General features: G+C 38.4%; 2 protein-coding genes and 1 long non-coding RNA gene across 7 annotated transcripts in view; 2 read left to right on the top strand and 1 right to left on the bottom strand.

Annotated features, from left to right (window-relative positions):
• The window catches only part of LOC311430285, a 6,637-nt gene extending 4,841 nt beyond the window's left edge, over positions 1-1,796 (top strand). For both annotated transcript variants that reach the window (XR_014688663.1, XR_014688664.1), the window contains exon 3: positions 810-1,796. This is a non-coding gene — a long non-coding RNA (uncharacterized lncRNA). The remainder of the gene's footprint in view (positions 1-809) is intronic.
• Positions 1,797-14,909: 13,113 nt separating this feature from the next.
• RPAP3 (RNA polymerase II associated protein 3) lies at positions 14,910-33,725 on the bottom strand. 3 transcript variants are annotated; one of them, XM_084514822.1, is made up of 17 exons: positions 33,638-33,725; positions 31,524-31,682; positions 30,373-30,513; positions 29,813-29,935; positions 27,449-27,576; positions 26,740-26,861; positions 26,308-26,378; positions 25,512-25,643; positions 24,126-24,253; positions 22,628-22,749; positions 22,105-22,175; positions 21,839-21,961; positions 19,694-19,905; positions 18,677-18,899; positions 17,916-18,013; positions 16,600-16,700; positions 14,910-15,448 (listed from the first exon to the last, which is right to left on the bottom strand). In XM_084514822.1, the coding sequence occupies exons 2-17, from the start codon at positions 31,674-31,676 to the stop codon at positions 15,357-15,359; spliced, it is 2,040 nt and encodes a 679-aa protein (XP_084370948.1). In that variant the 5' UTR covers positions 31,677-31,682; positions 33,638-33,725; the 3' UTR covers positions 14,910-15,356. The 3 variants fall into 3 exon arrangements, with proteins under 3 accessions (XP_084370948.1, XP_084370949.1, XP_084370950.1); XM_084514823.1 differs by lacking the exon at positions 33,638-33,725 and adding an exon at positions 33,129-33,151; XM_084514824.1 differs by having other exon boundaries at positions 14,913-15,448; positions 18,677-18,872.
• Positions 33,726-33,812: 87 nt separating this feature from the next.
• Positions 33,813-39,853, top strand: ATP23 (ATP23 metallopeptidase and ATP synthase assembly factor homolog). 2 transcript variants are annotated; one of them, XM_084529329.1, is made up of 6 exons: positions 33,813-34,003; positions 34,383-34,428; positions 34,534-34,615; positions 34,910-35,047; positions 36,450-36,533; positions 39,089-39,853. In XM_084529329.1, the coding sequence occupies exons 1-6, from the start codon at positions 33,832-33,834 to the stop codon at positions 39,290-39,292; spliced, it is 726 nt and encodes a 241-aa protein (XP_084385455.1). In that variant the 5' UTR covers positions 33,813-33,831; the 3' UTR covers positions 39,293-39,853. The 2 variants fall into 2 exon arrangements, with proteins under 2 accessions (XP_084385455.1, XP_084385454.1); XM_084529328.1 differs by lacking the exon at positions 34,383-34,428 and having other exon boundaries at positions 34,461-34,615.
• The last annotated feature ends 32,236 nt before the right edge of the window (positions 39,854-72,089 follow it).

The raw sequence follows: 72,089 nt of genomic DNA, 5'->3' as shown, positions 1-72,089 counted from the left end.
ATGTCTTATGACTGTTTATGCTTCCTCTACCACTGAGAATACACATACCACAACCTTCACATCACCTACACACTGCTGAATGTACTGAATGTATAAAAAAAAAAATGTCAATAATTAAACTGCAAAATTATTAAATTATTTGAGACTCCAGCAGGAATATTAGAATTTTTATACCTTAGAATATCAAGTCCTCTTAAATAAGAACATACAACAGCAATAGCTGTTGAGTACATCATGTCTCACGAGTGCAAGTTGTTCAAGTCAAGAAAGCCAAGGGTAGAACAGTTTGAAAAGTAAAGATACAGGTTTTGTTTTTAACTAAGTTTACTTTCAAAGCCTGGGCTTTTGTGCACAGTTCACTGTGCTGAGCCTAATTTACTTATATTATTTTTGTTGCTATTTTTGTGGTGCTAGTTTTTTATTCCTGTGGTCATTTTTTCCCCTATTTGTTATAAAAGTGTTTGTATATTTCTTATTCTTAAAGATAAGTTAGAAAGAAAACAAAACAAACAAACAAAACCCTACAGGCTACAAATGTAATCATGAGGCTGGCAGTCAGGTTCTCCTGACTAGAAATTCCTCAGTGCGTGTTTTCTTTTCTATACCAGTTTTAATGCTGGCTTTTGCAGCTCAGCCTAGAAATCAAGCAGAAAGTCACCATGTACTTTTTGGTGTGAACACACATTCTATTAACCTCATCTTTTAACTATCAACCTTTTTTCTTTGGCATGAAGACCCCTTTGGTGGAAGCTATTCTAAAAAACAATTTATTGCTTTTCTTTTTGTCCATTTATATTCACAAATAAAAGAACATTTTGAGGAATAGCAGTACTGCTTTTGCTTCATGTCCTGAACAAGAAGACTGTTGCGTGAAGTCCAAAGAAGCATGGAAGAATCATGAAAGATTCATACTTGTCATGTTTTCACAAGGTGGATTTAACTGAGGAAAAGCCATTCTGAAACCACAGAAGGGAAACGTGTGTTGCATATGCTATTGGATACACTCAGATGGTGAGAGGAATGTGTGACATGCTGCTCTGTGCTTCAAAGCAGTGTTTTTCATTCATTCTTTGTGTTTAGCAAACTTGCCTTTCCACAGGAAGAATTACTGTGATTTCAACAAGTGTGGAGGTGGACCGAGTCAGACACCAGTCTGGCAGCCAGAGAGGATGGTGGGCTCCTGGTGCTCCCTTGTACCCCACCAGTATCCCCTTCCCTCTTTGCTGCAGCTTGCCACAGCTGCTGCTCGCCAGGCACAAGGCTCTACCTGAGAAGTAACGCTGCTGGGTTTCCTCCAGGCCCTCTTCTTTGGCCAAGGTGGAATAGGGAAATTTATGAAAGGCATTTTTCAGCCCCCGTGCAGCTTCCTTCTTGCAGCTTTCTCTCAACCTGTGCCTATTTGACATAACATTCATTCTTGCGGCATGTCTGATTTAGCCTCTGGGCTAAGTGGAGTGCGTAATAGTTCAAGCCAGTTGAAGATTGTTCCTTCATGCAATAAAACTGTGTTTGCTTCATTTGCCATTAATGATAAGCAAGAAGTTCTGTAAATCAAACAGCCTTTCTTTTACTCCCAGTTACAGAATTATTCATAACAACGATTTCATCTGGCGTTCTATTAAAAGATTTTAATTTCTCCAGATGGAAGTCGATTTCTATTCTCTCTTTCCCATTACTTATATTTATGTTAATATTGTAAGGGCAGTTTGACATGGGGTCTTTCATTTAAAATGTGTAAAAAATAAGGAAACTGTGAACGAAATGATTTCTTACCAGTGCCATTTTCTAGCTATTATGTTGCAGAATGTGAAAACTCTGAAGAGCATGATGTAATTTTGTTTTTGACTCTGCTTATAAAAGAAGGGATGGAAATACAGAGCCATCTTATTTGCTGTCATTGTGGAGGCGGTGAGCCAACCCATTTCTCCTGTTGTGCCTTTTCCTAGAAAAGGACTAATCTTTCCTCTCCATTTAAATGCTCCTTCATCTGAAGGCACTCACACACACCTCCAATTACACTAACTCCACATGTTCCTGCTGTGCTGGCTGTTCCTTGCAACGTTTTCATTTCGCTCTGCCCTCAGACATTACTCTCTTTTCTTGGAAGTGGTGTATTTTCAGGCAAGACCCAAAGTCTGCAGAGCCTCAGTGGTTTCACCTATGCAGCTCACAGCAAGAGACTCACCCCACGCTGCTGCTGCAGCCAAGCACTGATGCTCTCACTGCTTGCAGGCTTTCTTTTAACCCCCAGCACTGGCGATTCTTAAAAAAGGCTATTAAACAGAGCTCCTCTTCTCCCCATCTGACTGACACCAGATGTGCTGGGTTTGGCTCAGCTGGCAGCAGTTCTTCTCATGTCTTTTGAGGTGCTTTCACAAAGCCCATGGCTTGTTCATTAGGAAAGCATTACAGCTCATAGGCACACTTAATTAGTACTTATGAATAAAAGAAAAGTAAGAAGGAAAATTAGGGGAGTATCACAGAATCATAGAATCACAGAATTTTCTAGGTTGGAAGAGACCTCAAGGTCATCGAGTCCAACCTCCAACCTAACGCTAACAGCCCTCCACTAAACCATATCCCTAAGCTCTACATCTAAGCGTCTTTTGAAGACTTCCAGGGATGGTGACTCCACCACTTCCCTGGGCAGCCTGTTCCAATGCCTCACAACCCTTTCTGTAAAGAAGTTCTTCCTAACATCTAACCTAAAACTCCCCTGGCTCAACTTAAGCCCATTCCCCCTCGTCCTGTCACCAGGCACGTGGGAGAACAGGCCAACCCCCACCTCTCTACAGCCTCCTTTAAGGTACCTGTAGAGAGCAATAAGGTCACCCCTGAGCCTCCTCTTCTCCAGGCTGAACAAGCCCAGCTCCCTCAGCCGCTCCTCGTAGGACTTGTTCTCCAGGCCCCTCACCAGCTTCGTCGCCCTTCTCTGCACCCGCTCAAGCACCTCGATGTCCTTCTTATAGCGAGGGGCCCAAAACTGAACACAGTACTCGAGGTGCGGCCTCACCAGAGCTGAGTACAGGGGGACGATCACCTCCCTAGCCCTGCTGGTCACGCTGTTCCTAATACAAGCCAGGATGCCGTTGGCCTTCTTGGCCACCTGAGCACACTGCTGGCTCATATTCAGCCGACTGTCTACCATCACTCCCAGGTCCTTCTCTGCCTGGCAGCTTTCCAACCATTCCTCTCCCAGCCTGTAGCTCTGCTTGGGGTTATTGCGCCCCAGGTGCAGGACCCGGCACTTGGCCTTGTTAAACTTCATGCAGTTGACCTCAGCCCATCGGTGCAGCCTATCCAGATCCTCCTGCAGAGCTTTCCTACCCTCAAGCAGATCGACACACGCACCTAACTTGGTGTCATCTGCGAACTTACTGAGGGTGCACTCGATGCCCTCGTCCAGATCATCGATGAAGATATTAAAGAGGACCGGCCCCAGCACCGAGCCCTGGGGGACGCCACTAGTGACTGGCCTCCAACTGGACTTGGCTCCATTCACCACGACTCTTTGGGCCCGGCTATCCAGCCAGTTTCTAACCCAACGAAGCGTGCGCCAGTCCAAGCCAAGAGCAGCCAGTTTCTTGAGGAGAATGCTGTGGGAGACGGTGTCAAAAGCCTTGCTGAAGTCAAGGTAGACCACATCCACAGCCTTTCCCTCATCCACCCAGCGCGTCACTCTGTCATAGAACAACAAAAATGAACCGGAAGAAAAGTAATGTAAATCCATAAGAGCAACTCACCCCAAATATTAATAAACTGTATATTGATGCTGTAGGTTTTATAATGATTTTTCATTTCCACTTTCTCCAACATAAATCAAATGTTGCGTGGCATGTAGTCCAGCCAAACCAGCACACACACACATGCATTTCAGTCATACAGGCACCTCTGTGGTGCCAAACAGCCAGGAAACAGAAGACTACTTCAACAAGGAGAACAGAGTAACCATGAGCATGGTTGTCATCAATGCCATCATGAATTTTTTAACAACCAGCTGAACCAGAGCTACCAGGCTTACTTTACTTGCCTTGCTATGGCTGCAACTCATTGTTAAGATTTTTTATTTATTTATTTTTTCACAAGTGCATTATAAAAAGCTTAAAAGCATGAACTGTGCTTCTGTGCAGAAGTGGCATTTTACTCTCTCAACAGCTAACTACAGGCACCAAAATTCTTCCTGGAAAGAAAAGCTATAGTCTCAAAAAATCCATGGACTGAGGGAGAATAAATATATTGAGAGCCTTGCTGTTAGAAGTAATTTGGTGTAGCATGTAACTAAAGATTATACCCTGTTTAGAAAAGATTATACCTGGTATAGAAAATACACATATAGACTGAACAAAGGTTAAGTATCACTTTGGGCATAATTAATGTTCCAAGGCTTTTGGTTGCTTGACTGTGTGATTCTACTCTAACTCTTTTAAGATGGACAGCTGTTTCTGTGATTGTATTCAAACGTGGTCCAGTAGGCTTAGCACAGCTGGTGAATCCTATTTATCCACTAGGCAATACACACATTTTACATTTTCTAAGAGAATGAATCAGTGAGCAGAAGAAATATTTACATCAGCTATCATGGCGTCTCAACTCTTCCAGGATAAATAAGCCCAGAAAAAGTAAGGAGTTGCAGCAAACTTTGTTATTTCTGTTGGAGCAGAAGGTCGTGACTCAAACTTTTTTATTTCCTTTGACTCCAAATAGTGCCAGCGAGTCATTTCAGGGGAGAGAGGCTGCCCGTGAGCCAAGGGCTGGCCACCACTGTCTCTTTCTGTCTGTCTGTTTATGCTGGGTTTTCACACCCTCTCTGTGTGCTGTGGTCTTATGCTACTCTTATTTTTAATAGCAACAGCAATGTCCCAAAACACATTAGCCTGGAAGACCTATTTCCAGTTCGTGCCCTAGCTGTCAGCAGTGATCATTTTCCCCCGGAAATTGGATTTTATGGCAATTCTGTGTAGCTCCAAAACTTCCTGTCAAAACATGGCTCATCAGCAGGCTGTCGGGTAAGGAGGGGAACTGAGCTTCTCATTTTTAGCATTAGGCTGAAGAGAGAAAAACAACCATGACAGGTCAGATGATCCAGGTCTGGGTAATAGGAAACAAACATTGGGTTGGGACTGAAATAATTGAAGAGCGAAAGGATTTCTTTGCCAGCAGAAATAATTCAGTGAAGATAAAGGCCTTGTGCTCTCTTTTCCTTCCAGCATATCTTTGCCTCCAAGCTGGGTCAGACTCAAAGCTTGTCAAATAAATTAAACAAATCAAATACAGTTCATAGCTTTCCCTTCACAAAATTCACTTTATGAATAGTCTGTGGATATTCTTGAATTATTATGCCAGCTCTGTAATTATAAAGGGAAAAAGGATATTTCATGCAAATTTCATCAAACACAATCTTCAATGAGTAGCACTCAGCACATGAGCCCTAGAGTTGCTGTAAGCTCTTTTTCCCTCCTAATTTGCAGTTTTCACTTAGGTTTTTCAAGTACCTCCTGCCATCTCAAAAGGTGCAGTGCACTTCTGTATCATGGAGCTTGCCCTGACTCCCCTGCAAACCTAGAGTTGCCTTCCCCCCAAAAACAGTTTTACTTTCTCTTGCAAATGCAAATCTCTTTGCATAGGACAATTCTCAACATGGGTTGATTCATTATAATCATCGAAAATAACGATGGAGAAGCTTGGCCACATCCCCCACTTTGTTGTCTTGTTTCCTTTTCCCTTCTTTTCCTGAGCACTCATTAGTCCAAGCATCCCTGTGGTCAGCAGTAAAGTTGGACCTAGCACTACTCCAGTAGACTGCATCATGCTGATGTTTTCTTTTTTCATGAGATTCAGAGGCATTTGGGCATCTAGTTGCCACTTGTGTCTTTGGCAAACTCCCAGAAGATGCTCATCAGTTTGGAATAGCCATCTTGTTAACTTTTGAAATTTGTCAGTGTGCAGTACTATACCTGAGGGCATTCTGTACACAGGGAGGTGGAAGACATTGAGGCACCTGAAAACACTGCTTTAGTCTATTGTTCAGATTTAATTTGCTCCATTCAAAATGTCCTTCAGGTCTTGTTCTGACAGACACATGGGCTATACCTAGGCAAGAATTGGTAATGAGAGCAAGCACAGGCAGGCTGAAGGATGGCAAGTGTCAGCTGAGAAGGAATCAGCAGGGGAAAAAGAAATGAGGATTAAAACAAGTTCTATTTCATGCATTAGGCAACTGGAAATGATAAACATTTTTTCTCAAGTTCTAGGATTTGACTGTCTTGGGATGAAGAGCCCTACATTGCTATCCTCAGTAGCTGACTAGAAACAAACACAACCCCTAGTCTGAACACAACAGACTTTAACTATGATCCCTACAACACCATTTTGCATCAGCATTATGAGAATGAAACCTTATTAAATGCCTTGAGACTGGATCTCCAGCTGTATGGTACTGTGGTTTCCTGTTTCTAATAGCGCAAACCCTATAGGAAGGTTTTGTTCAGCCTGGAGAAGAGGAGGCTCAGGGGCGACCTTATCGCTCTTTTTAGGTACCTCAAGGGAGGCTGTAGCGAGGTGGGGGTTGGCCTGTTCTCCCACGTGCCTGGTGACAGGACGAGGGGGAATGGGTTTAAGTTGAGCCAGGGGAGTTTTAGGCTAGATGTTAGGAAGAACTTCTTCACTGAAAGGGTTGTGAGGCACTGGAACAGGCTGCCCAGGGAAGTGGTGGAGTCACCATCCTTGGAAGTCTTCAAAAGACGTTTAGATGTAGAGCTTAGGGATATGGTTTAGTGGAGGGCTGTTAGCGTTAGGTTGGAGGTTGGACTCGATGACCTTGAGGTCTCTTCCAACCTAGAAAAATTCTGTGATTCTGTGATACTCTGGGTGTTTTACATGCAGCATGTGGGTATCCTGATAAAGCCAAATTTCTTCTTCACTTCTGCACCAGCAAACTTGTTCTGACTAAAGCTGATAATGGGAACACAGACTGCAGGAATCTGTCTTTAGTACAGCTTGCTTCATAAAAACCTCGTATGTAACAGACAAAAGCGCAAAAGGACAAAGACAAGGACAAAATGTAATTCTTAGAGAGGAAAGCAAGCTGAAGTTAGTAAGGCAGACTGAGGGCTCAAAGTGTGCTAGTGGGGTTCTTTTGGTTTCTACCTTCTCCAGATTTCATGTTAAAAATGCTCATGAAAGTTTAGATTTTATTGAAATAGATGTGTTGAATACTGAAATTGAGACTGAAATATCAAAAGCGTTTAAAAAATGCTGATTTTGAGTCTTGTGAAATGGAAATTCATGTCTCCTATTCCTGCATTACACGGGAAGGAGCTGACACTCAGCAAGATGTGTACAACACATCTCTCCTGCACCCCACGTGACATGCTGTGCCAGCTGGCAGCCCTGCCTCCATGGCAGCTCAGAGATGTACCACCTCTCCTCCCTCCTAGCTGAGCTGCTGAGTCCTTCCCAGACCACTTCAGGGAAGAGGCATCAGCTTCACCTGGCTGTAAATGCCAGAAAAACAACATGAAAGCAGGTTCTGTATTTCAAAGCATGCGATACAGTTTGTTTGAGCACAGCACGCAAACAGTTGATCAGGCTGCAAAGCATTTGTTTAATCCAGAAATTGGATTTGAAGACAGAAATAAAACAGTTTTGCCTCTCAGCTCCTCAAAAAGGCTCCAGCCAAGGAAGTCCCCTCTTGCTGTCATTTGTACCCATTTTCAGGCAGTATCCAGTCACTTGCAGCAGTATATCAAATGCAGCTGAGGTGGGACATGGGATGCCTCAGAGGACGGAGCCAATTTAACAGCTTCAAAACAGCATAAGGGGTCAATCTACTTTGAGCTGCTGCTTTTAACTTCAGAATTCAAACAAATTCATTGTGGCCTACCATCATCACTGCTGAAAAAAATAATTCAGGTTTCAAAAGCTACCTGAATCCCAGTGCTGCAGATACATAAGATCATTTGATACAGCCTGGATCCAAGTCAGGAGGAAATGAGAGCACATGAGGCCAGCAACGAATGTGCTTCTGAGGGCACAGCGCTGCTGCCACACTGCGTGCCATTTACCTTCTTTCAGAGGAGCTTTACCAACTCTGCTGCTCAGGTGTCCTGTGCTCCAGCCTCAGGTGTGCCACTGAGCTGAATGAGGCACACAGAGTCTGGGACCCAGAGAAAGAGAGCATTGTGTAATGCTCCCGGTGCAGAAAATACAGGCAGCATAAAAGAGGAGTGTGAAGTGACCAACAAAAGAGTATTTCAGTTAGCAAAGCAAGGCTTGACGGGCCTGTTTTTCACTTGTGATATTGCACACCCAGATAACATTCTCCTTGAGCTTTATTAATGCTTGCAGAATCCAATCACAAAATGCAAAGAAAATCTAACTGCAGGGACAGAATTGGAGTCCTCAAGGCTCATGTGCTACATGGTATAACACACAAGCTTTCGTGTACAGCAGTATCTCCTTACTTTTCATTTCAACAATGTGAATTTCAGACTCTTTTAGAAAAAACTCACAGCATTTCCACCTCCCAACCGAGACTCTGCAGCATGCTTTTCTAAAGAGAAAGTGTCTGTGATTTTTGTAATAGCAATTCATTACAAATCAAGTTGAAGCATCACTTATCAAACTGAGTCCTAAACCCTGTGCAGTCACAAAGACATTGGATTTTGACTTAAGAAATACAAATTCTCCCATCAGAATCACAGTTGGGCAAGCCAGCCATTGCCAGTTGTTCCTTTCCTGCTCTTTAGTAATATTGATTCTTCAGGGAGGAAGCTGTTTCTGTGCAAGCTGGAGTACAAAGAGTCATTCTTGCAATATATATTATATATACATTTTGGCTATTTTCCGTACAGAGATTGATTTACTGCTCAGATCCTTGAGGCAGACCTGTCCAAGAATGTAGCTACAAAGCAGGAATTTAATTTGACAATATATATACAGAATATTAATTTGTCCTATTCTCATCAGGTATGCAGGACAAAGACTATTCTATACTCTGTTGTTTGTTATCATAATTAGTATTTGTACCTAATGGTTCACTTCTTCTTTTGAAGCCCTGATAGAGGTGTTTGGTTTTTTTTTGGTACACATAGACAAGAAATCAAATTTATTAATTCCCCTGTCACCTTAAACTTTATAAATTTAACAGCTGCTGGAAGAGAACAATAGGTTGAAGATAAAAAGAAGTCTGAAAAGCAAACGTTGCTTTCTAAATAGCAGCAGAAAGTAAACTATTCCCTTGTAGGTAACCATAACTGAATTCAGCAACCACTTGAATAGGAAAAATAAAATAAAAAAACAAAAAACAAAACAAAACAAAACAAACAAACAAAAAAAATAAGGAATTTCCTTAGTTTCCGTGCTGTACCTCCTTTGCTTTATAAAGCCAGACACTAGAGAGATATTCCTACAAAATGGAGTCTGTAAGCAGAGGTATTGAAAGCTTTCAGAAACAAGCCTTGAGCCAAAAGTTTTAGAAAACTAAAAGGAGACTCCAAATGATACTTGTAGAGGCTAGGCTCTTTGCAACTAATTGCAGGAGAGAGAAGGCAGTGGAGAAGAATGTTTGAACCTGATTGAAAACAAGAAGGACACAGTGAAAACAGACTGAAATTTGTAGAGAGGGATTCGGCACAAGGTGGCATGTAACTAAAATGATCTCACATACAAAGGGTTAATGTGAAATAGGACGAAAAGGGAATAGACGTATAAAAACACATGCATCTTCAGTGCTGCAATCAGGCTGAACAGTATATTCAAAAGATGCTACAACAACGAAAAACAATTTCACCTTTTATTCCAGAATTCCTATTTCCCCTTTTCCTAATCAGAAAAGCTGTTAAGGCCAGACTAAGCACTAGTGCAAGTCCATGGTCTTTAGCTGTGGTTGTTTTACTCAGGTGGACAGCTAAGCTCCACAACTGCTCTCTCACCCCCCCCTCCTCAAAGTGAAAGGTCTCAGGGGTTGAGAAGGACAAGGAGATTGCTCAACAACTATTTTCATGGGCAAAATAGACCCATCTCAGGGAGATTACAGAAATTTACTGTCTATTACTATCAAGATAGAGAAGCGAAAAACAAAGAAACTAAAAACACCTTCACCCCATCCACCCTCTTCCACCTCCTCCCCCCTAGCAGCACAAGGGAACAGGGAAGGGGGCTGCGGTCAGTCCCTAAAGCTTCATCTCTGCTGCTCCCTCACAGTCCCTCTCTGCCCCTGCTCCCCGTGGGATCCCTCCCACAGGATGCCGTCCTTCCCGAACTGAGCCTGCAGGGGCTGCCCACAGGCAGCAGCTCTTCAGGAACTGCTCCCACATGGCTCAGTACCACGGGGTCCATCCCCCAGGAGCAAACTGCTCCAGCACGGGTCCCCCACAGGTGGGGGGCAGCTCCAGCCCAGGGCCTGCTCCTGCGTGGGCTCCTCTCCACGGGCTGCAGCTCCAGCCCAGGCCCTGCTCCTGTGGGGGCTCTCCATGGGCCGCAGCCTCCTCCAGGCCACATCCACCTGCTCCACCGGGGGCTCCTCCACCCATGGGGGGGCTGCAGCGTGGAGATCTGCTCCGTGTGGGACCCATGGGCTGCAGGGGGACAGCCTGCTCCACCAGGGGCCTCTCCACAGGCCGCAGGGGAACTGCTGCTGCCTGCCTGGAGCACCTCCTGCCCTCCTGCTGCACTGACCCTGTGATCTGCAGGGCTGCTTCTCTCACATTTTCTTACTCCTCTCTCCCAGCTGCTGTTGTGCATCATTTTTTATTTATTTATTTATTTTTCCTCCTTTTCTCCAACCTGCTCTCCCAGAGGGACAAACAACATTGCTTATTGGTTTGGCTCTGGCCAGCGGTAGGTCCCTCTGGAGCCAGCTGAAACTGGCTCTTATCTTACATGGGGCAGCTTCTGGATTCTTCTCACAGAGGCCATCCCTGCAGCCCTCCACTACCAAAGCCTTGCCACGTAAACCTACTACATTAGCAGACTTGCATCTGCTAATGTTAAATTAAGACTAGGTTCAAACACAGAATGTGTTCCTGAGGGGTCGGGCTAGTTTTCTGCTCTCAAGAATAATCATCAAGAGTAATCAATCACTTTTGCAAGGTAACTCTGTACTCTGAATAACATAACCCTAAGAACTACATGTTAAGGAAGTTCCCAGAAGATCATGCAAAGGCAGCAGTTATTCAAGTGCAGCTCAGAACACCATTTCAGAGCAGGAAAAATAGCGTGATTGATAGCTGCTATGAAAGAAAAGCTGCAGGGTGAGTTTTACCTGAGGAGAAGTGAGAATCAACAAATATGCAGTGCTCTAGTAAGGCCCTTGTTGCTATTCTTAGAAAAGCACTCATTTACCAAAAGAAATATAGTGGCAGAAGACTCACATAGTCCCCCTCTTTGCTAACATTTGTTATAGCTGTCATCATATAGGACAGCAGGAGAGCAAGAGGGGAATGTATATTTAATACTCTGAATTCTAATATTGATGCTAAAGTGATCTCAAGCTGCCTAGACATCACAGCACCCGAGAACAACTTTGAAAACTTTATTCACTTAGTCTGTCTCTTCTTCTAGCTCAGTAAGTTTTCACAGGAGGAAAAATCTCTCACAGGAGACCCAGCAGTTCCCAACTAAATATCAAGATAACTAGCTTAGATTATGTCAATGGAAAGAAATGATAGCAAGACCAGCCTAACCAACAAAGAGCTCTTCACCAGGCTCGGAAGAAAAAAGCGTTCAAGAAATGGAAATGAGGACAAATTATTTAAGAATTAAGAGCAAACAAACAAACACAGACACAGTATCAGAACAAAAAAAAAAAAAAAAAAAAAAGAAATGAAAAAGCAGCAGACGAGATTGCTCTGTAAGTGCATTTGCATCAAAATAAAAACAAAACCACCACCAAGGGAAGTGTTAGTTATGCAAGATGAATGAAAATGAATGAACTGTTTGATGGCTGGGAAGACATTCCAGTCTTCCCTAGTGATAGCAACTACAAGACACTGTATTTGTATCATTGACAAAAAATAAAAAGAAAAAAGAAAAAAATCTGTCTAGTGAAAGAGAAGAACAAATGTAAGTTTCCTGAAGTTAGACTTTTGCAGATTGTCTAGGCCCCAAAAGATTTCACTATAAGATATGTTAAAAATTAGCTGAGGCAGAATGAAAAGCAATAGCAATAGCTATATTTGAGAACTGTCACACAGACATCATCTGTTTTTAAACAGAAAGGCAAGGGAGAAGAGAAGCAGTGAGGACTTTTTTTTTTTTTTAAACCAGAGTCAAGACCGTTAATTCTTATCTCTAAAAAAAAAAAAAATTGGAACAAATATCCAGACTATATTAATTAATGCTTTCCACAGAAACTGATATAAGATGACCAAGAAAGTTGGACAAGAATAAGTTATGTTAAAACCCTCTTTTTCACAACATTGGTCTAATGACAAAAAGTAGATGAAGTATCTTGATGTCTGATTATCACAGGACATCCTCATAAACAAGACAGAGAAACATGGCTGAGATGAAAATACTACCATATGAATGCAGGTAGCTAGAGTTTTCAGAAAGAATAAAAAAAAGTCTACTGTGAAAACAGAGTTGTAAGAATGTTTTGCAGAAGTGTCCTAGGATCAGTTCCACTGACATTCTTGCTCGTCACCTAAGTGATAAATAGAAAATAATGAATTTGGATATCTTTCAGGTTTACTGGATGACAATATTCAAAGAAAAAATGGTAATAGCAAGTAGTCTAGAAAATTGTAACATTTAATACTGAGTAAAAAAAAAAAGGAATAATCATCTGTATAGACCCGCCTCACGAGATTCAGAAGGTAAGTCTGAATAAGCCATGGCAATAAATATGACCTGAAATTTTTGACACCTTAAATGCCACAGCATTCAAGCATAGCACTGGGACATTTCTATATTTTCCATAAAAATATAATAACAATTATGGAAATTAATAATTTCTAAGTAATTAATTTTCTTTAAAATGTTGACCTTAGACATTTTCCCCCCACTATGACAGAAATGCAGCCACTAAGAGGGTGTAGAATTAATAAATTAATAAATAAAATCTTTCTCCCTCCGAAAACAATTATTTACTTGATTTACTTCAGATTTTTGAATTTCCTCCATTTTTGAATTAAACTCTTCAATTCAGAGACTTAGTAGTACCTATAGCAACTTAGAAGGGAAAAATATTGCCATCTCCTGGATGAAGTGAAGCTTGCAGTTCTCTTAACGCGTTCATCTTGCATGCTTTCATCAGATCTTGTACATGTATTTAGAGATATAAGCTGAAAGCTAGGATAGAGTGCAACATGCAAGGTAAATCTTGGTGGCCTAAATTCAGCAGCAACATGAACCAGGTACACCCACAAAAATTCTACATGTGAACACCTTCCTTTCAACCAGCCCTCCTCTTCCTCACGTACAAATCAAATGCAGTTTGTTTTCATTAAAAACACAGCAGACTGGATGAAGTAGAGTTACGCGACTCCTGACCTACAGTTTTCATATCTTTCAGTTATCATCTTGCTTTTACTGTCAAAGATCTGCAATTGAATCACCTGTTTTTCTCCAACAGCCTTCAAGCAGCAGCTGCTGAGAACATACCAAATGCTCTGAGTATAACCTAGTCAGGTATACATCTGTGTTCTTGGGTCATTGATTACACAACAGATTACACAACAAAAATAACAGTCCATTAGTGCCTATTTTGTATCTACAAAGGTGTTTAAAATTACTTTGGTAACTACTTGTGTTCCTTCTTTTTTTTTTTTTAAACACATCAACTACAGAAGGATCTCTGATACATTATCAGAAGTGATTTACGACAGGGAGTGTGTGTGTGTGTGTGGGGGGAAAGCCAGTTATCTAGTAACTTGGGACACACCTAGTAATAACAGTTCACATTGTAGGTAAGCTGCAAACAGCATTATATAAAGGCTCATTCATTTCCCTAACAACACTGGCTGTTGTCCTAGTGCTAATTTTGTTCCAGGGCTAATTCAGAGCTACATTAGGAATCTAATGCTCTATTCATGTCAGCTACTCAGAGACAGCCTGAGAATGTAGTTCAGTTATATTTCTTCCCTGGATCATATCTGAAACATTACACAGCTGTGAATGTTTTATAAGTAGTTTTCTAACACCAACTACACAGCATGTAATATTAATAACTTCTCCCATTGATCCCTCTCTGAAGTTTGAACTTTCTTTTTCATGCTATGTTTAATTATTCCTCTGGAAAAGACCACAACTATACCAAACAAAAGCAGTAATGTCAGAAGGCTTCCACAGGCAGAGACGTATTAGGAATGCACAAGGTTTGAATGAAAACAAACTGACAGAATGTATCAACAAAATGAAAAACACTGGTCAAGTCTACAATACAGACAAATTTTTGGCAGCCATTACTTGAATACTACAATTATGTCTTAAATTGTATTTGTAAGTGCTGTTACTTCCTTTTTCTGGCCATGTGAACAGTCTATTATGCATTTGCCTGATGCTATTTCTTATCTAAGAAAATGATGTGATTTCATGCCTTTGTCTTCTTTATACTGGAAAGATATTCTGCTCAGCTTTCTGACGCTTCTTAAGAACTGTATGTGGATAGGAAAAAAAAAGACCTGGAAGATAAATGTGATAAGATTATTGTAAAAGTACTCTCTAAAGACAAAAGTGGTTTTCTCCATACTTTTTAATTTCATAGTATTTGACTTTCTTCTATTCTGCAATTATAGTTGAGGTTTACAGCTGTTAATGCTTTTGGATAAGCTGAAGTAAAGGAATTCTGCAATTTTTTGCTTATTGTAACTTAGGTTCTCTTTGCAGATTATATGTTATGGATGTTATGGCATGGTCTGTCCTTAGAGGAGTGATTTAGGCACCGGAGTAAGAAAAAAAAAAAAAGACATATTTGGTATTTTCAACTCAACATTTAATTTCTAAAAAAAAAAACAAAACAAAACAAAAAAAAACACACAAACAAAACAACAGGCAAGTTTGTAATATACACCATTTGATTCTTACCAAAAAAGATGCGTATAAATACATGTTTTCTTTCTAATAGAGATCTCCATTTGTAGTCATAATCCTGAATGCCAATTGATCCAATTGTTTTTTAGGCAAATTGATTCCACTGAAGAATGTAGATCTGTATTATTTCAGGTGCTGGACAGCAAACGTGACGGCAGAACTTTCTCCAGCTACTTGCCATTCCGGTGAATCAAGTTCAAGAATCTCATTACTTATACAAAAGCAACAGAACTCCAGTCTTTACAGGCTTCTTCAGATGATTTCCACATGACAAAAATGTGGAAACAGCAATTTACATGCGTAATGTCAGTGAACTCACTAAACTAAGAGAAAATGCCGTATTTCTTCTCCAATTCTTCAACCTGGGTATCTTTCAACCCCATGTGTTTCACATGACTGAACAATACCTGTGTAACTGTAAAAAAAATCCCAACACAAACCATTATTTTTGCAATTAACAGTCAGAACGTAAATTAGTTCAACTCTTTCTTCTGTGAGTAAGGGTTTTCAGCATTATATAGCTGAAATATGAGTAAGTTTTTAGGATTACTCAGAGGATAAAGAAAGGCAGCAAAGAGAAACCCTCTGTTTTGATGCTCGTGAATTGCCTAACAACATTTCCTTAAATGGATATACAATACTGACAACGTAAACAGACAGATTTTATTTTGTTTACTATCTTGGCACTACACCATTAAATGCAGAAGATAAAAGTTAATGCCAGATGGCAGATAAAGCTTACATCAGGTTATGATGTGAAGGCAATTCCTGAGTGGAATTGACTTGCACTTCAGTAAGTCAAACAAGTAATTTTATTGTAAGGAGATTCACATAACAAAATTTTCAAATTATAATGGTTATTAGTGAAACTCAATTGTAGAGAGTAAATCTAACATTACTTGTTCCTAAAGAAAAGTTTAGCTTGTGAGTGTCTCACTGTTACTTAGTCTGTCTGGCATGGTAAAACAAGAAGTGTTTGACATGAAAACCACAGTTTTATAAACCTGGAATTCAAGCCAGTGTCAGCCTGGATTGCAACCTAATCTAAGTGACACCTCAAGGACAGGACAGAGGTTTAGAAACACTTGCTTTGTTTCTAAAAAAAAAAAATTAAAAAAAAAATGCTTGCTAAAAAAAAATATGATTTTTTTGACAACACTAAAACCATAATTGCTGAAGTGGTCATAGCTGTGAAAACTGTAATTGGTACACCTTGACCTGAGATATAAGACTTCATACAAATTCATAAATTTGTAGCATTGCTAGTTACAAACTGAAGTGGTAATGAGAAGTTATTTTATCAGAATAAAGTGTGGTGGTATTACTGACAAAACCAGAAGGATTTAGCTGTATTTTTTCAAGTCTTAATAAATAATCAAAATATTTAAGAAAAGTGATATATTTTCATATTGGCTTCTAAAGTAATCAAAAAGCATTGAATTAGACAAGTAACTAATCTTAAGTTATTATTTCATGGAATAAACAATAGTAGCACTCTTTTGCACGTTTCTTGCAAAATACAGTATCAACAAACCAAGTTTTAGAAGATGGTACTGAACTACTTACTTTTTTTCTCTGAGCCTGACATAAACATTACTGCCATATCAAATCTTTTTAATTCAGATAGCCTCTGGAGGACTTCAAGGATGAGTGATGGCTCCTCTTTCCTGTAGAAGATTATTAGAAACATAAAAATAACTACTGTTGATTAGAAAGATTCAGTAGCTGCAAGCGATATTAAAGACTTCAGGAAATGAAAGGACCAATGGAATTCCTTTCCCATTCTCATCTTTCCTGTGCATTCTTCCACTGACTTAGAAGAGAGCCAAAAACAGAAATATTTATCCAAGCATCCTTTTAATACAGACCAAGAGCAGAGAAGTACAAAAAAAAAAAAAAAAGGACTGATGCAAAATGATTGCTGTTAATGTACAGAATAGCTATTAAATGATTTAATGCTTTCACCTTGTCATAACAAGCACCTCATTACAGCTACTGACATTTTTATATGTATAGGCAATTCCTAGATTTTGTTCATTTTATATTCTTCTGGACAACAGGCAGTAGTAAGCAAGCACCATCTTTGCTACAAATACTAACAACTAAGAGTGTTTTTCTTCTGTAACTTGTTCTGTCACCCTACAGAACAAATGCCTTTTACCTTACTGCAGACAACTTAAGCTTACTAGCCTTTTTAAGTCATATCACAAATATAGGACAATGCCTCATCACACAAATGATGGGCATTTACAGAAACTGAAAAAAAGCCTAATATTCATTTACATTTACTTTTCTCCATAGAACAAGGACTGATCAGCATTTTGAATGCATGCTCACAGCATAATCCATGTAAGTAACAAACTGCTTCCAACAGGTAAATGATATTTAAGAATCAAATGGTAGCAGAGACAGAAATTTCAGAACAAATTGTCATTCCTTTCACATTAGAACTTCTAGCTCCTATACATTTACTACAAGCTACTGTAAAATTCTAGCAGGTAATTAAGAATTCAGAGTGTATCACAATAGGCATGGCATAGAAGAATTAAACCACATACATTTCTTAGCTTCAGGAATAGAAAAAATTAATATCATGCAACCATATGTGATAATGGGACATACATAGTAACATGAACAAAAATTATTTCATTCTATCTAAATGTTACTAACAGGTTAGTCTAGGTAGAACCTATTTATTTCCTTACTTTTCTGACTTTTCAAGATACGTCTAATTTCTTAGTAAGGAAGAATTAAATCATTCCAAGTATTGTACCCGGATTCATGTAATGCTACATATTCAAAATAATTTTGTAAGCCCAAAAGTGAGGGGCAGGATGGGAATAGCAACAAGCAATATACAACAAAAGAGAAGCTTAACTTACGTAATGTAGAAGTCATGTAGAATTTTCAGTATCTGGTTAAACAAGTCTGGATCTAAGGACTTCTGGAACAGTTTTGGATAAAACGAAGGCTCTATTTGCTTTGGGAAAATTAAGAAAGGTATGTTATTTAGGCAAAAAAACCACATTTGAGTCATAAGAATTATAAACGAATATTTAGGATGTCTTGGGCAATGCTGGAAGTGCATGAAAACTAACAAATTACTGTTTGTGTGTTTTGTCTGGCTTTATTTTTTTCTTGAGAAGATTTTTGCTACATTCTTTAAAAAAAAAGCATTCTAAGCAATTTTTGTGTATATATATATATATATACACACACACACACACACACACACACACACACGTATCAGCAGAAGCTGATAGATGTAGATTGATTTGTTTCTTGATGTGTTTCAAGTATTTTTTCAGTATAAAGGGAGAAGAATTTTGCTATATGTCTGATTACCCTAGAAGCATTCATCTGAAGAAAACAATTTCACTTTGCTGACATATTCATATGTTTACAGACTTAGGGCCTACGCTTAAAAGATGACAGATTATACAGAGACTGTACTCTACATGAGGTAAGTGAAAAGTCAGACACAAGAGGAGAACTATTTGGATGCAGCTCACGCTACTTATAATTATGTGCAGGCAATTAAAGAAAGGGACTATTTCACACTGCTAAGACAATCTAACATAGCTACCCTTTTCGCCTAAGTTGATGCTATCAAAGTACTGTCAAACAATAATACGTTTCATACCTTGAGATACAAATACAGTTTTTCTGGGCAGTCTTTCAGCTTCCTGAAATCAGATTCAAGCTGGAAAGAATTTGCAGGAATGGCAGGGACTGCAGAAGCAGATCTATATGATGCTTTGATTTCTTTTTCTGCCTGCTTGTTTGTAGTGAAAGATGGATGCAACACTGGTGAAATTCCTTTCACACTAGCAGGAAGCCTGAAGAGAGATTTCAAAGTATGTAATCTAGAAAACATTAAAGGAAATTTTGCACTGAGACCTAACAGGAGACCTTTCAAATCCTAAAAAATCTAAAATACTTGAACACCTCCAGGGATGGGGCATTCACAGCTTCTCTGGGCAACCTGTTCCTTTGCCTCACCACTCTCTGAATGACGAATTTCCTCCAAACCTCTAATCTAAATCTCCCCTTTCACTTTAAAACCATTCCCACTTTTCCTGTCATTATCTGACTGACCTGAAGGTTCATCTGAGGTTAAACCACAGTACCATGGCAAGTGAGCAACCTGTTTCAATTTCAATACTGGTTACAGTGGCACTATTTTTTGTCCTATAATTTTTCAGTTAAGTCCATTTATTTTTTCAGAAATTATAAAATGACTAAGGAATTTACTTTTTTCTTCAACACCTGGTAAATCCATCTGACTGAGCTGAAAAAGGCAAGGGGAAGCAGTCCTCACAAAGTCTTCAATCAGGATTCCATAAAAGGTACTAAGGAAAGATACAGTGCACGAGGAAGTGAATATGGAATATGGGAAAATATTTCCAGTTTCTTCCTCTTTGAAATGTAAGAGCAACTACTAACTTTCCATACGACACTAACAGACTATATGTGTTTCTACCACTACTTGATCAAAGAGACAGACATGTAAGAACTGCACGTTTCTTTGCATATTTTTTTTTAATTCAAATTCTCCAAATTATGTTATATATCTCATCACGTGTAGAACTTTAAGAATTAAGATTATATTTCAACTACATCTACCTTACTAAAAGAGGGTCAGAATTTTTATACTTACTGTAATGGTGATGTATCAGCGATTTCTTCTATTTTTAATTGCTTTGCTTTTGGAATGTCCATTGTAGTTAAGTGATCATCCTGATCCAGATTCTCTGTTGCTTCAATACTTGTCAAATTTGTACAGTTATTAACGAAAGAAGTAGTGCTGGGGAAATCACTATTTGGCATATCGTCATCAACTTCTTCAATGGGTATTGTTCGCAAAGGCTTCTAAACAGAACACACACCTGATGTCATGCATGTAAGCCTTTATGTCAACATAAATATACACTGTATTGGCACCAGAGAAACTCCTGTTTATAATTAAACAATTTCATCATAACCAGTTTCATGTATGTTGAAACACACAGGAGACACTTAGTGAAGATAAATGGCAAAAAAAGGAAGCTTCATGACTTTCTACAGGAAGTCTAATATTATCATTTGCTCAATTTGTTATAAACCAGCATACCCCTACAGTATCTCAGAATCTGTATTCTGTTTTTCCAGTAAAAAAGAAAAAAAAAAAGTTTTGGGGGTTCCCCCCCCAAAAAGAAAAAAAAAGAAAGTTTTGACCAATGACCTGATCAAGCTTTGTAATTTAGCTAAACAAAGAAGTACCCATAAACATATGACTTATCTCTCAACTTCATATTTTGAGATAAATATTTGTAACTCAGGCCTCCTGGCTGACCAAGTTGCATACAACACAAGGTAATAATCCTACCACTGGAGAACATGCTGAGTAATTAAAATGCTTCAGCTTGTTCGTTTCATCTCTGCATGACCACCATTATTTCTGATCACCTACCACCACGTTCCTAGGTCTTATGAAGCACCAGTTAGTGTAACTTTGGAATTCTTTGAATAGAATCTAAATTGCTCTACGAATATTGATGCAAATATACATGGTTAAACTAAACATATTCAACAATTTATACTTTTAGAGATGGCAGATTTCTCTGCCCAGCTCTAACATAAACCCTCTGCAAGTCTTCACAACAATTTGCAAACTGCTTTAAATTATGCCCAAAAAGCCCTGTATGGTTGGTACGAACAGACAATATATGGTTTGCTTTAACAATATGACACCTCATCATTGTGCTAAGAGTGCCTACTCGATATGAGACAGTTACAGTTCTTGGGCAGTACAAAGAACACAGATACTTAATCTGTACTTGTTACAGATTACACAGAAAAAATTTACAGGGTTACACAGAAAAAATGCCGCCTAGTATCTCAACTTAGCAGCCAAACTGAAAACTGTCTATAATCAGGTGTCATATTTCAGCTACTTCACAATAAATTAATTTAGGTTTCTAAAGATAGTGTATTAAATACATATACTTTTACCATCTGGTTGTAGAGCATATAATACTTTAAAGGAAAGGTATCAAAATAATCACGTATTTCCTACGAAAACTAGCCACACATTTTGAACACACTTTGTATTTACACAAGAATGCATACTCCGTATCATCATATTTTGTCATATGTAACCCATCAGTGGTTATAGTCAGAATGATAATTCAGACTTTAAAAATGTTGCTTCTTGAAAAAAAATAATTCAGCTATTTCACAGCATACATGGATCAAACTGCAGGCTCGAAGCTATCGCAGTAGCCCTGAGTGATACCAACGTATGAGATGGGTATGCAACATGCCTTGTTACTACAGCAGTTGCTATAGGAACTGGAAACAGCTGATGAAAGAGAGGGGACATTTACCCAGAGCTTTCTCAAGTCTGCAGTCAAACATGAGAGACTGAACCCATTTACCCATTAGCCACCCATTTACTCTCAACTATAATGTTAGGACTCGGGAGAGGGTTGTGGAGTTGCCTCCCTATTTCATACTGTTGATATATATACACACCATGTTTCCTGTATAGCACTGTTTACACTATGGATACTGTTGAACACACACAAATGCAGAAGTTACATTCTTGAAAAAATATCACAAAAGTAAATCTCTGAACTTTTGAGATTTCCACATGCAGTATATATCTATCAGAAGATGCAAGAAGCTGATTGTAACTTAAACTCTACTTTTTCCCATCATTATACATAGCAATTCACAAAGGTTTTTTTTTTGTTTTTTTTTTTTTGTTTGTTTGTTTGTTTGTTCGTTTTTTGTTTTTTTTTTTTAAAAAAAAACAACTCACTGTTGATTTCAGGAGTGATGGATCATCAATGAGTTTCACTATATTCTTTATTTCTGGTTCTTTTATCAATACTGCAGGATATTCTTTATATTCTTGAGCTAACTGTTCTTTCTCAGCTAATTCCTGGAAAAAAAAAATTAAAAATGTAATTTTGCCAGAAAAACTGCAAGTTTCAGAAATAATTATTTGTTAAAATTTACATAATAAAGAATGAAAAAACTATTACTGTAGGTTTACATTAAAAAAAAAATCATTGGTGTACATACATTTCTTATTTTAGTGAGTTCATTTATTGCTTGTTTATTTCCAGGTTCCAGCTTCAGAACAGCTTCAAAATCTGAAGTGAAAGACAACATATGAAAAATGTACGCATTTCAAGTTACGAATTGAAATTTGTGAATTTAATTTTTCTAATGGCAAATTTTTATACCTCCCATTTGTTCTCATAGCTATAAAATACTTAGAGACAGGTAACTCATCCTAATATCTATCTTAATCTAGTTTTACATTAATTTTTCAAACTATTACTATTAATTAGCAATTGTTGTAATTTCACACAAGCCCATCCTCCTATCATATGAATACCAATATAAAAGTTATACATATTCATTGAAAAACAACTAAGCCCATTCATCCTAACTTTTGCACTGAAACCTCAGCTAGTCAGCACGTTATTTAATTGTTATTTTAAGATTAAAAACAAAAATCAGGACCTCCTTTTACTTATCTACTTTTACTATTTCTACTTATGTCCTTCTACCCATCACACATCCTAATTCAGAGTCATACCTTGCATAGCTTCTTTTAACTTTCCAAGAGCAACTCTTGCAGCCCCTCTTCTGGCAAAAGCTTTAGAATAGGAGGCATCTAACAGCAAAGCTTGCGTACAATCATTTTCTGCCTCTTCATATCTCAGCAAAAGAATAATACAAAATTAATGATTAGTTTCAAATTAAGCAATTTCAACTTAAAAGACAGAGCTACACAGAAGTTAAAATACAAAGACCTTAATTACCTATATACCACTGATCCAAAACATAGAACAAAAAATAAAATAAAAGAGCATATTTTTAACAATATCAGAAATTATAAGTCAGCATATTCTTGTATTAAGGTCATTTTCTTTCATTCTAAGATCAAGTCATTCCAATTATGTTTGATCATGACTCCAATGTGTGAATATTAAAGTATTTTTGTTCATTCCTTTTCTCTCCATTTATCATTAAATTTACAGAAACAGTACATTTTTTTCAGCTCTCAAAAACCTACAGAGCTGATGAGAATACCAATGAGCTTTTGTTGCATTTCACGTTTGAGTCCTCTTTGAAGTGTAAACAATATACCGATTTATCTCACACTATCAGTTTTCTTCTTGGCCGTTCAAGTAGAGTATCACTTCCTCTGATTCTCCGACATTACTTGCATTATGGTATCCTCTACGGCTTAAATGGAAATAGTACCCATGCAGTCTACTTAATAATTGCATACTTTGAGATCAGTGCATTGTCTGTACATGGTCAGCCACAACACATTAGAAGAGATGACTGATAAAACATTCAGCTCTCTGCTTCTCATCCTATCATCAATTTAAAAGGTTTAAACTCCTATACCAACAGGGAGTCAAAGCAAAAAAAAAAAAAAAAAAAAAAGAAGCAAAATTCAAAGACTTCAAAAACAGTCATTTGGAATTTTGCTCATTTGGTAGAAAGTATGCATTTCCTACTGTTACTGGATTACGTGAGAAAAGTTTAATTAGAGAAATTACACGTACAAACTATTAGAGTTAGAGAAGTATTTTTAAAGATTACTTTATTCTCAGAAAAAGCTCCTACCCATTCCTTTTCAAGTTAGCAATTGCAATCCACTTTTTCATACAGGGCAACACTCAGTAGCTGACTGTTTTTATAGCCAAAAAAGACAAAGGTGCCGGTCCTTCGATAAAGGTAAATATGTAGAATTTTACACGTGTGAAAGAATGAGAAGTCAAACTTTTAAAAAAAAAATCACTTAGGTTTCATTATAATTTCAAACTGATGTTATTTTATTTTCTCAGAACTTCTTTCCTATGAAATACATTATGAGATCCCACATATTCGGTTGTTTTTAAATCGCTTGTTGTTTTCAGTATGATTTATTCCATACTGAATTCTAGAAAGAATTGCAACAAGTGACTAATGAAACTTGGGTGAAAACCCACTGGATCAGGCTTCCTTCTAGTTCAGAACTACATACAGAATTTCTTATATTAGAAATAAAGAAACAATACAGTACATGCAATCCTACTTACTTTTGAATCTTCAGATAGGCCATAGCTCTGTTAGCTGGCAGAAGTGCATTGGTGCCATCTGCTGCTATACCACGTGTATAACATTCTATTGCAGCCTCATACTTTCCTTCTTTGAAATAACCATTACCCTGTTATAGTTAAGTTCGGAGAAAAGGTAACGTTGAGAAAGATCTAGTGCAATTAGCTATTTTTTTCTTTTTAGTAGACAAGGACACAATATCAAGAAGATGAATCACAAAGAACACAAATTTCAATACAGGTATTTATGACATTTTTTCATATCTAAACCCTTTGGAGGTAGACCACAAAAATTTCTTATTTTTTTCCAGTACTTCATGGATTAAAAGTAATGCTATCTCTACAGTTTAAGGTGATTAGTTGGAAAAGAAAGAAATGGTACTTTAAGTATGCAAAAGGAGAGGTGCCACAGTAAAGAAATTTTAGTCTAGTACAGTATGTTGTTGACAGCACAGTTGAATGACTGTAGGGCTGATCCTGGCAACACTGATCCTGTTAAGTACAAATTGCAGCCTCTGCTTTTTTTTTTTTTTTTTTGCCAGTGAGGAAAGTAGTAGCAGAGAAGATGATGCACATGTAATATTTCTTTACTCTTGATGTGCACTATAAGCCAGGCTGCACCCAAAGTTAATGGTTCTGTAGCCAAAGCTAATAGCATTTTGTTACTGTGGCCCCTTTTTGTTCCGTTTACCTACCTAATGTATCCTTTCATTATTTCCCTACTCTTAATCCTACTAACCTCTTACAACCAGTAAAAGAAAAATGAAAACTTATAAAAAGTCAGAAGTTAAGTAGATAAGAGAATAGTAAGAAAATTATAGTTTAGTAGGTAAAGTTATTTCTTAATTGCAGCGGTGGGGAGGGAGAGAAATCAACAAGCCAACTATGAGTCAAGGTAATATACCCAGAAATAACGTTATCAGAAATAACATTGTCACTGTTGCCTGTACTCCTTTAAGTTCTTCTTATAACTACATTTCACCATGTCATCAGTGGTTTGAAAACAAAAGATAGTCTACAACCCTTGCTGGACAAGAGTCAAGATGCACATAATACTGGACAAATGGGCTATTTGTAAAACATAGTTCTGGTTTTATCTTACTATATATCTGAAATTTATCATGTACAAATGATGCTCTAAAAGCGAACTTGCAATTATTCCCCCAGAAGATTCCAAACAGAACTGAACCTGACTCCCCTTCCTCCCACCACCACCAGAGCCTGAAACAGAAATTAAGCTGTGTATCAAGCACACTTTATGTATGACGTTCAGGACAGAATCAAATTTAATTTGAGCTAACAAGCTAACAGCACAAGACTATGCTCTAGTTTGCTAGTTCTCTTCTTCCATTAAAAGTTACAACTTACGAGATCTTTTTCTGTAACAGCCTTCTGCTTGAGCTGCTCGTCTTCAATGCGCCTCTTCTCTTTGTCTGTTAATTCTGGTTTAACTGGATCTTCACACTCCTTCTGTCCCGAGCTTTCTTTTGATGAGAGAGCCTGCAAAAATGTTGTTTCTCAGTAGGTATTTCCCTCACACATTTTCAGAACAGGAGTTACAGTAAATTCTAAACTTTTAAGAAGTAAAGGTCTAAAGTAAAGAACTTTAAAAACTACTGTTGAAGAGGTAATGCTAGATACTCTTATATTTTAGTAAGATCATAATAATAAGCATTCTTTCCCTGTCACGAAAGAGGTTAGACTTGCAGAAGAGTTTCTGTTCTGCTAGGCTTAAACTGACTTTCTGGTCTGGCATAGCACAGCAAGCAGTGGAACTACAAGCAGCCTAGCAGTTTAGCTTTACTCTGCTACCAAGAGAATATATAATTTTTCTGACACCTGTACTGCTACCTTGTACCAAAACACTAAACGTGACTTTAAAAAAAATCATTAAGACTAGAACTTGAAAAAACACCTGATGGAAGAAGATTAAAAAAGCCAGAGAAGCTCATGTACACATCCAGTCATAATCTGCCAACCCACCATTACACTGATGTATGAATACCTCCAAAACTAGAAGACATTAAATTACAGATTTTGACTTCAGAGAACTTGAAGTGCCAGCAAAAACCTATCAGATTGTGTTGAATTCAGTTCTTGTTATAAATTGATACAAACTAAACAGGATGTATTAATTTATGTTGGGGCCTATCAACCTTATTACCTGATTAATTTTCTTCAGTTCATTTTTTGCTTCAAAGTTGTTTGCATCCAGCTCTAGAACTTTTTCATAATCTGAGAAGATCAGAAAACAATGTTTCAAGTATGAATTATAGGCCTGTAACCACAGTATAAAATAAGAGCATTCTTCTGGAGACAACCCTTTTCTGTAGTTACCTAAAAATCATGATATTACAAACAACACTAAGATATTTAATATCTTTATCTTTAATTATGGACACCTATGGTAATTATTTAGACTTGCTGGTTGAATTTCACCCTCACAGAAGAATATGCAATATGGTATTTCATTATTTTTGTTTACAGAATATGAAAATTGAATTCCTATGTCAGATACACCAATCATACAAGCTTTAGGCAAGCCCACAGATAAACAATGTGCATGTTTTTTAAGAAATGATTAAAGATGACCCACCTTCTTTAGCACCTTGAAGATTTTTCAAAGCAAAGCGAGCAGCCCCTCTTCTGGCATATGCCTTTATGTAATTTTTATCTAAAGCAAGTGCTAAATTACAATCAGATTCTGCAACAGAAAACCTATTTAAAAAAAAAAAGTGAATTAGTGAACACATCTAGGAAACAAAAAATAAAACCTCAGCAAGTTACTCCTTCCTAAAGTGATACATTTTCAGGCTTCACAAGGGGTATAGAATAAGTGTTTAAACACCTCTTGATTCAGAATATACGGGAAAAGCAAAGGAAAACGGATGTCAGCAATCTCTACTGCAATAAAAAGAATAACCAACTCGCCTATACCCTTAATTCCCCCCAAAAGAAATTAAAACCTTAAAAATAGAGATCATAGAACCAGAAAGGCAAGTTGGATGCTAAACTTCTGTTTTTCCTTTTTTTGAAGTCTTGTGCTATAACACAGAAGGTGGCGAACTTCAAGCACGAAAAGACAGAAGGAAAACAAGATGACAGAAACTACCAGATTCCTTGTCACAGCAATTCCTATTACACTTCGAAACTGCAAAGCAAATTTGAAACCAGCCTTACATAGGCCTACATATTACAGTATGATAAGTAATATAATCAAAAGTTAAAAACACACACACATTAAGAAAATTGAAGGTAGGATGTCATAGAAAAAAGTATTAAGGATTTAACAATACAGGTCTTACTTTTTCATTCTATAAAAAGCAGATGCTCTGTTTGTGGGCAATACTGGATTGTACGGATCGTAATGCATCCCTTTAGTGTAGCATTTTATAGCTTCATCAAAGTTTCCTTGTTTAAAGTAGTTGTTACCCTGTAAATAAGAAGAAAATAGTAATTTTAAGAAATTACTGTGTAGATACATTTTTGTTCTTTTTTTTTAAACCAAAAATCAGTAATCAAAGCTTGTATTTTAGTATGCTCAAATGTTTTTTTTAACATCTCTCACAAATTACTGCTTTACTGTGAAACACTTCTTGTAACTAAAATACTAAATATTCTATCCCAAATATTTACCATTGTTTATACAGTAAATTGTTCTTATTATGCTAACTTTCAGTATCTGTAGGTCATTTCTACAAATGTAGAAGCAGTACGTACAAAGCTGTTTGAACTGCCATATAAGTTTACTGAAGTTTGTTTGTTTGTTTGTTTTTTGTTGTTGTTGTTTTGTGGTTTTTTTTTTTCAGGTTTTAGAGATTAGATTTGGCATCCTCCCTTTCCTAGGTAAATATTCTAATTTACATCTCTTTTGGGACATGGCTTTTATCTGCTGCCAAAATGATAACAGTCACAGATATCTCAATTTCTCCTCTGTGTAGAATGCAGATTATACATCTGGGAATTTCACAGCAGTAGGGAGAGTAGGCAGATGTCATGCATGCAGACAATTTAAAAACAAAACAAAGCCACTAAGAAATTCTACTGAAGAGTATGGACTGGCAGATGGTATCAGATGGTTGTTTTTAAATACACTTTCTCAGAACCTCATAAATTTCTACATAACTATCTTAGACTAGCTACCTTACAAGTTGATGTAGTTCAGGTGCTCTTTATCTAATGCTCTTTATTCATTCCACCCAGTATTATTAAAATTCAGATTTCTCCTAGTTACTATTTGGGGAAAGTCCTGAAAAGACTTTCACAATGGTATCAGGTCACAGATATTAAGCATTCAGCATGCAACACGATTAACAGAAACTTCTAATATTATATTGGGCTCCTAGCAAGCCCAAGACCGGGAGGAAGGAACTCTCATACAAATGAAACTCTTCACAACACTAAAAAACAAAGAAGTATTAACACAGAACAAACAGGTAAAGCTTTCACTAGTCACACAAAAGCAAAGTATGTTTTTTGTTATTTTCCTATGCCAACAAAGAGTGCTACTTGGTCAGTTGATACTGTTGGTACTGCTGAAAAGTGTTCCTGTTTGATTTTGGGAGTATTCCTGTCTTAGATAAAGAGATATATACAAGAAAGCACCTAAAAGGCAGAATGCAATAAATTACTACTTTCACTCTGAAGAGGAAATTATTAGGGCTAAAGTTATTATCCTGGCTTGACTACATGTCTCTGGTGCTTGAATCTGTCATGTAGGACAAAATCATGACGTGAGAACCTTAGAGAATTTGTTCATTTTTCTTGCAAAGAAACATTGCTGAGTCCAAGATCTACTATGTGTCTGTAGCAAGATCCAAGAGGCCCCTGATGGTGAGCATGACATGCCTAATAAGGATCCTGTATACCGAGAAAAGCTAAAGACCAGCATTTATTTGGTTTTCCTTCCACAAATGCAAAAGCATTTTTTGCCCCAAGGTGGAAAACTGTTTGGCACACATCTTAAATGTTGTTCAGACGACTAGCATTTATTATTTCTTCCTCCCAGATTTGATCACAATGAGAAGAGCTGTTTTGTATACCTATTATCTTGCCCAAAGGCAAAGTTTGATCAACATCTTGTTGAAAGCAACCAAAGATTTTGTACTTTTTATCCAAAGAAATCCTTGCTATGCCCATTAAGAAGGTGAAGCATAAGATAGGTCTCATTGTATTTTATTTGCAAAACAGGGTAAAAAACTTAACCGGTACCAACTTGCCATTACCAAGCCAGTGGAGACATATGAGTTTCTCCATCATTCGGAGACACAGAGGCCTCACAAAGGGAGCAATCTTAAATTCTTGGAGATTTCACTTGGGGCACTTATACCTTAGGCTCCAGTAAGCATGTGTGTCTATACAGCAATTCTACAAAGCAGTCCAACTTTTTAATGGAAAAAAAAAATCCACGAATACAATGATCACTATAAGCGTACATTAAGTAGAGTGACAGCCTTTGCTGCAATCAGTGATGAGGAGAAACAGAAATGTAGTCAGAATCCTGTATGTTGGAATAATGGGCAGGAACATAGACATTAAAAAAAAATCTGAAGAGCAGGCACATTCCAGCAGAACTCTCATCTCAGCAGACAATCTTTTAAAACAAATTACAAATGTACCTACATCCAAGTTACTATTTTGTAGATAATAAACATTTATAATACTATTACCTTTTCCTTCTCTGCAAGAGCCTTTTCTGCATCTATACGAATTCCGTCTTCTTCAGAGTCTGATTCTGGAGACACAGAATCATGAGTACTGTCATCTTTATCAAGTTCTTCCAGTATTTTATCCTGAAAAGGGACAAAATTTATTATTATTATAACTTATCAATACAAAATAAATCAAGTAAGACTAAGAAAATGAGTCGTCTGATTAAAAAGCTCTACTCCTTAAGTCCTCTTCATTCTGCATTCTACATTTCACAAGACTTATCTTCTAATACTGACAGCCATGTTTAGTCTTATATTCTACAAGAATTATAACCTTTTAACAGGCCTATTGATAAAAGATTGTATTTGACTTTAAGTGAAGAGAAATCTGCTGGATGAAAACAGAATCAATAGGAAGCTGCAGTATTTCTCATTATTCTGCATGTTAAAGTTAACCCCTTTTGGGGAAAAAGCTACTTTCTACATTCATACAGTATTCAGCACAGTGAGTAAATCTGATTTCAAAACAGAAGTGCCTAGGGAGAAAACTAAATTAACAAGAAAATATCCTGACTCACCACATCAAGTTTTCCCCATGCTTCATAATCATAAGACTTGATTTTGTTTTTCTTGTTTTCCTCAGTGGTTGTCTTTGATGGGACTTTACTTTTGCTTTTCTTCTTTTTCTTAAAAGCCTTGTTTCGAATTGGTGGTAAATTCTAGATTGAAATAAGTAATTTATTACGAAACAGAATAACTATTATTTACTTGTACTGAATAGTCTACAGTATAGATATTATAGAAATATTATTAGAAATAGATAGACTTCTATTTCTAAATAGAAATAGAAATATATAGAGATATTTCTACTTCTATAATATCTGCATCTGCTGGCTAGTTTGACTTTAGAAATCCATTAAGCAAGCTGTTCTCAGGAATTTCTGCAAAACCACTAAAGACAAGCATAAATCTTTCAGTATACGGTAATTAACAAGTATTTTATGCAAACAATGGCTGCAAGTTAGAGCACAGGAAGTTCTGCAGTGACATGCAAAAGAACTTCATGATGAGGGTGACAGAGCATTGGAACAGGCTGCCTAGGGAGGTTGTGGAGTCTCCCTCTCTGGACATATTCAAGGCCTGTCTGGACGCCTACCTGGGCAGCCTGATCTGAGGAACCTGTTTTGGCAGGGGGGGTTGGACCCAATGATCTTTCGAGGTCCCTTCCAACCCCTACAGTTCTGTGATTTGTCATACAAGGTTAAGTTTTACAACAACTTTCTGCAGAGTATCACTGAAAAACTAGCATTAATATATTAAGAGACCACAATAAATAAATAACAGTGATGCTACAGATAGAAATATTCTCCTAGGTCTACCTGGAATTGATTAAACACTTATTGTCACAAAGCATTCATGAACTCCAGAAGCTACAACCCCACAGCTCTGTTGGTGGAACAGTTTGCAGAGGAATCCTCGATCTACTTCAGACGAGGAACAAGTCAGCTGGGTTAGCTCATACCATCTACTCAAATATTATAAGCCAACATGTGTAATTTTGCCAAAGTTAACTGGATTCTCTGAAATAAAAAATCTGCAAAAGGATTATCTTTCTGTAGCTTGACTCTTCATGGGAGGGAAGAAAAAGAACGGAACAAGAAGTTACTAAAAACACTGTCATGTAACGAATAGTTGAGTTAATAAAAATTGTAAGTCCATCGATTTTTACCTCTTCTGGAACACCACTTTGTTTCCTTAATTCAGAATCTACTTCCTTAATATCTTTTTCCCAACTCTCCAGTTCTCTCATAAAATCCTGCAGCTCTTCAGCATTTTGCTTTATCTGCAGCTGTAGCTCCAGTGCTTTACTTGGTGCAGTCATTGTAACCTGCCAAATTTCAAGGAGAAAACTTCCTAAAGAGAATTTCAAAGTAAGTATTGAAGGAAGCTAGCTCCTTCAAAATGAAGAAATCTGACTTGCATGCAAGACAGACTTCCCAAATAACCCAGTAAAAACATTAGATAGGAAGAAACCATAAAGAAACACAACTTAAATGTCTTGGGGGGGGGGGAGAGGAGGGAACAAAGAGAAGACATTATTTGTTCTGATATAATTTAGATTATATAAATATATATAAGTCATGCTCCAATTTAGTGTAAGTTATAAGACTTGAAGGTGATAATGGATAATAATAAACTATGATAGTTCAAAGCAATTTCTGTAGTATTTCCCAGAAGACAGAATAAAGAATACTCCACGTTAAGTCTCAACTACAGATTAAGACGTACAAGGCTTCTGACAAACCAACCCCAAAAGCATTTTCTGCCCTTAGAAACTGCGTATGTTTAGATATGCATGCATTTTTAGGACAGGAAAGAGTAAATGCATGAGGCGGCAATACATTATATAGATGAAGGGCAACTCAGTATATTATTTGAATGTGCTCTTTCTACACACCCACAGCCCTTCAAGTCCTGAAAATACTGTTTAATAGTTTTTAATGCTTATACGTCTTCATGAGTTTTGTTGTCTGAATTTTCTTTTTAAGTGAAAGACATTTTATTATCACAGGTATGACAAATCATGAGTAATAAGCAGCCTTAAAAACATCCTTGGTTGCAATTAAAAAAATGAAGCAACAATCCATAGCAAAAAAAAAAAAAAAAAAAGTGAAAGGATGAAGCAAACATACATTGAAAACAACTATGATTAATTAGCTCAGGATGAAACTAAATACAAACTTTATCAAAAACACTACGAATAGTTGATAGTAACTTCTCAACTGAAAGAGCTTCAGGACCCTTTGCAATCCTCACGTGTAAGTAGAAGCTATTTATGGAGATACTGCACGCAAAGTTGTTATGGCAGAAAAAGGACTAAGTTCTGTTCATTTATTTTTATATATTCATATATACTCACACACAGATAGAGCGTGTGTGCAAGATAACAACATAATAGCATGGAAATATAAAAATATATGGGCCCAAGGTAATGACTTCTGCAATACAATGCGCTGCCCATAATTATAGGTAGCAGTCTCATAAAAGATGCATAAGACATACCGCATGGTTAGCAATGATTTAATGCTACCCAAACAGAAAGGTTTCTCCATCCTCGGGAGCAAGCAGTTGAGCACATACCCTGATGCATCAGCTGTGCTGCTCACTGATACGTGCACAGATGGCAACACGCTTCTCAGCCTTAGCAATACACTTGTCCTAATCTCTTCTACTTGGTCTATTTTAAACTAAGTGGAAAGAAACTTCAGATGAAGCCAAAAATCTGCATTTTTGAACATATCTGCAAGTATAACGGGTGTTTTAGTTTTTCCACCTGCTGTTGCTGTGTCCTGAGCCGTCTCCACAGCTCTCAGACAGTTCTGGGGAACCCTACGTGACCTGGCACGGGCACGCCACACACTGCGGGCAGCGGCACCTAGGCGAAGATGCTTTTCCTTCGTTACCAATAACTAAAATAACACTCTTCCACAACTAAAAACCTAGCGGCACGTTAAACCTTGCCATTTTCTGGGGCTCCGAAGCATCTCAGAGTAACAGAAAACGCAAGGCCGGAGCGGCTGAGGCTGAAGGGCCCCCAGGAGCCCACCAGGAGCCCCAGCCCCAGCAGGGAAACCCAGAGCAGGCTGCCCAGGGCCGCGCCCAGGCGGCTCCGGAGGCTCCCCAAGGAGGAGACCCCACAGCCCCTCCGGGCAGCCTGCGCCACGCTCCGGCCCCGCCCGGCACCGCGGAACTGCCCGGGGCTCAGCGGGAGCCTCCTGCGCCCCACCCGGCGCCCAGGGCCCCTCACCGACACCCCCAGCCCTGGCCTCGGCCGCGTCCCACCTGCGCCACACCCCGCCTCTTGCGGCCGCTGCCGGCCGCCGTCGCCGCCGCGCGGCCCGGCCTCCTCCCACGATGCAGCCTCCCGCGGCGGGAGGGGAGGAGGAAGAGGAGGGGAATGCGGCGCATGCGCCATCGCCCTGCCGCCGGGGACGGTGGCCGGGAGGGTGGCCGGGAAGGGAGCGGGGGGGGCGGCCATGGCGGCAGAGGGGGGCGCGCCGCCGGCGGGCGGTGGGGAGGAGGAGGAGGATGACCTCGGGTACCGGCTGTTCCCCGACCGCAAGAAGAAGCCGCAGGGCTTCCTGGTGCGCAGCCTCTTCACCTTCCACAACCGCTGCCAGCTGATGCTGCGGATGAGCCTGGAGACGAGTAAGGGTCCTGAGCGCACCCCTGGCTCGGCCGGGAGCGGCCGCAGGTTGCGCCAGGGGAGGGGCGGGGTGGACGCGAGGAGAAATCTCTGCTCAGAGGGGGCAGCGGGCACTGGGACGGGCTGCCCGGGGGGCGGGGGGGTCACCGTCCCCGGGCGTGTTCGAGGAAAGGGTGGGCGCGGTGCTTAGGGACGCGGCTCAGTGGGTGACCGGGGTGGTGGGGGGGGTGGCCGGGCCATTTGTGTCACGTTCAGGTTGAACGCTAGCAAGCATGAGTTTGCGCACACAGCGCTTCCTTCCTTCCCTGCCTCCGTATTTTGATTATAGACGACTTCCAAAACTTTTCTCTAGAGAAATTGATTGCAGCAATGTTTTTCTAGATCCACACGCTCAACTGCTTCTTGCGGCTATGAAGCAATCTGGTTGGTACGTAAACTAATTCGTCCCCTTTTGTGTAGTACCGTCCGTATTACGCAGACTTAGCAGAGTTCCTCGACTTTGTCCCAAACTTTGTTCATTTGGACCTTTCAGCACTGTCTTCAATGACCGGCACTTTTCTTGCGAAAACTGTGATGGCTGTGTCAGTGGAGGTTTTGATTCTGCCACATCTCAGGTAGGCACCGAATCAGACACTGTCATCTTACAGGAGGCTACAGTTTTTCTTAGTGTCCCGTTCCCAGATGAAAAAAAGAAAAATGGATTTATTCATGCTGATACCTGAGTTAAAGTCCTGAAAATAGATATGTGAAAGGTGTTCTGCTGTATTGAACTGGGCACTGCTGGGACACTGAAGAATGGTGGGGCTGCTGATGATAAAAAAACATTGATCTAAAGAGTCTAATTGCTGTAGGTGTTCTGCATGGGTCTCTAAGAAACGTGGTGAAAAGACTACCTATCCCTTCTACAGATTGTTCTGTGTCAGAACAACATTCGCCAGCAATCCCATATGAACCGTGTGGTTGCGCATGAATTGATACACGCTTTTGATCACTGCCGTGCACATGTTGACTGGTTTAAAAACGTCAAACACTTAGCCTGTTCAGAGGTAAGTTAAAATGCTTCTAACATTGCCATTGAATTCATTGCTGCTGGTTATTAGGGATGCTTCATGTTTAATTAGGTATCCTGTTATACAAACTTCATTTGATTGATTCTCTTAATACGTTTTGTCCTTTCTGTCTGATCAACTTAAACAGCTTCAATCAGAGAACAAGTATCTTGTTTTCACAAATATTAATATGTCAGTGTCATACTAAGTAAAATGTGGTCCCTGTGCGTGCAAGCATAACAAGAAGTGGTTATTACTAAATAAGAATAGTTGGAGATTAGCACACATTCACATCTTAATTGAATATTTATAGTGTTCCTTTTCTCTCCTGCAAATCTGTTTGTTGGGTATATTTTTTGTTGGTTTATATTTTCTGGTTAACAGTAATCTCGTCTTCTCACTTTTTTTGATTGTGATGTTGCTAATAATGCTTTTAGTTTTGACTCCATGTCCATTTCAGCGGACGTGGGGACGTGGGGCTTGAAAGGCCTCAGAAATTTGATGCATTAGTAGGTGAAATTAAACAGTGAACACAGGCTAGTAAGGATTTCTCTTATATACACAACTTGCGTATTGTGCCTGTATCTGATATCTGATGTAATTCCTGTTGTTTGACCACTGAAAAGCTTTGCCTTATGATTAATATTATGAAATGACATTTCTGTCACTGAGTGAATTAGATGGCTTAACTATACTTTTTAAAAATAAAATGATATAACAGTATTTTACAGAGTTGGTATGTATTTTTTTGAGAACATATTTGATTCCAGACTTAAGATATGCCCTGGTTTCATGTATAAATAGGATTTAAGAGAATTGATGTGAATTGATGTGATCAGATTTCATAAACATTAATTTTACTCATATTTGCTCTGGAAAAGATTCACGTCATCATGTATTGTCTTTATATTTTTTGTAGATAAAAAGTTACCTCACTTTTTAAATTCTTATGGTATCAGTAAAGACATTCTGTATAATTGCTGGATTCCTGCTCCTCTGGGTATCGCAGGTGGTACTCTTTGAAAAGTTCCTGTGTTTCTTCCAGACTCTTGTATGAGTTTTTAATCTAGATGGTTTTAGGAGAATCTTAATTTCTATATTCTTTTAGTAGTCCGTATATGTAAGTATCATCTTTTCTGCTCAATCATTTAAGCATTGAGAATATGCGAGCTTTTGGCCCTGTAGAAGCCTACATGTTGAGCAGTAACACTTTGCGTTCACTGGGGTTGAGTGGGTGGTTAAAAAAGGTATTAATAAGTACAAGTGGGAAGGGAGTATTCTCTATCAGCAGCCAACAGAAAGATACCGAGAAAAACAGTTATCTTTATTTTTTTTTTTAACTTTGTATTTCCACGTCTTTCTCTGATCTTCTATTTCACTGTATTTTTTTCCTCATTAGATTCGAGCTGCTAATCTCAGTGGAGACTGTACACTGATGAATGAAATAGCCAGGTTTAAATTTGGATTAAAAGCACACCATCAGGTAAAGGCCATGGATATTAATGTCTACTGATTTGTTATGAGCCTTCTTTACATAGTCGATCACTGCCTTTTACACTTTCTGCGATACTTCCATTGCAGAAAGAAGTAGATGTCTGAGAATCCATAATACTGTTGTACAGCTTTTATCTGCCCTGCATTTCTCCCACTTTATTTTGTTCTCATGTTACTGAGCCCTACTTAGTTCTTGTTTGTTTTACGTCTCAGCTTCCTCAAGGCCCCTCACCTTTCCTTTCTCATGTTTTCCTTTGGATGTGTACTAGGTCCGGTTTGCGCATTTTGTTTCTTTGCTGTTATTTCTTTTTCCCTACTGCCTCATTCTTGGCTCCTGTCACTCAGTTTTTCTGTATGTATTTCCCATTGCTGGATTCTTTCTTAAATCTCTCTACTAACGAGAACAGAACTGCAGCTGCATGAAACATTGATTGCTGCAGAGTAATCTGCATCTTCCTCACATTGCTCTGACAGGAGTATATTCTTAACAGGCGGTGGGGGGACAGAAAGAGGGAGTATGCATAGGGAGCCTGATCTTGTCTGGTCTGGCCAGGAAACTGTATTGTTTCCTGTTGTGTCTTGCAGTTGTAGCAGCTGACTGAATACTTCAATGAAAAGTAGAACCCTCCTAATATTCAGTTTTCTGCATTATTTTTTCCTATTCCTCCTCCTTACTCCTACTGTTTCCTTTACACTGTTAGCTCCTTCTGCTGTTTTACAGATTCAGGGTACAGGACCCTCCTGTAACTTTAGTCTGTAATTTAATTTCATAATTTGCATAATCAGTTATATCTGCAAAGTGTGTCTGTAATAGCATTCCTTCTTCATAGGTTTTGATATTAGTGTCAGTTTGTTACTGTTCATCTCTTCCATGTTCCCCAGCAATTTCGTTTTTGCAGAGCAGTAGTGTGACAGGACCAGTGCTTGTGAATAAGCTGTGGACCTGCTACTCAATCAACCTTTGCTTAATTAACCTTTAACGGTTCATGGTGGATTTTTTATTATTTTTTCTGAAGACCTTTATTATTTTTGTTGAAGTGAAATGCCAGAGTACTTAGTCATGTCCTATAGCATTACCACTGACAATGGATGGTCAATAAGAACCCAACAAAAATGGGGTTTGCAGGAAATGTAGCAGCAATACTCTAAGGCCATAAAACTCTTAAGTGTTTGAAAACTGGATTACAAGGGGTCTAAATAACCATTTGTCACCCAGCACTACAGGGACAGGCAGGTTGTTTTAGAGATCCTTGAAAGAATGACAACTGGCCATGGGGTTTTTGTTATAATTATATATTATTTTTACACTTTATTGTTGCATAATATGTTAGCAATCAGCATAGGTTGTTATCTACAATTTCTGCCACTTAGTGTAGCTGACAGTTACATAGAATTTCTAGAATTCTTAGTTCCACGGACTTTTCAGTCACCTGGACCCTCTGCAGATCAGGTCAAATTCTGATTAGTCAGCAGTGTATTAATCATAAGCCAGACTCAGACTTTACCTAAAAGAACATGAGCCACTCACTCAGTCCTCCAGGAAGATGACAGTGGAGGCACCAGAGGATTCACGGGTTTTGCTGTCCAGCAGCAGTGCTGGTCTAGCTTTCAGTGCTTGCTGTTGCATGATCTTGTAGACAGTTTCCAGTTCTGTGTGTCCCAGTTCCAAGCTCCATGTGCTTGTACAGTTATGTGATGGGTGTAACCACATCCTGACGACCCAGCACCTGAGCCTTAATAATGCTAATGGCCTTAATAACCCTGTGAGTGGGTGCCCCCATACCTTGGCACCAGAGAGGTAGGGAGAAAGGGAGGGAAGAGTGATCTGTGACCAGCCCAGTTGCATATTGTGCACGCGTGCCTTACCGTTGGTTATACTAACCATATTACCATGTGTCAGGAACAGAGGGTACCAGTCACACCATGCATGTCTTGGAGGAGCTGCTTCTTTCTACTTGTAGAGAAGAGTACAGGTTGAATCCCAAATAATTGTTTTTGTTTATTCTAGAGCAGTGGTCAGCTTATAGCTGGAGATGCTTACATTGTTTTTATCTTTTAGTAGACAAACTGTGTAAGCAAAAGTAGTCATAAAGAGAGGTATCAAAATAAAGACTATTAGAGGAGTCATTCCTTTATGCTTTACAACATAAAGGGGGTTAGAAGTACTAACTGGGATTTATGTATGTTTCTTTTTGACATATTTTCTCTTGTGTGCAAGTTGAGTTGTACAAATATTTGGTACCCACAACAAATCTCAAGTTTTATTTTTTTTCCTGTTGAGAGGAATATCCTTTTCTTATCTGGAAGTTTATGGAAATGGTATGGAAAACTAAAACACATACTTAAAACAAATTTGAACAGAAATGTCTTTTAATGCTTATTGCAGACGTTATTTTACTCTTCTGTGACACAAAATTATTGCACATATAGTAGGAGTTGATACTTGACAAAATCTTTTTTTTTAAAAGGGAAAAAAATGGGTTTATTCTTTTTTTTTTTTTTTTTTTAAATAATTACATTTTCTTTTTCTAATTCCCACTTTAGACTTGTGTACGAGACAGAGCAATTCGTTCCATTCTGGCTGTTCGAAAAGTTAGCAGAGAGACTGCGGAAAAAGCTGTGGATGAAGTGTTTGATGCCTGCTTCAATGATCTGGAACCATTTGGAAGAATCCCGCACAATAAAACAGATGCAAAACGTGCTTATAAAGACTTTCTGAACAGAGATCGCTACAATGCTAATTTGTAAAGGAAAAAAATGTGAAAAACTATGTTAATAGCTGGTTGTTCTATAGTATATGGAGTTGCAATCTACACTTGCAATGCTGGTGGAAAGGGGCAATTCTTTCAAGTGCATCAATTAATTTTGTAAACTTTTTCAAGGAGCCAATTTACATCAAGGTAAATGAAGTAAATGAACTTGACTAAAAACTGTATTTCTTTACCTGTTATTCCAACAAGCTCGTTTAGTACACCAAATGATGTAATAGATAATGATCTGCACATTTCAATGCACATTTAATTCTGTTTGGTTTGAGTAGGAATTGGTTTCTAAAATTTTTGTTGTTATTGAACAAATCTTTTCATAAAATCTTTAAATTTCCACCATCTTTGATACATAGTCATAAATTTGATTATCTTCTTCAGTCCATTTAAAAAGCTCCTGGACCTGTTTTTAACAACCGGGGCTAATTCCCAAATGTAGTGAACTGCCCCATTTGTCTCTGAAGTCAGTTTTTGAGCACCTCTGAATTCCACCTCATCTAATGTTAACTGTACAGGTACATAAAGCCCTTTTGCTTATTAGAAACTTGACCAACAATTCTGCTTACAGGATCAAACCTACAGGCTGGATAAGCATTGTCAGAGTCTATCCACCAGACTGAGTTTTGCATGAATAGTGTATGGAACTTACCTGCTTGACAGTATAGGAAAAAGACTGGAAGTTCATCTCTTCCTCTGAGGGAAGGGAAAAGTTGCCAACTCCATAATAAATCTTAGAGAAACTGTTATTCCCAAATACAAAGTATTATAATGATTGTCTTGGATACAAGAAAGCCACATTTTCCTCTTTCTTGAAGTTGAAGGTATGATTCTACCACAGGTACAGTTCACTGACATAATGGACCTGTGGCTCCACAGTCAAAGGGTTTGCAGGTATAACTATAACAGTTACTGGATTAAGACTCAAATGGCAAACCTAGATCCACAAAGGAGCAAATAGTCCTCTGATTTTTATTGTTTCGTACTGATTGCCAAACAAACTTAATGGGATCTCAAGGTCTGAGAGGACTTTTTGTTACTGGTTGTATCAGTTCTGTGCAGAATTTGCTGAGGTTGGAAGGGACCTCTGGAGACTGTTTCTTTCAACCCCATTGCACAGAATAGGGTCAACTAGAGCAGGTTTTGCAGGAGCAAGTCTAGTTGAGTTTGAGTGTCTGCGAGATTGAAGATTCTACCACCTCTCAGTATCTGGTTCAGCATTTGATCACACATGCAGATACATATGGAATTATGTATATGGAAATAGATGGAATTTCTGGTATTTGTGCCCATTTCCTCTTGTCCTTTCCTTAGGCACCTGTGAGAAGACTCTGGCTCAGTCTTTGCTTCCACCCCTGCCCCATCAGATATTTATGCATGTTGATAAAGTCTGCCTGAACTTTCTCTTCTCCAGACTGAACAGTCCTGGCTCTCAATCTCTCCTTGTGTGCTGGGTCTGCCTGGGATGGAGTTAACTTTCCCTGCAGCAGCCCATACAGTGCTGTGCTCTGCACCTGTAGCTAGAACAGCACTGCTATCACATCAGTGTTTTGTGTTGCTGAGCTGTGCTGGCACAGTATCAAGACTCTTTCAAACCCCCTGCCAAGAGCCAGCAGGCTTGGGGTGGGCAAGAGGCAGGGAGGGGACATCGCTAGGGCAGCTGACCTAAACCAACCAAAGGGATATTCCGTACCAATTGGACCTGTTAGAGTGGGTCTGGAGGAGGGCCACAAAGATGGTCAGAGGCTGAAGGACCTCTCCTGTGAAGAAAGATTGAGGGAGCTGGGGATGTTCAGCCTAGAGCAAAGACTCTAGGGTTTGACTCTGCATCTTTTGGGTACTTAAATGGGGTTTATAAAAAATGGTGAGAAATGTTTCACACAGCAGATAGTGATAGAACAAGGGGGAACAGTTGTAAAATAAAAGAGGAGATATTTATATTAGATGTTAGGAGGATATTCTTTGCTCAGAAGGTGGTGAGGCACTGGAACAGGCTGCCCAGAGAAGCAGTGGATGCCCCATCCCTGGAGGTGTTGAAGGCCAGGCTGGACTGGGCTTTGGGCAACCTGATCTAGTGGGTGGCATCCCTGCCTATGGCAGGGGGTTTGGAACTGGGTGCTCCTTAAGGTGCCTTCCAACCCAAACCATTCTATGATTCTATGGTTCTATCAACTGTACATGAAAGAGGGGTCTACATTAGCCTACAAAATATACCAGAAAGGGATGGATCTGAAATCCAGCCAAGATGTAGAGATTAGACTGGCATTCAGTGTATGAAATTAACCCATGGTCTTGGAGACTAAGGCATTCCTTTGGTGACAGGCAATGCAGTCACTTCTGCATATAAGTCCCAGACATGGTTAAAGAGACAACACAGATTGGGGAACATTTTTGATAGATAGTTTGTGTGCGTGCCCCCTGAAGATTTAAAAAGTTGTAAAATATCAATGTGAATTGCCTTAACTGTCAGAAAATCATTCAAGGCATGTTTAATTTACCTCTCCATGTATAGTGATAGATAAAGTACCTGGAACTTGGGCCCTGAGCACAAGAATTTGCCAATCATATTTTGTTCACACTGAATTCAGTCAGGCAAAACAAAACAGAGCAAAAGAAAAGCAACTCTTTGTCCCACTGCTTGTTGAGATAAAACTATATGGAAATAGTGGTAGAATGCCACCTGCTTTCCAGATGTGCTCAGACAACATTAAGGTCACCATGCAAATTTGCAACTTGAGCCCAGAGCTCAGCCTTCATTGCTTGAAAGAATAACTGCACACATACAGACATTTTGTTTGTTTTCTGTTTAATGTAAGATGTAAAAGCAGCCCTGGGAGACCTGGTCCCACAACCCAGTTTCTCACTCACCCACTCCCAGGAGAATGTCTCCACCAGGGAGTCACAATTTTGTGGCTCTACTCATGATTTCCTTGGCCCCGTGCATTTTGTTTTCTCTCCCAAAAAGATCTGGAAAGAAAGCAAGAAAAACTGTATGAGAGTCGAAGTGATGACTCCATAAATGTACTGGGGCAGGGAATTTAAGTCATGGTAGAAGGTCAAATTGTTATGAAATGGACAGTGTAAATTTAATTAGGAAATTAGAAGCTGGAGATTAAAGGTTTCTCAATAGGATAAAGGACAAGGAACATGCATTATTTATACTAAGGATGGAAAATTTAGGGAAACGGTTGAGCCCAGAATGAGAAACACTAAGTCCTTGAATATTCAAAAAAGGCTGAAGTAAAACTGGATTGTTGTGTTTTCACATTTATTTGTATCTTATTTCTGATGCACCAATCCTATATTTTAGTACTTCTGTTTGTCATTGGCAAAATTTGTAAAGGAAACAACTACCCTTTGACCTTTTTTTACTCTCAACACTGCAAAATATATAATTTTGGTTTCCTGTTCTTCATTGTCCTCCCCTGCAGCACCAGGGAGGCTGCAGTAATACTCATTACTCATATTAACAAGAATGTGAGTTAGGACAAGCTGATGAGTTCGAGATCTTAAATCCTTGTATTGCCACTTGAGCATATTTTACTCACATGGTCAAGGTTAAAGTAATCACCAAATCTGGGATCAGAAAGAATTTTTTCCTCGATTTGATAGGGATGACTTTATTTCTTTAATCTACAGTATGGAGGCTGAAGGCTTAAAAAGGCTTAAAAGGCTTTAAAAAAGAGGTATTGTAGTTACAGTAGCTGTTCTACTGAGAGAATGAGATGCTGAACGGAGTGTGGAAAGGGATATAGATAGATGCCGGACCAGGAACAAGACTGCCTATAATCTACTAAAAGACCAGCTAGAGTCTTCACCAGGCACCCATGACACTAAACTGGGGAAGATGTTCAGATACAACAATATGTAGCAGGAGCAGAACAAACAGTGCTGCTAATGGCTGGCATCTGCATGCATGCTTAGTGTGGGAGCAGAGCAGAAGTGCTTGAGAGGCAACCATAAACAGTAGGATAAACAGTGTGATATAATATATAAGGACCTAATTAAATGCACATAATAGAGCTGTTGCTTGCCTTGATTTAAGCAGACGAGCAGCTGGACGCTATTTCATGCTGTTCATTCACCAGTGCACAGCTTTATGTTTCCTGGCTGCTATCGCTGCTCTAAATTGAGATGCCTGTGTGATATAACCAGTGCTGAACTGAGCTGTGACTGGCAAGGCTGGGTGAGTTTGTCCCTCATAAATGAGCTCTGGTATTGGCCCTGAAGCAGGTAATTATGCCTCTGCAGTAAGAGCTACCCTGCACGCTGGGGTTTTAGCTAAGAGTTAGGCTTCCTGGGCAAGGAGTAACCACTGGAAGAGCACGGTAGTGGGAAAGGCAGACCTAGAAGGAACTGCAGTCGGTAATCACAGAACAGCCAGAGAATTCCATGTTAAATGATGTTCCTTCTTGTTGCAGGGCTGAAACTCATTGGCATGTTTTCTCTTTCACTGCTGTGGCTATTGTCAGAGTATGAAACTTTTTCAGGCATACATAACTGCTAGATCTGGCTGCTGTGGGGCACAAGACCTTTGGATCTGAATGTAATTATGTAATTCCTTACTAAAAAGGATTCAGTCATGTAATTAGTCTCGAGCCTAGTGGGCCCTCTCCTCATCTGTCACTCAAGAACAAGCAGCATGAAGAAAATGATGGCAAAGTCAGCCACTTCCCCTGCCCCCTAAGCAGGGCCAGTGATTTGCCACCATTTCCTGAACAGCAATAAAACACTGTGGAAAAATTTATATGTAAGCACTGCCCTCACAAAGGACAAAGCAACACACCAAACAGTGCCTGGGAGATTTGATCGAGCCTGAGTTGCCTGAGTTGTTCTGTTTGTGGTGAATTATGTGTGGATTACACCTATTCCCAGGCGTAGCATAATACACACCCACAGGTAGCATTGCTTCTAGGCCTAAGCATTAATGCATATCCCTCAGAAAGTCATTCTAGTTGTCCTGGAGAAAGTAAAGTCTTGCCCAAGATTCCCCAAACCTGTATTTTCAATAGTTTTGCAGAATTTCACATGGAGATTTAATAATCTTATTTTCTCAAGGTAATTCCATCAGTGACTGACATAATCACACAGCTGAATATCCAAACAGAAAAAAAAAATGGGTATAATACCCTACATACCTATGGAGAAAATTGCACATTGAATTCTAAGCTTCCCATCTTTGATATAATCGAGCTAGACCTTCTGGGTTTTCTAAAATCCCCTGCAGATCAGAGATGCCTTGGAACAGCATAATCTTGTATGTTAATATTCCCCTAACCTTTACTGTTTTTCAGATCCCCATTTTAGTCAGTATGATACTGAGTTTTTCATAATACTTCTAGCGTATATTCTGCCAGATCATGCCTTCCCTTCATTATACCTTATTAACCAAAGGTCTACTTCACTGAATGTGTGTGTGTGTTTGAGTGTTTTGTATTTATATTGCTTTTTGTCCAACACGCTGGTTGAATATTTACAGTTATCTGTAAATCTGGTATAAGCTATCTGGCACAAGCTCTGTCAAGTCTGTCTAGAAATGAAAAAACAGCAATAAAGACGGGAATACAAGAATACAAACTGCAGCTTATTTTCTTTAGCATTTTTGATAGATGAACACCATAAAAATCTGGGGAAGAAAGTATTCCAGAAATGCCTGAAAGAGACACTGGTAATAAAGAGTACACTTAGCTATATGAAGGCATAATTATTTAAATAACTGATCAGTATGATATAAAATTGCATAACCGGGATATGTCAGTTTAAGCAGCAGATAGATTACAGTTACACCGAGTTGCCGGAAAGCAATCAGAAGAATCTGATGGGCTTCTTGTCATTCCCCAAGAAAATGAGGGACAGTAATTATAAGAAACTTTTTGCATGCTGTTTATCAATTCAGCAATCATTTCATTGCTTTAGGTGCAATTTTAATCTGCATCATTTTTTCTCATCTAAACAGAGGTTTTAAAAAAATGAGTAAAAGCTCATAACAATTATGAAAAATGGGGGGATGAACTAGCCAGCAGAGGGAGCAAAAGGAGCGTGGAAGAACGTGTTCCTGCAGAAAGCCACCTGCCGACTATACACAGCCGTTGCTCAGTGTGCAGATCAGTTTTTGTGGAAATCTCTGTTTTAATCAAATTTGCATAACTCTAGTGTTAAAGTAGATTAAAAATTATACATATTTCAATCACATTTTCTGCTTCTACAGAATATATCCTTCCTTTAGAAGATCACCTCAAGACATATGGAAATAATTTTGCTATCTGTGATGCTTTGGATTGTGGCTGTGTTTGCAGGGGCAGTTAGATAATGCTGTGGTGCATGTTGCAGACCTAAGCTTCAAGCTGTGAAGACCCATCATCAGTAATCAGAATCATACAAGTCACATTGTCTCAATTCATTACTTTTCATGCCTGAATTCCCACCATATTTAATCTTGTTCCTTATTTATGAAAGATTTGGAAGTTTTGACTCAAAACTGTACTTTTTTTCTGGTTCTGCATTAATCCCACAATTCCGGTGCCATACTGCTACCTCTGTTAGTGGAAGCAGGAAATGCCAGCTGAGCATCCAAGTCTTATAATAAATATCTCTAGAAGTGCTGGTTCTTTCTGCTTATGCCCTGCCTCTGTCTGAAGCTGCTTTTCAATGCTAACTGGGAAAGAATAAAAATAAAAAAATAAATAAAAAGTGACATTGTCCAAATAGTAAAGAAACATAAAATTACAAAGGATAGTAATTTAAGAACTGTTTTAATTATTTTCTTTTTCCTGGAGAAGAAGTGCTAACCATAACATATCTCACTGAATACTTCCTTGGGCAGATGTATTTTTAAAGTTTTTAGTACCTGCTCCTCAGTTTCATGGACATGTGCCAGAATTAGAACTGTAGCCCACGAGTTGATTATAGTTTTGCAAAATTTCTTTGGAAAATTTTAGCAATTACAAGGGAAGAAAACAGAAATTATAAGAAAGAAGGAAAATTCAACCATGGTAAAAAATGTTATTAAAGTGTTCATAAGTTTTCAGGGCACAAGCAGGAAGCTCTTGCTAGAGCTGAGGAGTTCGGCACTGAGTTTATTATCCAGCAGAACTCGACCCCAATTCACTAACAAGCTTTCCTTTCTACCTTGCCTGCAAGCCTGATCAAAAACAAAACTAGAAAACTAAGCTTTCTATCTTTTTTTTTTTTTTTTTTTTTTTTAATTTTATTTTATTTTATTTATTTATTTTTTTTTTTATTCAATAGTTTTCTGTATCATAGTTCTTAAACGGGACATGAGAAATCCATTAAGGGTTTGGGAGAGTGAAACCATTACTCTCACTTTGCTTGAAAAGAAGATGGCAAGAAGGAAAAGGAAGGGCATGCACAAAGGACTCTGCATGCTAGTGTTTAAGGAACAAATAAATGAAGAGAGATCTTGGTTTCATCTCCTGCTCCACTGAATGTTGAGTAAAAAACATTGAAGCATTTGCTGGATTTATAACCATGTTCCCCACTCGTAGGCATCTGCTGGGGAAAAGGCTGTAAACAAATTCATGACAGGTGACAAGATGGGCAGAGCGATGGCTGCAAGGGGAGCAGAGGTCTCTGGTACCCAAAAGTTTGGTTTTCCCTCTCTCCCTCCCAGAGCAAAATGGAACTGCCTCAGCAAGAGGGACACCTTTATCTCTTCCCAAAATACTTCATATTTGACTGGTTTTCATTCATCTCTGGTTTTGTCCTCCTATTTTCTCTTTGTTCGAGAAAGTTGCTTCCCAATGAACACATTACACTCAGCCCACTTTCCTCTTCAACTTCCTCCTCTGTGTGTGTATGTGCAAGGAGGATGTTGTTTTTCCTTTTCTTCCTGCTATGTCTTACCTCCTTCTGCTACCACTGTGCATCTCTAATTCACACAGGAGAATGCAAAGGAAATTATATTTGGGGAACCTATCCACTATGTTATATGTGTCAGTACAAGGGATATTTCATCCCAATAACCTCTGTCGATTTCCATCTCCTAATCCCAACAGCAGATTTATCTCTGATCACTGGACTGGTAGGACTAAACTGGCAATTCACAGCAGCAGACTGTGAAGAAGGATGTGAATCCACTTCATTCTGGTGTTACTTTTAAGGAGCTTCCTCCTCACCTCTGGTCTTATGCCTATATATAAACGTAGACATATATATGTGCCTCAACAGCATCTGCCCCACTTGCTGCAAAACCCAGCTCCTGCAACTGTCTTTATTTCTTTTGCTGCCCCCATACTTCTGCCTTCCTTGCTGAACCATTGTTGATGCCTGCTGATGGTCTGCTTGGCTTTACTCTCTTGGTTCAACACTCTGCTGGAATCCATTTGGGAATATGTTTCTTCAGCAAAGAAACAAGGGCAGGGATTAAGGATTACCAGTTTGGCCTCATGGTGATACTGGACTAAGCTCATGGCAGGGCTGAGTACTCATCTGTGGGATCTGAGAAGCATTCCTGGGTAGCAGAGAATGCATATTACCCTCAGCTGTCATTCCTGCTGCCTGACAACTGATTTAAAGAGTAGGAGACTAATTACCTATAGGGCTGGGCATACAAGAAAAGAAGCTCACAAGGACACATTTTCATCTCAATTTCTTTTTCTGATTGCTGGATAAGAGCAGAGGTAAAAGGACAGCTTTAACATAACCCTTTCTTTCTGATCTTTGAAAGCCTCCGGGGGAGTGAATTTGTCTGCCAGACACTAACTGAAGAGGACTGGCTATTATGTCTACTTTTTTCCTGGCTCCTATAGCACTTTTACTGACTCCATGCAAAAACATACCAAGGGTGTCCCTTCCTTGTTTTCCAAGTACCAGTAGTGACATAGTCAGGACGTTCTTGAGCAGTGAGAAATTTGGGTTCAAATCCTCTCTAACTTTTGCTTAAAAAGAAAGAAATATTGCATATTTTAGAAATAAGGGCTCAGGAAGCCTTTCTATGTTCAGTCAATGAATCCAGGATGCAGGGTAGCTGACTCCTTGTCAAGGGAAGGTTTTTAGAAATCATACCACTCACAATCATTTTCGATTGCCTAGCTTGGGTAGAAAATGTGAAGACATTTTCTTGTCACCCATTAACACATCTCAGAGAGGCCAGACATGTAACTTGCACACTGTGTAAATCACCTTGAAGTACAGCACTTACTACATGTGCAGTGCTACAGTAATAATCCCTCCTGTGACATTTAGACTTTTGTAACTTGATCTTTACATGACATTTTGCTCCTTTCAGCACCTAAATACCGGAAAACTATTGCTGATATACTCAGGACTAGTGATCATTCACCATAAAATCCTTTGCTTGTGGATGCAACATCAAAGCATTTTCTAGGGTTTGAAGGGTTTGAAGTCATATTACGCTTTCTTTTCTGCTAGGTTCACTCAGATAGGCTTTCTTGGGGATAGCTAGGCTTTCTTGGGGATAGCTAGCTGGCTTGACTGAACCTTTGGGATTTTCTCTTCAATAGTTTGAAAGCTTATTGATAACGTGGATCTACTATGGAAAATGGAAGTACTTAATATGCTGAAGTATGGTTAAAGACCTTTCCTTCCTAGGATAAACTACAGAGAGTTCTCAGAGAGTTCTTTCCCTTACCTTGGGTCAGTCAGTAATGAATTGCAGTATGGCATAGCTTCATTAGTCTGTAACCTATTGGTTGGGGCATCCACTGGAGAAGTGGGAGATGAAAGTTCATTATCCTTAGGGTAAACAAGTACTTGAACCTAGCCATCTGCTATGTAAATGAGTTATCTAACGACTTTTTTTTTTTTTTTTTTTAAAAAAGAGTTTATGATCCTTTCCCTCCTTCTTTCCTACTTTTTAAAACAAAAGAAAATGTACCCTCTACTTCAGTTTAAGGTTACTTTGTCTTTCCATGCTGGCCTTTCTGTATGCTTTTTGAGACACGTAACCATCACCTTTCAAGACATGTTTAACATAAGGGACCTAACTTTAACCCAAACACAGATGTAATAGGCAACAGATTTGGTCCTGGAGGTAGTGGTCTCTGAGGACCATCAGTCTGAGGTTGTCCAAAGGTGGCTGAGGCACCTGTGCATGAACTTTAGAAGACTAGGGCAACAGACTTCCTTATTAAAATCAACCTTCACTCTGGCAGTTCTCGCTCTTGCTTCTTTGAGACCTTAAGACATGCTTCTCATCTCATGAGAGCCTCATCACAGTTCTGCCTGCTTTCTCCATCAACACATACCTTCAGCAGCTGTGGCTGCAGCAGGTATCAGTCTTCAAGCACATTTGTTTCCACCTGAGATGCCTCTTAAAGCAGTACTTACAGTAGACCTCCCTCTTGTACAATCCTTGGTAGAGTTCTGGAGGAGTATATCGAAATAAGTATCTCTACAGTTAGGTTAACAACTACATAGATTGATTTATTTATTTATTGAGATGTAGGTATTGTCTAAATCTCTTCCTGTATGTTTTATTCCTATTATTTACTTATTTATTTATTTTAACAGGATGCTTTTCATATTCTTCAGCTGTAATCCCATAAAGAAAATTCTTATGGAATAGGTGAGAGAAGGGATTTTGAGGGGAACTACCTCTTTCTGTCTTTGTGAACCAAGCAAGCAAAAAATATTGACACCTCTGTCACATTAAAGGGGACTTACCAGAGTAAAATATGTCTGTTTCGGAGGTACCTTTAATATTCATTTCACAAATATTCAAGCAAAAGATTTCACGCCAGGCACTGCTGCCTTTAGGGGCAAATATATATACACGGGGCCATACTGCCACCACAGTTCTCCCTCCTTTGGCAACCTCTCTAACCAAGCTCACAGACCTCCACCCATTAAGTCTGTATAACAGATAAGCAGAATCTAGCTGCTCAACTTCCCCATTGCCCAAGGCTGATGTCTATCAGTGGCACTAAGTCTGACTGTTCTCCACACCCCTGTCACTGTTTCTGTTTCTCTCCTTCAGGAGTCCTGGTTTCAAGACACGAACTTCGGGCTCTCAGGGACACAGACTCTTTCACAGGGCTCTGCAAGTTCTGAGCAGCAGAGCACTTAGGCACTTACTTACCTTTAATCATGTCATATTTACAGACTTAACATTTGTTGTCTTGTGAACCACTGTGCTGAGCACCTTGAAGAACTGTGCTCTAAGTGCATCAAGTGCACTTGGACTCACTCAGTGAGTTATTGGATGTACAGTCCTCTCAAAACACAAAAGGAAGGTCATTCAATCAATGTGCCACACTTCCTAAGTACTATATCAACTTCAGTGGTCTCTACATTTCCATTTGAAGTGCTATTGTCAGCTTGCTGAGACTCTTCCTGCTTATAGCAGTCATATCTTGTCCTAAAGTGAAGGACATTACTGTACAGTCTTAAAAACCTTTTGCAACAGACGCTGCTGAACTTCAGGGGTGAATGGAAAGATTTTTACATATAATTTGTCATTTTTTTAAAGCATTTGGGGGTTCGTTGGCTTGACCCCCCCACCTCCCCTACAAATGTAAGATCATTATGATTGCAGTCTGTCTCCTTGGAGAGAAAAAGCATAATGTTCTTACGGCTCCAACAAATCTTAACAGCATCTTCATCCCATCTCAGCCTTAGGTTTTGTTCATTCAAGTCACAAATTACTGAACAGAAGTGGAAATTATAGGATACTGATAGCATTTTTTTTTCCATATCATGAACTATAAATAAGTTACCTAAGCCAACTTTTCTAATCCAATTTCAGTATAAAATTTTATACAAATTTAGTGGAAGGAAAGATGCAGATGTCATGCAGATTAAAAGTTACTTGAACCTTAATGCTGCTTTTTGATTAATGCTTGGATCCTATGTCTTAAATAATGGACATGTCACAAAGATTCAGAGTTATAAAGAAGGCAAACAATATAAACTTTAGACTGTGAAACCTACAGCAAAGAAAAAAAAATCACTATTATGACAAGCTGTGTGGATAGTAAAATGCTGTATTTGTAGAAATTTTTTGTCTTCTAAGCAGATTTTTGTTTCTGATATATCCATACCCATTCTTATTTTATTTTATTTTTGTTTGCAAAATATAAATCTTATTTATGATGCTATATTTGTGAGGAAATAATGTAAGGCAGCAAGAGAGATTTTTGGTGAGGTGATTATGGAAGATTAGGTTAGCCAAAGAAAGAACTGAAAGAACTAAATAACAAAATGTGCTTTTGGTGGACCAGCACACAAGTTTAGGCACTGATGCACGTGAAGCACAAAAAAAAATAAAAATAATAATAAAAAAAAATAAAAATGTTCATAAACATCCCAGAAATGAAAGTATTTTGTTGTTTGGTTTGGTTTGGTTTGGTTTTGCACAAGGCCTTTCTTGATGAATTTCAAACATAAAACATTTTTTTCTTGAAAGCTGCTGTCTGTTTGCCAAAGTACATCTTTTATAACTTGTGATAGTTATAAACGTTATAACTATAGTTATGAATTTTACTTATAGTTAAAGTTCTATTTACTTACATGCAAGTACTGACAGGGTGCTGTGGACTCTGGTCTTGTAATGAAATACTCACAGTAAGACCTAGCTTATTGCCATGGGCAAAAGATATGGTGGAACTTCTGGAGCTGTTCACCATATCACCATATCTGCTGTCTTGTTCTACCCACGATGCTTCCATTAAGGGGAGAATAGGTGGCACAGTTTTGATTCTTCACTTTAACATTTTTCTATTCCTAGTTATTTTGTAAGTTTGAGGTACATAGATTAGCTGAGAATTTGGCCTGGCATATGATTTAATAACTACAGACAGAGAATTCCCTTTTGAAAAGCATATTGCATATTTATTGTTATTTACTAGAGTTCACAACACAGATAAACTTCGCCTGGAAATCTATATTCCTTCTATTTTAGAAAAGTATATATTTAAAATGCATAATTTTTTTTCCTTTTTCAATCCTGCAGCTGAATGGTTAAAGATGCAGTGCTGTTAAATTTCTCCCAATTCCTAAGCATTAGTAAGATCAAAGCTTGTAGCGTGATGAGATCCAAATGGAGGACTAAAGAACATCATGTACTAATGAAAAATGTGCCTCATGTTTGTATATTTTCTAAAATCAAAATTATACAGCAGTGATATAGCTAATTGAATGTCACAATATCAGTAATTGTGCTGTCTGTGAAAGAAATTTGTTCCAAAGTCACAGTGTCACCTTGCTGTCAAATAATCCCATAGATTACCATAAACAGAGCTAGCGAAATTGTACTGTGACTGAAAAGATATGTGATGTGAATCCTAGTCATTACTGAAGACATGACTTCCATTGTAATTATCTGCCTATCACAATAGCTTCCTTCTGCCAACTCTTGCTTACCTGCTGCCACACATACTCATTAACATTTTTGTCAATACTGTACCATTTGTACAGGTAACCTTTGTGCAAAATGGGGTCATTCCTTCATTATGATGGATTCTATAATACCACAACAACTTGCATTGAGGATTAATATTTCTCTTTTCTTCATTTATGGTTAAATTAGAAATTAGTCTAACACCTGGGTTCCATTATACTGAGCTGCCTTGTTATGTGTGAAAAATCCAATTTGTTTTACAGGTAGCTTCAGTGTTTGCCATCTAAGAAGGGATTAAACTGCTATTGGTGAAATCTACTTTTAAAGGCAGATAAATTCTTGCACATTACAGCTGTTTTCCAGTGGAAAATAAATATATTCTTCATAGTAAATTAAAGACTTATGGTTTTCACTTTCAGGTGTCAAACTGTAGAAAGTGTGGAAAACCTGCTATTTCTAGACTTCGTAATAAAAATGTTACAATCACTTTTCTAGATGATGCTAGGCTCAAGATTGGCTTGATATTTCAAATTCATAGTAGCAATCTTAGTTTTTTACTCAATTTTTTATGGTCTGCAAACATAGCCTCTTGTTGCATTTGTTATACCACTGTAAACTGAACTGTTTCTGCAAAGCCTATAGAATACTTTCCAGAAATAGTTACCTGATCCTTGTAAATCTAGATTGGAATTATTATTACCTGATACTTTTATTAAATTCACCACTACTGAGAAATATAAAAAAGAGAGTTAGTATTAGCCAGAGGAAATCTATTATGTTTCAGATCTTGGATAGATCTGTAGAGCTTGTTTCAGACGATAAATCTGACATTTCATCTAGAAATTTCATGAAGATTATTAAGCACCTGGTATTTAAATTAACTCTACACTTATCTCAGTGATATGCTTTGTGAAAATGAAGGTAAATGTGTTGATAATTCTACACTTACGAGTTCTCTCTCTGATATGTAACAGCCATATCAGTCCCTTCTCAATTCTTTTCTAAGGTTGCCTGGAATACCTGTCTTCACATTCCTGTGCTAATTTCTAGTCCCAAGCTGATGCAGCAGCAGGGAGGCAGTTCTCCTACAGACTGCATATTGGAGATAGAAGAGGACTCTTGGCAGCAACAGGGTTTGTTAGGCTGGGATACATTTTGCACACTGATCAGAGAGCTCTGTTAAAATCTAAAGCATGCAGGTTTGCCAGACAGCTCAGCAGAAGAATTTGATACAATGCACAGTGATCTGAGACAACTGCCATGATACAAAATGAAAATAAACTCTGGTGTTTTTTCTTGAGATGGTGTTATAATTACAAAACATGCACAACTCTGTGACCCTATAGACCTGTAATGCCTGTAATGTTGTATTGATACTGCTAGTATCTGGCTATAGGTTTTGAACTGAGCTACTGAGCTTTTAAGGCCTCTGAACAGAGTTGTCAGGCTTGTCCTATGTGAACTCATGTCTCGCTTGGGTTAGCTTTAACAACAATTCTAAAGCTCAGGAGGTTGCAGCTAGTGTTTTACGTTTTTTTTTTTTTTTTTTTTTTTTTTTTTTTTTTTTTTAAATCTTTGTGCAATCATAGTTTTACTGAAATAAAAACAATAAGCAGTAATTTTACATATAGTGAGGTATTTATGACTGCCATACTGATGTAGTATAGAGAAATACAGGCTGGTAGGATAGCAGGAGCACTGAGAAGTAGAGGGGAAGGATGCAGCGCATTAAGGTACAGGCACAGGGTGATAAAGATGGGCACAGACTAGAACTGGAGACCCCATGGCAATAAACAACATACCCTCGTTCTGCTAAAGAAATGCAGACCTGGAGCTGCACAAAACTGCTTTTAAGGGTAACACAGAGAATAAGTGATAAATACTGAAATTATATCATAAAATGAGGAAGAAAAAATCATCAGCATTAGCATCATCTTCCTCCTGGAAAAAAACTCCAGATACTGACACTCACCCTAACACCTACCACTGCAACCAGGCTGAAACCACTGACCTCAGATCCTGGAGAAACAGAGGGAGGGTAAGCATAACACCAGGAAAAAAGCTGTAGAAATTAAGTGTATAAAAATGTTAGCTGTATTATTATCATTACAGAGACTTTTTCCAATATGTAACGTGTGTTTTTTTTTTTTTTTTTTTTTCTGCAATAATTAGATCTACAACCAATAATAATTCTCAGATTAGAAATCTTAATAAATTCTGATTAAGGGGAAAAAAATAGATAGTTTGAAACACTTTATAATTATGGGTGCAAGGGTTAAACCAGAGAGTATACATTTTAAATAGGCACTACAGCAACATGTCAGATATGTCCATATTTGCATATACTTTATTTTAAAAACAAGCCAGCACTTCCTCGTATATTCAGAGTCTAGCAAGTAGAAGTCAAAGAGGTCACCTGTACAGCTGGTGCAGGTAATGGAATTCCCATCAGGCAGATTTAGAAACTCTGAAGAAATGTGCTGAACACAACACTCCATCTGTTTGTAGCCTTTTGAGACAAACATGCAATTTGCATGCTTTAAAAAATAGATACTGCATCTTTTAGTATATTACCATATTTTGAGTGTACTCTATTGCATTTCAATGTGTCATTTATTTGGAGAAGATATTAATCTGTACCTATATGCTAGCGTGTTACGGGGTTTGCCATCCCAGTTCTGCTTGTGATAAAGAAAATAGGAAATGTCATAATGATCTTAATGGTTAATCTAACACAACAAATGTTGAGAAATAGTTTATAGCCATACTATACCAGGTGGCTGTTGCTAGGACCTCTCAAAGGGTAAACACTAAATAAAACGATAAAATCAATCTGAAAAGGTGAAACACTAAGCATGGAAAGCATGAGAAAAATACTTGTGAGAGACATTACAGTCCAAACTCCTCTCTTTAGACAGACATGAAGATCTTTAGTGACAGGCTGCATAAGAATTTTGCCATAGAACAGAATTTATGACAATGTTTGTAGTACTTGCTTTAATCTAACTACTTTTTGACTCTGTAATGAGAACTACTGTAGCTTAAGACAATGACTAAATATAAGAGTTTGTATAGTACAGTAATTATTTGAACTGCAATTTTATAGTCTATCCTGCCTGTAACTTTACAGTGATCCTATCTAAATTTCCTCAGGAGACGATGAGGGAATATGCATCTGCTGAGGCTGCTACCTTTGACAGTCGCTGATTGCTTTTATGTCTCACTGCCTGTTATCCTGCCATCTTTAGCCATTTTCTGTGGGATTTCTGGGTGCCCAGCAGCCAAAGCAGTAGCAGGACAAATGACAGCTGTCTGTGTTCAGGTCAACTGTATTTTGCATGCTTGGTTAGTCCAATCTACTGTCCTTGGGTATGTACTGTGCTTTGTGAATGCATTGATCACTATGTAGGGGCTGCAGAGACATCTGCTCACACATTGTGGACCTGATAAAACTGTCCTTAACTAGACTAACTACACACGTGCTGCATAGCTACACAGAGGACCCATACAGTACTCATGATGTCCCAGCATATTCATACTTTTATTTGTGGTATAGGATCTGATGGTATCTGTTATTATCAGGTTTCTGATGGCAATATCACTTTTTACCACCATACACTTATCTGAAAGATACCTATATATCTACATGGAAAAAGGCTGTGCCATGAGGTCCACAAGTTGCACACAATAAATTTTGAAGCCAATGGTCGAAGATGAAGAAGCTGTGAGTATTGTGATGAAGGGAGCATATAGTAAAATGTTCATGGGAAATATGGAGAGGTGTAAATCTGTTGTTGTGTAGTGTAAAAGGCACGAAAAATTTGTTGGAAAACAGACTTTCCCTTACAGACCTTCCAGCTTCACCATTTATGAATGTAATATCTAAAGTAAATGAACACTTTTTTAGTGTCATGTGGATATAGAAAGTGGTTATTACTTTAGTCCTTGTCAATAATATATTATTCATTGTTCATTCAGCATTTGGATGAGTAAACTTCTTTTCAGTGATGAGTAAAGTACTCCCATCAGTTTCTTTATTCATGACATGAAGAAAATTATGGATAAAAGAAATACAAAAAGAAATACTCACTTGGAATTCGTATTTGTTCATACATATTAAACCCCTTTTTCTTTTAAAAGACTATCCGAAAGATTCATCGGTAATTTACCATTGAGATAAAAAAGTATAAATTAAGTAGATTGTTCATAAGGAACCATTATCTGACGTTTAAGTCATGTTAAGGTGCAGTATAGAACATTTAGATATGAACACAGCTCATTTGATGGTCTCAAAGCTTTAAGCTCAACACACATAACAACACATAACAACACACATAACAACACATCATATGCTGTATTTAGCCTGTACTTAGCTCATTTCTGAAGCAAAATTTACATCTCCTTTTGTACCACTACAGTAAGTGGGTGATGAGTGTTATTTCATTGAACTTATCAGGTGAATTAGGATGTGATTCTGAGATCTTGCTTACCTTGGAACTCCCCTTGAAGAAAATCCACTGGCAGTCACTGACTAATCATTTTCTCTCTCTTTTTTTTTTTTTCCTTAAAGGAAAACTGTGTTGCAAGAAAGATCAATATAAACAATCCTCTCACATACTGGTAGGCACTCTATATATTTTGCCCTCCAGAAATTGATTTCTAGGAGGCAGAATGCTTAATAACTAAGGTGTAAGGAACATTGTAAGCTAAGACAACGTTGTCAGTGGTATGGCCTGGCTTTGCAGTCTGGCAATGGTTATGGTGTCCTCTCAGCACTTCTCACCAAAAGGAGAGCATAATCATGCTGAACTGCCTTTTAAACTGTAGATGAAATGTGCTGTGAAAGTGTTTATTATTAGTAAACAGAAAGTCATACCTGCAGAAACAGCTCTTCTTTTCAAAACTGGAAGTTTAATTTGTGAAAGAAAGAAACACAACTTTTGTCTGATTTCTTGTAGTGTTGCTATAGGCCTATTATTTTACTTATAAAATTTACAAAGAAATAAGATAGGATTTATACAATTTAGGTAACATGGCAAAACATTTCTACTCTTCACTTAAGGATTCTCTAAATCTCAATTTATAATAACTAGTAATGAGGAAAACACATCCCAAGATATTTTAAAACATACTCTTGGCATGAAAAATTCATTCAACACCATTACTTCATTATAATGTGATAATTAGATAAGCGGACTTGGAGAGAGGAAAAGTTTTATTTATCTTTCAAGAAGAAACTGTCAATAGATGAATATATGTACATATATGTGTATGCATGCAGTTATGCATGTACATTGCATATGGTAACATAATCAAAGAGCAAGCCGATCTTTTTCTGCCAAAAGGCAAGCAAGTGTTGTGGGGTGTGACTAGTCAATTTTCAAGAATTCACACTTAAATTTTCACTTAGGCTCAGCCATTCTTACACCACATGGAACCTTTATAAATACAATTTCACTGAGTGTGAGATTTGAACAAAGATATGGTGGTTACAAAATGCTTTGAGATCTCTTTACAGATAAAGCAAAATAATAAATATTCTCACCACTTTCAAATATTTTTACTATTACTTTTAGGAGTATGTTAATATTTCTACTTCATGCAAATATTAGGTGACCTCACAAATTCCCAATTTACATTCATTGTTATGATGACATATTAAGAGTTTATTACCACCTTCTTAGATCCAAGAAATATTATACAAAACTCAGGGGCATCAGCAGAGCACAGTAAGACAGAAAAAAGAAAGATGCTCATGTGTTACAGTATGTGTAGTCGTATTGGATTTAAGTGGCAAGGTTTAAGTGGGGGACTGCAGGGGTGGCCTCTGTGAGCAGAGCCCAGCAGCTGCCCCATGTCAGATCAGAGCCAGCTCCAGACACCTCCGAAAAGGGACCCATTGCTGGCCAGAGCTGAGCCAGTGAGTGACACTGTGTGGGCCTCTGGGAGAGCAGGTTGGAGAAGGGACAAAAAAAAAAAAAAAAAAAAAAGACGCACAACAGCAGCTGGGAGAGAGGAGTAAGAAAATGCGAGAGAAGCAGCCCTGCAGACCACAGGGTCAGTGGAGCAGGAGGGCAGGAGGTGCCCCAGGCATGCAGCAGCAGTTCCCCTGGGGCCTGTGGAGAGGCCCCTGGTGGAGCAGGCTGTTCCCCTGACCCATGGGTCCCACATGGAGCAGATCTCCATGCTGCAAGCCTGTGGAGGAGAACATATAAGAGATTGGTTGTGGAAAGGTGTTTTTAGTTTGTGGTTTTTGTTTGTTTGTTTGTTTTTGTTTGTTTTGCTTTTTGGTTTGTTTGGTTTTAGTTTCTCACTTCTCTAGCTTGTGAGAGGTAATAAATTACATTGATCTCTTTATGCTGAGTCTGTTTTGCCCATGATGATAATTGCTGAGTGATCTCCCTGTCCTTATCTCAAGCCCTGAGCCCTTTGCATTGCATTTTCTCCCCCTTTCCCTTTGAGGAGGGGGAGTGAGAGAGCAGTTGTGGTGGAGCTCAGCTGACCAGCTGGGTAAAACCAGCACAGTAGTATGATGAAACAAAGGTTTTTGAATGTCATAGAAGAGATGAGGGGAAGAGAACAATATGAACAATATTACACTGTTATATTCTATCACACAACATATTAATATATATAGTAATTAAAAGGGGTATCACTTGCTAGAACTTTGTAGCTCAAATGTATCAGTTAGAAAAGTCAAAGGTGAAGTGATGACCTTATTCGAGTTAGCAATACAAATTCTCAAGGACTTTAGCAAAGTCCAATATTTCAGTTTAGAAAGTGTACAACATTTTGTACAACAGCATACCAATCTCATATTAGAAAATAATCACAGTTCTCATATGTTAGAATAATATGTAAGATAACTCCCTTCAAAAAAAAAAAAAATATATATATATATATATATATCCTACAGCCTTTACCTCACATTCTCTCAACAAATTGATTTTTATATCCTCTATAAATCCATATCTTAATCTGTGGATAATTAATGACGTTAATACCTTTCAATCTCACTGTGAAAAAATCTACAAAAATATCATTTACAAACCACATTTCTACTCTATCTTCAAATATACTCCTTAGGGAAAAATAATAATAATAATAATAATTCTCTTGGGGTAGAGAGAGAATATAATTCACATGTAAATGAAATGTCTTGTTACTGGCATTGCCATATGTGTCTTTTTGGTCTAGAATAAAATACTGATACTCCTGTGGTATCAAAGAGATCTTTATATTTTATGTTTATTTCAGTTTCAAATCAACAGCTCAATGTCACTGTTTTTTAAATTGCCCTTTACAATCTTCTATGTACCTTTTATTTTATATGCAGCCACAAACACACTCTTTCTCTCTCCTTTTCTTTCTCCTTCTCTCTCTCCCACACAGATACAAAAATATACATACCCACATAAGGTCCTTAGAATATCAAATTGGGAGTTGGATTGAAGCTTTATCTTGTAATACTGATGCTGCAAGACTTTGAACACGCGTTGTGTGGTGTTTGGTTTATATATATATATATATATGTCTGTGAAACAAGTTTTTGTTAATAGTTTTTATTGGAAAAACAAACAAACAAACAAAGGATGCTAAGTCAGTGTCTACCACAGGATTCTGGTCTGAGTAAATTGTTAACATATTATAAGCATCTGCCAAAACACTCAGTGGAGCTGACACCAGCTTCTTGAAATCTGAATATATCCAGGCAATATGCCTAGAACATTCACACCTTGGCCCTATCCCAGTTGTTGTCATGCACTGTATCTTACTTCTTGAAGTTAATTTTGCCTTTGGAGGAGAGTAACATGAGGAAATCAGCCAAGTGCTCCTCAAGACTACTAACTGCCTACTGAGTGCAAAAAAAAAAAAAAAGTATCACCCACCAACACCATCATCCATAATAATACAATTAATTACTAGCTGCAAAATATTTCCATAATTTTATTCCATTCATTCATTTATGGTCATAACACTGTAATATTTAGCATTTTTGACATAATTCTTAGTCACCTGATTTATATACATTAAAATAAATAGCTAAATTCTGAATCCAACGTGGCTAGCACTGTACCAATTAAATAGTGGACAGAATGGAACTAAAACACCCTTTATTGTAGAAGTATAAAAAGAAACAAGTGTTCTGATTTCTTTTTATTATTTTTTATTTTTGGGGGGGGGCGGGAGGGAGGGAACAAAGAGGTGTTGTGATACATGCTACCTTGATCTGCCACTTGTACAAGAAAGTTAGGTCTATGTTCAGGGTAGTGATGACTTTTGCTTTTTGGATCTTAAAAACTGCTATGCACAGAGGTGACACATGCAAAATGCATGCCAAATTTATAGTCTTTTAATCCTCAGATATTTTTCTCATCCGAGGAAAATGAATTTTAGATCAATGTCTAGTCTGTATTTGCTCAAGTATTGTTTAGTTCACCTTTCTTTCACACATTACTTATCTGAAGATTAAGCTGAATGTATGTTCTTGACAAGGAGTTGCAACAGAGACACTTAAAATGGCCAGATATCACAGATATCTTGTCATTTTCCACATAAAATGCAAAAATCAAGCAAACATTGAGGCAGAACTACTTTTCTGTCTTTACTGTGATATTTCAAGGTCAGAAAAAGTCATGTTAATGAGGCAATTTAGCATGTAATAAATAGTGCATTGCCACTGCATGTGTTATATTTCTTCTACTATCTGGATTTCGGCTTTCTGTATTTTCAGTCCCACTTTTCCATGAATAATATTGCTCAGGTTTTTAAAATGAAGTAAGATGACAGTATAATTGTGTTTTCACTTCAATACTACCAATCATGTGAAGTGTAATGTTAGGCTTCTCATGGTGTTTCTTCATTTCTTGTTATAACATCTGAAAACAGAATATATCAAGGCAACCTTTCAAACATTGACAAAAATCTATATATTGACAACGTTTTCAGATGTAGAAATTTTGTGAAGCAGCTACACAACATTTGATAGCAAAATCATTACTGTTTGAAACACATAGGACTAAACCTTTCAACTCTTGAGGATGTTTTGGGGAGTGGTGGTGGCTGGAGGAGTGATGCAGGGGTAGCTTCTGTGAGTAGAGCCCAGCAGCTGTCCCATGTCAGATTGGAGCCTGCTTCAGATGGCTGCAAAAGGAACCCACTGCTGGTGAGACAGAAGCCAGTGAGCGATGCTGGTTGGGCCTCTGGGAAAGCAGACCGAAGAAAGGGGAAAAAACTGCTGTGCAACAGCAGCAGGGAGAGAGAACCAGCAGAAACCACAGGGTCAGTGCAGCAGGAGGGCAGGAGGTGCCCCAGGCACGCAGCAGCAGTTCCCCTGGGGCCTGTGGAGAGGCCCCTGGTGGAGCAGGCTGTCCCCCTGCAGCCCATGGGTCCCCCATGGAGCAGATCTCCACGCTGCAGCCCGTGGAGAAGCCCCTGGTGGAGCAGGTGGATGTGGCCTGGAGGAGGCTGCAGCCCATGGAGAGCCCCCGCAGGAGTAGGCCCCGGGCCAGTGCTGCAGTCCGCGGAGAGGAGCCCACGCAGGAGCAGGGGATCTGGGGGGAGCTGCCACCCACCTTTGGGGGACCCGTGCTGGAGCAGTTTGCTCCTGAGGGATGGACCTTGTGGTACAGAGCCATGTGGGAAGCCCCCACAGGCTCAGTTCTGGGCATCCTCTGGGAGGGACCCCACATGAAGCAGGGGCAGAGGGTGACCGTGAAGGAGCAGCAGAGACGGAAGAAGCGTTAGGGACTGACCGCGGTCCCCAATCCCCATTCTGTTCCCTTGTGCTGCTGGGGGGAGGAGGTAGGGGAGGGTCGTTGGAGGGAAGGCGTTTTTAGTTTGCTTTTAGTTCTCACTTCTCTAGGCTGCTAGTGATAGGTAATAAATTATATCAATCTACCCGAGTCTGTTTGGCCCATGGGGGTAATTAGTGAGTGATCTCCCTGTCCTTATCTCAATTCTTGAGCCCTCTATCATCATATTTTCTCACCCTGTTCTTTAGAGGAGGGGGAGTGAAAGAAAGGTGCAGTAGAGTTTAGCTGTCCGTCAGTGTGAAACAACCACACAAATTCATTAGGGATGGAGCAAAACTGGGAACTCTGTCTGGGACTGTTATTTTTTATCCATGGTCTACTGTAAAAATCATCTCTCTTCCAAGAGCCCTGGCCCTGACAGATTAAGGTTTTAGGTATGCTGAAGAGCTCCATGGAGGTGATTAGCTCTAGTTGTTGATCATAGCAAACACTGGAGACACTCATTCCTGAGTTAAGTGGGATGATTGTGCAATTGGAAATTCTGCTTGCAGCTTGAGAACCTAACCATCTGCTTCTGGTGTAACAACTTCCCCTGTTTCAACTAGATTAGTTACTATTAGCATCTGTATTTGCTTTGGTGGGTTTCATCAATTATTTACGTTTGTTGCACTTTGTGCAATTTTTGGAATCAGACTTGTTCCCCATATTTCAAAAAGCATGTGGTCAACTCTGCCATCCTCATCACTGCTTCTTTGTGTCTGGATAACATCAAAGGAAAAGTGTGATGTAGTTTGTATGGTAGGGGTGTGAGAGGAGGGCAGAAGGCAACGTGCTCTTGCAGGTGCTGATACCTTATGGATTTTAAGACCTTTGCATACCATAGACTACTCTCATCTGCACTAGGCATTACCCATTAATCCCTGCTTCGCCTTAGTGTCTTGTGTTGTCTTTCACTTGGTGTTCAGTAGATCTTTGATCAGGACACCAACACTCTCTTTTCCATCCATTTGTACAACAACCAATAGCTCCTTGGAGGCTCTATAGTCAATTGAAGGGTGGATATACTTTGAATCATTTATGATGTTTGGACATTTTTATTTTCTTACAGTTTGCAATTTTGTACCTGTTGATCACTGTCACATTCCAAAGCAATACTGCTTCTAAAGAAATATTTGGTCCAAAATTTGAACTACAGAATGAAAAGTTACTCTTAACCACACTAACATACTACTTTCCATCTTGCCTGAGATTTGTTGCATTTGCTATTGCAAAGACTTTCCAAAACACGTTAATTAAATGGAACTGAAAATCATTCATGCATATTTTATGGAAAAAGTTACAGATATATCTCCTGTTTTGGATTATAAAATATGTCTTTTCTTGGACTATTAAAATATTCTGCTCCATTTAAAATAAGCTACGTAATGAAACTGATGTGCAGTAATACTTTTACAATTCTTAATAACATAACACACTTTATCACAAAGTGCATTTAAAGAATTTTTATGCATAAACTCAGGTATGTTTGTTCCATTCTGCTCACCAAATAAAGTGAGACAGTGATAAGCAATTCCTGTCTAAAACTGGGAAAAAAAAAAAAAAAAAAAAAAAAAAAAAAAAAAGATTTTTGCCAAACTTGCAAAAATTAAAGAGGATAAGTTAGGTTGTCTGGGGCTGAGGGAAGCAAGACATAAAATATCATGTTCAAAGTCTACCTAACACAGATTTTTCAAATTTCTGTTACAGAAAGAATAAAGGAAGATTTTAGTTTAAATCTTAAGCTGTAAGTTTATGTGATTCAGAAAAGTTTACTGACACTTAAGAAAAGCTTACTGATCAACAAGACTTGTATCAGTACTGTTCTTTAACGTGCAAATTCACCAAGCGATTTGGTGTGTCCTATCATCATAAGCAAAGTCAAAGTACCTAACAACAGATTACACACATTCTGATGGTGTTGCCACTACACTGTTAATAATTAGGAGAAAAGAAATTGGAGTTGGAAACTCAAAATGTGTTTACTCATGAAAAGTGAGTTATAAATCAGTGGTTCAGATTATAAAACGTAAGAGTTTAGCATAAGTTAAAAACTAAAATTCTAACATGGGAGATCAACCTTAAATAAACGTATTTATTAAATTATATTGGAACTGAAAAACAGGATCTAGTAAGATGTAAAATAAATAAGTACACCTATAGCAAGATATTAAGAATTAGAAATGCACCAACAAACTCCTATTTTAGATGTTGGTCAGCATTTCAAAGAATTTATGTACATAAGAAAACCTCCCTTTTATATGTCATATTTGACAGCTTTTGTTAATATGCAGAGATTTCTAAGAGATATATTAAGATTAGCATGAATGCAATGTAAATGGGAATTGGAAAGTGCTTGCAAGCACCAGAAGTAAAGATTAGAAAGGTTAAATGAATGGCCTGTGTTGATATGGCCCCAAGCCCCTATTGCCAGCACCCCATTCCCAGCAATAAGATTGAGGAATGAGATGCTAATGTCAAAATCACAGGCCTTGCACTCTGATAAGATCCCAGTGCAGAAGTTTTGCCAACAGGAGGCCTTGTACCCTTACACCAGGAGGATGGCACCAAATATGCATCATAACTCATTTAGAATTTCTTTTCCCTCTGTCCCAACATCAAAATAAACTACAGGTCTACATTCCAAACAAGGGAAAGCAGACAGTGGGTCTAATCAACCTGTTCCAAGAGTTAAAGAACAAGCAAAAATTTGAACTAAGGAGCCCTTCAGAGCTGACAGCTCCTGAAAGACATGAAAGGTCTGTCCAAAGACTAGCTCATCATTGCCAATCAAGAAGAGCCCCAGCCATTTCTTGACAGCCATCGTCCCCTGCTCTTCTGTGGGCTAACTACCTGGGAGTACATGCATTGTGCTTGTGCATAAGTGGATATGAGTGTGTGAGTGAATAAAACCTAGGAGCAAATGAGTGAGTGAGTGTGCACATAAAATCAACTTGCTTAAATATTTTGGATGTAAATAACACAATTTTGTTCCTTGAGAAAAAGACTCTCTCACACTGAGTTTTATCATGTGACCTGTTCCATGTAGTGGTATCAGAAAAATTGCAGCTGAGTAGTATGGTCATGGATGGAAATCATGAATTCATAGGTAGAATTCTGCTCAACTTTCAAATCAAAAACTGTGGATGTATTCCACATGAGCCAACTGAATACACCAGGCTTTTGGTCAGGATACATCTATACACAAGTAATTTTCTTCAAGTTTAGCACTAAAAAATTAGTCATGTATTTCAAAATGTATTTACAATGTTACTGGGTTTTTCCCACATGTTTGATTAACGAGTATCTGTCAAAGCAGTGCTTTCTTCCTACACAAGGATTTGGGGTCATCCTTTAAATTCTTTTGAGTGCTGAAAATACCCACAGAGCAAGTTGAGCGCCGTCATTCTAATACTACAGATCCAGAGTAGTTTCTTCTTTTGGGCAAGTAGTTGCTTAAAATGAGTACTGACTTTGAAGTTGTCCTCTCAACAGATGAAATTTCTCTTGCACAGGAGAAATATGCTCTCTGAAAACTGACTTTGTTATCTGTACATCCTGAGGGAACATTGGAGGAGTTGCCCACTGACAACCAAAAATTCACTCTTAGGTTTTGAGTATCTAAGATAGATGCTATCCATATAAATATATATTTTTTAAAGTGTTTAGATGGGGAAAGCCAAAGGTGAGAAGCAGTCAGAACAATAAGAGCAATAGGCATTGGTGAAATGGGTGTGTCCATGCAAACCGTCTAAGGGGGCTTTAGCTGAGAAAGCAAGTCACATGCACCCTTCAGGGCAGAACATGCAATGCAGCATATCCTGGTTTTGTTGATGGCTGCTGAATTCACTCAATTCTTTCAAAGCAGCTTTCACTAACCCACTGGTTACAATAACTTGCTTTGCTGAGTCCCTCCTGTTGCTGCACCAGAGCTGGAGCCTTTTGAACCTTCTCATACTGTGTTCATAGAGCAGATGGTCTGTGAAAGATACAGTCTGGACATTACTCGCCAGATTCTGTTTCAGTTTCATCCTGTGTTGATTAGCCTTCATAGATTTTATATTAAAATATCTTTGTTGAAACTTGTCTATTAAAACAGGATTTGAAAAGAGTTTGGAGAAGATTTTTTTTTTTTTTTAAAATCATAAAATGTTAAACTGCATCGTTGGCTTCGTTCCCAGCCTTGCCATTTTGTGTGGCATAGAATTTTTACAGCCTGAATTTAAAATAATTTTTGAAAACCTGAAAATCGTATGGTTTCAAGTCATATGTCTTGCAATTTGAAGCTGAACTAATTATGTTATTAAACAATTGTTATTGTCTAGTGACTAGTAAATATGTGTGTTGAAAATGTGCTGTAAAATGAGCTTAAATTCCATTAATAGAACCAAACAATGAATGACAAAGTAAAAACTGACTTTTTAGCTATAATATTCCAAAACTGTTTTATAGGCCAGGAGGCAAGTGTGCTGGCTGGGGATGGCTGCATAAAAACAGCATTCAGGCTCTTTCCTCAGGACTAGTTTTGCTTTCACACAAGAATTTCAAATAGATGTAAATAAGTTCCGAATAAGTTCCAGATACTGAAGACCACCTGTTAAGGGGTGATAAAGCTACAGCAAGAAGCAATTTACAGTGTCTGTGACAGGATTAGTATTTATTAGTGTATACACACACACATACACACAATTAAGGAAACCATGTTGCTCAGTGCCCGTCCTTATAAAAGCAGATTTTAATGGTCCATCATGGTTACAGCAAAAAGACACACATGAAATGTAAATCTGTTTCTCTTTTATCAGGCAGGTTTTCATGACCAGCTTCCTACAAATGATAAAAGATTTCCCGGGCCTATGGCTTGTGAACGTAAACCTTCATTTCATAGGGCTCTGACATGCATATACGCTTATTCAAAGGCAGCGTGGCATATTTAGAAAAAATGTGTTTGTATAAATGTTCTGTACACTTAGAGAACCCTGACTCAGGCTTACCAGTCTGAAGAATCTGTTCAGATATACATCATTAATGTGACGAATTAATATATATATATATTTAATAAGATTTCATCTGACCTTCTTTGTGACTTTCTTAGTTGTCTGGGCTGTTAATATGGCACTATGATTGCTGGCTAGGAAAGACATATTAAGTTCTTTAAATACTGCCTTTAGAATTTCCATCTTTTTTTTTTTTTTTTTTTTTTTTTCCTTATTATTAATTAGAGTGGTTGGTAAGAAGCCAGGGCTTTAGTTTCAGTTTTGATTGGAAATTCCCTTCCTTCTCCCCCAGCTATTATTAAGAAGCATTTAAATGTTTGCATTGGATAAAGAGACTGAGGGTAGAGGATTTCTGACACGGCATAGAAATGAAGCAGTCTGGTGAGCAGTGCCCTGTGTGCTCGGTCACCAGATGGGAGAAAATGGGGGAGAGAGAAGGGTCTTAGAAACATAAAAGGTTGTAATACTGTATAAAAGAGATACCTGCTTTCTGCAGAAATATATGGGAGAGGTGCCATTTTCTCTTACAAATTTCTCTTACAAATATAAATTCTTGTGTTTTCCAGAATTCCCTCTGAAACAGAGCAACATTGTAATTTTCTTGGTTCTAACCACTGCTGTGAAAACACAGCCAGCTCCTGAATACTACAGTTTCATTGCATATATCTGCCAAGAGGTGTGTAAGCTTGAGAAGGAGAAGGTATTGCTTCCAGGACTGAAGGTCACTTAGTGCCATGTGTCATGCTATGTTCTGAGGAAGGAACATATCAATCTGTGGGCTATGACATTGACATCTTGCATATCAAATTGCAAAACCTGTGCCTCTCCTCTTTCTGTCAGAGGTTTGTTTTGAACAGTTATGTCTGATGCTCCCCTTCACACATTCTCTAACCTAGCATGTAAAAGACATTCTCCGGTATAGCTGGGTATTAGGCCAGTAACTTCTTCACATGGAATAGCCTGGTTGCTAGTCATTGACTAGGTGATTCCACAGAGAAGTCTCTGTTCATCATCTCCTCTAGCAGCATCCCCCAATTTCATTCTTTGCCTCTGGGCAAGATAATATCTCACAGGTAAACTGAAGTGTAGACAATATTTTATTCTTCACATCAAGATAATATGCACATAAATATGTATAACTATGCCATCCTCAATGCCCAAACCATCTGTACAAGTGTCACCACAAAAGCTATTGGTGGCTCTTCTGTATGTCTCTTTCCTTATTTACAATCTGATTAGAGCTCTAAACTCCAGCTTGACTTTTAATTAGCAGGGTAGCAGTTACTCATTATTGTTTTGTTATGCCTTGCAAAGCCTGTTCTAAGACAGCAAAGCAGTTTGTGGAACTACTGACATGCCAAACTATTTCAGCTCATCTTTAAGGAGGTTTTTCAGGCTTAGCCCATCCTTATTGGTCTTCTGCTTGCAAACAACATTGACAAACATTACCAGTTGATAGCGGGGAGTTTATTATGGGAAATTTTAACAGGAAGCAGAATGAGGCCAGCACAGTTCCCAGAGGCATTAATAAGCTTTGATCTGGTATGATTTGTGTTCATTGTATTAAGTCTATCTCATTTGGTTTTAGGTCATCTACTGAAACTATCTTAATCACATTTTAAACTTTACCTATTTATTGTCTCCTTTTTATGATCTGATGCAATTGCAGATTTATTTTTATTTTTATATTTTATTTATATTTTATTTTATTTTATTTTTATTTGCCTGAAGATAGACATTTGAAGAGAAGGACATCATCAGTGATGGAATAACTGGCTGATTGATGAAGATCTCCACAAGTGACTCATCCATAAGTGAGAGGCTAAATAAAATCAAGGATTGCAAAAGAAACAGTGAGCATATAGCATGAGTTTATTTGACAGGAAAAAGACTGCATCCATTTGAGGCTTTACCATGTGGGATGTCTGCAGGCATCCAAATGACTTTTGCGATTTCTTATCTTTATAAATTACTTGAATGGACAATAAACAAGTCAGATAGGCTAGCGATGTAATAATGAGAAGAGGAATGACTGCATATCAAGTGGCAAGAAAGATTCAGTATCAGCTTTGTAATGCAGCTGACACCTAGGAAATATAAATTATTCCTGATAAACATTCAGCTTTACTCCAAAAAATAATGTAAAAAAAAAACAAGAAAAAAAGTAACAGAATTTAACTAAGGAAATAAGATTTTCTAAATAAGGTCTTGAAGAATAGAATAGTGGATTTCCTTGTAAGGAGTACTTTAATTATGTGGAAAGATAGTTCACTGATATGGCAGTATATTGTGTCTTCCATTATATTAAGCATTGTGATTTAGGTCAACCCTATTTCACTTATGATACACATCTAGGTTTTCTTTCCCCAAAGTTATGTATTTTATACAATGATTGCAAATTAAGAATGTACTCACATTGTGTGCACACATACTCTGTTTCAAAAACAGTGTCTCCTATGCCATTTATCAGCACCATTCCCCAGAATTCCTATCAGTACAATTCACATTGGCACAACATCTTTTGTAACTACTTAAAGAAATACAGCAATGAATTCCTGGTAACACCCTGTCTGGGAAAAAAAAATAAAAGTAAAAATAAAAAACATGGAAACTCAAGCAAATGTTGATGAAAACTTAACCTAATTGGTCACATAAATAATATTTAAACTCTATCTGCACAGTAATTTTTTCAAGTTAAATGTTTTAAAGCCTTTCCTGCAGGGATTTCAAATTCTTCAATAAAATAAAATTAAAAAATCATTCTGATATACAAAAGATGAAAGAACAAAAGCATGCAATAGTTTTGAAAATTTTACATGGAGTCAACTGTGAGATTCCCTTTTGTCAGTAGGAGAACTCCTACTTGAACTAAAGGACCTAAATTTTATGCCTGGACTCTGCCTAGTGGAAGCAAATACCAGAACTATAGTGACAAACAAAAATATTCTCATGCTAAAAATAGTGTACAAGCCTACTAAGAGAAAATGATGTTTAGGTTATTGAAACAAACCCACAGATATTTCTTTTTCTTGGTCATTGGCACATCATGCTTTACAACTTCTGGCACAAAAAGTAGCCTAGAGGTATATTTGTTTGGTTTTCCTTCTTTCTAATACTTCACAGGAAAAAAGAATCCAGTAAAATCTGAAGGATTTATGAAAAGCAGATGGCTCATTGTGATGCAAATGGAATTAATGATATATATTTTTTTCTATTAGGTACTTGACGTTAAAAGTCTGGTAAAAGAGTTATTAAACGGTTTCCTGGTTTCATCTAGGGTAGAGTTACTTTTACTCATAGTAGCTCATAGGGTGCTGTGTTTTGGATTTAGTGTGAGAATAATGTTGATATCCCTGATGTTTTAATTGTTGTTGAGCAGCGATTACAAATCAAGGACGTTTCAGCTTCTCATACCACCATGCCAGCAAGGAGGCTGGGGGTGCACAAGCAGCTGGGAAGGCACAGAACCAGGACAGCTGGCCCCAACTGGCCAAAGGGATATACCATACCATGTGGAGTCATGCTGAACATGATGGTAAACATATTGGGTGGCTGGCTGGAGTGAGCAGGTGGTGAGGAATTGTATTGTGCATCACTTGCTTTGTACATATTTGTAGTAGTAGTATTGTTACTATATTATTATATTTCTTCCTTTTTCTGTGTTACTAAACTGTCTTCAACTCAACCCACAAACTTTAACTTTTTTTTCACTGATTCTCTCCCCAGTCCCATGGGGGGCAGAAGTAGTGAAGAGCTGTGTGGTGCTTAACAGGTTAAACCACAACAACCAGGGATGAGAAGGCTGGGAGGGGTATAGGAGCAGTCTTCCAACAAGAGGAAGCTTAGGCAAGATCTTCTCCAGCACAGGCTACCCAGAGAGGCTGTGGAGTCTCCTCCTTGAAGCTCTTCAGAAGGCACCTGGATGTGGCCTTGGGCAGCCTGCTCTGGGTGTCCCTGCTTGGGCAAGGGCTGGAGCAGGTGGGCTCCTGAGGGCCTACCAGCCTCAGCTATCCTGTGAACTAAGAGGAGGTTATTGATAAGATGGAAAAATCTCTTCATATGGCAGGTGGATGAGAGACAGAGATTGTAAATTGAAACAGAGAAGATTCTGACTTGATGTAAACAGAAAAACAAAAAAACAAGCAGTATGGAGAGAGTCAGACAGTAGAAGAGGCTGCCCCGAGAGGTTGTGCAATCTCCTTCCCTGGAGGTTTTCAAGACCCAAATGGAAAAGCCCTCAGAAACCTGGTCAGAGCTCAGATGTGACTCTGCTTTGAGCAGGAGGTTGTGCTAGAGGCCTTCTGAGGTGGGGTGAATTCCAGGAGGTGGACAGTTGGGGGGTTGCACAGAAGACAAGAAATATTGGAAGATACAGGAAATACAAGACTATAAATGAGCATTGGATGTCAAGGTGATTTAAAGAACATAAATATTTCCTTAACCTCTTGATACTTGAAAGCGTCATGTAATACCAGCACTGAAATCATCTAAATGTTGTTGCAATGCAGTCAGTAGCTAGAATTGATGTTCACACTTATTAATGAATCTATGCCAGATCTCAGCAAAGATTTAGTATCTATGTAATTTAAATTTGGAGTGGATATTTTAAGATGTGTTTTTTCACAGCAGATCCTAACTAACTTGACCAGTTAAACTCTCCCAGACTATATAAAGGAGCCA

The sequence above is a fragment of the Aythya ferina genome (genome assembly GCF_964211825.1).
Source record: "Aythya ferina genome assembly, chromosome: 1".
NCBI lineage: Eukaryota > Metazoa > Chordata > Aves > Anseriformes > Anatidae > Aythya > Aythya ferina.
The sequence above is the reverse complement of the archived record's forward strand: the minus strand, read 5'-3'. Positions and strand labels throughout refer to the sequence as shown.

Bases quoted from the DNA above. Each gene is read 5' to 3' on its own strand.
- ATP23 (XM_084529328.1), top strand. From the start codon at position 33,832: ATGGCGGCAGAGGGGGGCGCGCCGCCGGCGGGCGGTGGGGAGGAGGAG. The intron at 34,004-34,460 runs GTAAGGGTCCTG...CCTTTTGTGTAG, and splicing joins GCGGATGAGCCTGGAGACGA to TACCGTCCGTATTACGCAGA. The intron at 35,048-36,449 runs GTAAGTTAAAAT...TTTCCTCATTAG, and splicing joins AACACTTAGCCTGTTCAGAG to ATTCGAGCTGCTAATCTCAG.
- RPAP3 (XM_084514822.1), bottom strand. From the start codon at position 31,676: ATGACTGCACCAAGTAAAGCACTGGAGCTACAGCTGCAGATAAAGCAA. The intron at 29,936-30,372 runs GTGAGTCAGGAT...GTCCCTTTTCAG, and splicing joins CATGGGGAAAACTTGATGTG to GATAAAATACTGGAAGAACT. The intron at 19,906-21,838 runs GTGAGTTGTTTT...TGTTCTGTTTAG, and splicing joins CATCACTCCTGAAATCAACA to AAGCCTTTGCGAACAATACC.